Source organism: Strongylocentrotus purpuratus, unplaced genomic scaffold (genome assembly GCF_000002235.5).
Source record: "Strongylocentrotus purpuratus isolate Spur 01 unplaced genomic scaffold, Spur_5.0 spur5_scaffold_3, whole genome shotgun sequence".
In the NCBI taxonomy this organism is placed as follows: Eukaryota; Metazoa; Echinodermata; class Echinoidea; order Camarodonta; family Strongylocentrotidae; genus Strongylocentrotus; species Strongylocentrotus purpuratus.
Window position 1 is genome coordinate 3,970,117 of NW_022145609.1, and position 60,948 is coordinate 4,031,064.

Consider the following 60,948-nt stretch of genomic DNA (forward strand, 5'->3'; position numbering starts at 1 on the left):
TCAACATCTATTTCATTAGACTTCTTCTCTGACTCAACCTTCTTAGCCTTTGAACGAGTTACAGCACAAGCTGGGAACACTACAGAAGATTCTGCAACCAACTCATCTGTCTCAGAACTTTTACAAGGACTCGAACTTACTACTGGACATGACACGACTCTATCACCAGCGAGATCATTACCTAATATGATGGATACCTCTTCCACAGGAAGTGATGGTCTAACTGCCATCTTCACCATACCAGAAACAAGGTCTGACTTCAAGTCTACCACATGAAGGGGTGCCTCCACAAAGCCGTCTCCAATGCCTTTGAGCAAAACACTAGCACCACCAGAAGAACTATCACAAAAGGGCAACGCACTTTCCAAAATCAAGGACTGAGAAGCACCAGTATCCCGCAAAACTTTCACTTTTCTTGCTACATCGCTCTCTGCTACAGATACATATCCTACAGACACAAACGGTTCATACTCTTTCTGAATTTTTTCCATGTTCGCTGGAATAATTCCACTTTGTGAGTTTGACACAGTTTGTACGAATGCATTAGGATGTGCACTAGATTCCTGTTTATTAGCCTGAAGTGAAGGACACTTTGACTTTATGTGCCCATACTGTTTGCAAGCATAGCACATTCTTTCTTCTGTTACCTGTCCTTGCTGGGACTGCGGTTTTATTTCATCTTTGACCTGTGATGAACTACTTTTCTGGCTTTTGCTCCAGTTTCCATTTTTCTTAGGTTCTATGCTCACTTTGTTTGAGATTTTGTGCGTGAGCACGTAATCATCCGCGATTCTTGCTGCTTCATCCAGCGAATCGACGCGCTGCTCCTCGAGATGTATACGAACATCCAGTCGCACGCTGCGCTTGAATTCCTCAAGTAGAAGAATTTCACGCAATTTATCATAATCATGATCTACATGGAGAGATGAGCTCCATATGTCAAACAATTGCTCTTTTTGTTGTGAAAACTCCATATGAGTTTGCGATTCTTCCTTTCGCGCTTTACGAAATCGCTGCCTGTACGCTTCGGGTACAAGTTCGTCAGTTGTAAGCTTTTAGCACGCTCGATTTTACTTTATCGTAATCCGACACGCCGGCCATCGACATTGCTAAGTAGGCATCCCTAGCCTTACCGCTAAACTTACTCTGAATCAGGTGAGCCCACATTTCCCTAGGCCACCCCATGCTTTGAGCTAATTTCTCAAAGTGTGGAAAATACTTTTCCACCCCTTCCTCTTCGAATGGAGGGACCATTGAGCTTCGTTCTTCAACTCCAAATACTAGACTAACTCGTCCTGAGGACGGTCCGTACAATGTATCTAGATTCAGTCGATACACCCATCACACGAAGCATGTATGATTTGCAAACCAGGCGTATTGCATTGATATACATTAAGCAATTCGACTTTAAACAAAATAATCAGATTGATATCTCCTCTGGTTTAGGTAAACCTGCATGCACATATACAAGTGTATTTGTGGTATTGTTTTATGATCTTGCCTATAGTTCTTGATCTAAATACTGATACAATGAAGTGACTGAGTTGCAATCTTCTGCTGCAGACATGTATATTTGTATTGATGTTTTGTATTTTTGCTTTGTTTTTGACAGGAAAATCAATATTATAATTAATTGTTCATTCTTTCTAATACAAACGAATCCATTCTAATAAATAAAAGACTTTTATTTATGAATATCACGATTGGTCAATGTTCCATAAAGTGCATGTAAAATTTGTTCTCCATGTATTGTTAGTAATTATTACATAAAGCAAATAGATGTTGTGTTTCAAACTGTGTGTTCTTCTTTCTTATTGTTTCGTCTTGGTTCTTAACAGGAATATCCAGATTGGTTCCAGTGAGAGTGAACCCATATCAACCATCTAGCTTCACATGTTATGTTGAGGGTATCCCACTTCCTGATGCATCCTCAGTCGATTTTTATCGACGTGCTGGAAGCACCAATAACAGGACAGGAATCACCAGGGGATCAAGCACTGTCTCAGGGTCAGAACGGGCTGTTGTCTTTGATGTTGATAGTGTGTATTCACAGGAAGATGGGGGATATGAGTGCATTATTGTTGAAAGTATAGGCTATCCCAGTATGCCTATTACCAACCCAACCTATGGTGAGCAAACTGTGTGACATCAGTTTACTTTATATACCGCATGTCTAGATTATAGGCCTCAAGTTTGCGGGCATGATATTCACTACGGACTGCCGGGCGGTATGGTGAAAAATATTGACCGGGCATAGTTATGTCTTTGTACGGGCGCATGAAGCTTTGTCAATTTAGATTTACAAACATTAAACAAATCGGGAAGAAACAAAATCGGGAAGAAAAAATATCGGGGGAAAATCGGGAAAAATGGAGAAGAAAAAACGGGAAACCGGTTTAAATCGGATTTGTACCAGGCCTGATACTTAAATAATGTAAACGTGGTAACATTCGCGGTGCTTTAATTTTCACGGATTTCGCGCTAAAGTCGGTGTCCACGAATACTAAAACCCGTGAATATTATAAGCATGACTTCTAATGCCTGTTTTGAACTGGCTTTATTGCATGCAACGCGAATTTAGGAACCCACGAATGTGTTTTGGGGTCGCTCAGCGTGAAACATAAATCACACAAAAATAACAGGGTACAGTACTTATGTGAGATACCTATTTAATATTGTGGGATTTTGCCGTTCTGAGGAAATGATGTACAACAAAATTTCCACTCATCTATAATCTTATTAGATATTCCTGACTCCAATGTAAACATTCCACAAATCACAATATATCAAAGTTCGCGAACACGCGATTGAATAAATTGTAGCGAAATGTTCACAGTGACATCCTTCTCGAGCACAAGCAGATCAGATAAATATTCACAAGCACAAATGTTATATTTCTCCAAAATATGGGAAATTTTCCGCAAGAATGGTATAAGTGTTATAACGTAGATAAAAAGAGCGGATATATAATACTGTCCGCGAATGAAGAAGTAATGAATAGGCTAGCATAGATGTAAGCTAGAATGCCTCGAAAATATCGGGTAGAAACTTGTAGAGAATTGGTAATGACTACTCCAAAAAATGTCGTACTTCAACGTTTGAAGATAATTTGAGAAGTGCTGTAGAAAAGGAGACGGAGGAAAGAAGATGGCAAATCTTGGTAGGTCCTCCTAGTCCCTGTAGTTTCTATTGGTCAACGTATGTCACATGCAAAAAGTATTATACATCGTTGATTGGTTAATAGTGTCTCAATACTGCGCTTGCGCCACTCTCGCGTTGGTAGTGGAGGAACCTGTTCTTTCTCAAACTTTTACGGTCAAGGAAACGCGTCGCCAAAGTAGTCCGTAAATGGCAATTGCAGTTCGTTGATGTAAACATAAAGAATGACAGCGTTGAAAGAAGCGTTAATGGAAAATAAAAAGAAATTGTCAAAAACAAAGAAGCACTGTCGTTGAGACGCTATAATAGAAAGCATGATATTACGTTCATTAAAGCAGATTCATTCTCAGTCACGCTGTCAGCATGCAGGGTTACAGGGGATCGCATCAGGTATGTTGTTGAAGGTTATGGTTTTTCTGAACTTTCATTTCAAATGAAGAAGCAGGCATATGCCCTCCGTCTCCATAAAATAACAACCACAACACAAACAACTATAGCAACAAAAAATGTTACAACATCAATGACAATCATAACTATACCACAAACCACCACCACGACAACAACAACAACCACATACAAAACAACCATTTCATCAGCAACAACAGTCACAACAGCTGTAACAACATCAACAGACATGTGTTGCAAAATATGTGTGAAACCTTCAGTAATACAAACAAATGGCTATCTATTGATATTGATATTTATATTAACATGCAATGTCTGTTCTTATTTTGATACAGTTGTTTGTACATGCAAGTCGCATCATGTAAATTGACCCGTACATAGACCCTACTGGCTACATGTGAATTAATTAATTAACTTTACATGTGAATTAATTAATGAACTTTATATTTTGATATGTGAAATTTGTTATATTCTGGGTATATATGTAGCACTTTATACATCTACAATGTGCTTTACAATGTATTATTACCCCAGTCATTGTACTGTATTCAGGTTCGCCCACACACAACGTATGCACATTCTCTGCATCATAATGTTAGCAGTTCTGTAAGATGTCAGTATAGTATTCCTATGTAATTTTGACTTTACGGAAGAACTTAGAGTATAGATGTGTCATTGATTTTGACTGGTATTTCCATAAATTGTTTCGAGTATTTTCTCTTTTGTTTTTTCTTCAGTTCTGCCAGTCATTAACAAAGCACCTCTGATAGTGGGTACCACGTCAACTACATGGGTCTTCGGTGGAATGCATGGTCTGAAGAAGATGACATAGGTGATCCTCCTCTGGTAGGATATGATGTCTTTGTAATGAAGGATGGTGACTGGGTAGTGGATCAGAGAGTAGACCAACTCACAACATCAGCCTTTGTTATCAACCTGGCACCCGACACAGAATACATGTTTCGTGTGGCAGCAGTGAGGGAAGGAACAGGTAGAACAGGACCCGTGTCTCCTAGCAACAACATAATAACCCGCTGTAAAAGTAAGGTTTAGTCTGCAGACAAAAATAAGACGTTGAGTGTGATATTTTTTCAAATTTGTTTAGCTTGATTCGGTACATTTTATCTACAAGTATAGGTACGTGTATTACGCTATTAGTAAATGATTTGTATATATATTTGGTAATTTGGTATATTTACGACTTTCCAATGATTGAAGACTCTTTAACAAATCACATTTTATGAGTCAAATATGTCTCATAGAAATGTTTGTATTTGCCATTTCCTTTTTAACTGTTTTGTCTTTCTAAAATTTGAAACGGAAAATTTCTTCTACAAAACATGCATTTTCCCCCAAAATGTTTATAGTGCCCTCGACTGTGTTTTGCCCTTTGGTAGTTACATGTTTGACTTGTAAACGTTTAATTTAAAACCACATGAAGAGTACTTGTTTTTACCATAACCGTTGCATTTACATACAATGAATTCATCTGCTATAGGTCCAAGCCATTTTATAGTATCTTCTATATAATTTTAAACTTCAGAACCCAGTGCTTCTCCAACTGGATCACAAGTTTCAGCTATTAACCCTAAAGAGCTAGAGGTGACATGGGAGGTATGAACTATTTTCAGAATAGCTGTTTGGTCGCTTCGTGAAATGTAGTTGGATGGAAATACTCCTCCAGAGCACAAAATGCATAACTGTTACTGGTCATTTGTTATTACATACAGCATGTACAGGTAGAACCGCACCGTTTACGTGATATGAAGCTGATAAAACACTTACAACCTTAATAAGATTTAATTTTACCTATTTTTCCGTCGAGATTTGTCAAATAAAAACTCCTCCACACCACCAACTATTTTGTAATGTTTCTTTACGTACCTAAACAATTGATTAAATGAAATAGATCTTGTGTAAACAAATATAAAAAGTGTACCAATTAGTTTTGTTTGCTTAGTTGAAAGTCAAAACTGTTGGCTTTATGAAATGGAGTTTTTATTTTATTTTACAGAAGGAAGCAAATACAGAATTTTTTTGAAATCAAGAGATTCTTGTTTAGCAGGATAGCAGCATCCTTATTGCGAAAATATATGCAAAATATAATAACATCGTATATAGTGTTGTTTATTATTGTGAAAGTAACTTCTTTCATGTGGTTGTGCTGTATATAACATGTATTTGCACCTTTATGTTTCAGCACCTTCCCTCGGAATCAGCAGAATGCAGGAGTGGAGTGACCCATTATACGATCTACTATGCTTCTACTGGATCAACTTCTTCAAACTCTTTCCTGGTTTTTCGTGACACTAGCTCCTCCACGATAAGCGAGTTAGACACATATCTGGACTATACCATTCAATTAACTGCATCAAACAAAGACGCGGAGGGTGATAGAAGCAGTGAGACTATGAGCAAAACACTTGAAGAAGGTTGGTGTTAATCTTGGGATGTATTCTTTCGTGAGGGTGAGGGAGTTGTTGCTTTGCTTTTTAAGTGACACAGTTAATATTCTTGTGTGTTTTTTTGCTAAAACCTTCGTCCAACATGGTTTGATTTTTTGGTTGATACTACTTTTGGTTCATTTCACAATATGCTTTCAGTTTCATCTATAAATTAAATTGGTCTTGATAGATTGGTAATCAGTCATGCTACTAGACTGCAAACTGTATGGTTCGTATACTGCTAAATCATTAAACCCGACTCGAGGACTACAGTTTGCTAGAATTAACCCTCGGTATAAACCATAGGTCCATGGTATAACTTCGATGTTAAACTTAACTTCAGGCTATGCTTAAATCCAGCGTCGGTTTGAATTTTAAAGTATGGGCCTGTACATTAGATATCGGAGGAGATCGAGAGCAATGAAATCTGTAAATATATCTTTTAATAGCAGTGTTTGTATACTAAATTACTTCGTCTGCACAATATAGATCATATACATGACTCTTTGAGGCATTAGATTACTATTTCCTTATGTTATTACATTTTCATTATGATTCAAACCCCAATGTATTTTTATACAATTAGTCGCTTTAATTGCAATCGAAATAGATTTGTTTTCTGGAATTAGAAATTGTACTATTGAACCTGTTAAGACGAGAGTAACAAAAGTAATTGATATTCCGGAATATCAATACATAAGTCTACCATATTTCAACGTGACATTGTTATAAACCATTTTCTTCTAATCAGTCGCGCCTGCTCCTATCAATGTGGCTATACCGCAGAGTACTACAAGTTCCTTCACTGTATCCTGGTCTACCCCTCTACCATCTAACATCAATGGTAACATCCAGAAGTATATCATCCGCTACCAGCAAACTGATCCCGTACTTGTTGATGGTGACTATAAGTCAGAGGAAGTATTGAACGGTGCGTTTGAAGGAGAGCATACTGTGGTAGACCTCACAGCAAAATCCAACTACTCAGTTCAGGTAATAAATGTCATATATTAATATGTACCTGTATACGGCATGGAAAGGTTGGGCCTGGAAGACACTGTTTGAAAGTGGTAATGAGGAATGAATTTTCAAGTATGCTTGAGAAGTGAAGATGATGAAAATGTGAAAAGAGCATGGGATCTGGAAGTGGATGGCATTAGAGGGAAAGGAAGATCAACGATTTTATGAAAAGATATGGTGAAGAGAAAACACAGTAAGGTTGGTCTAAATGAGAAGGATGATTGAGACAAGAAGAAGTGGAGGGAGGGCATAAAAGTCAGTAATCCCTCGCATGGGGTAAAATGCTGACTTTAATGAATAATGAAGATAATGCACACAAAGTGGTAAAAACTGCACATTTCTGATTTACTATGGACTGGGGCAGGCGCGTACGCAGGGGGGGGGGGTAACCCTCCACCTTCAATTTTTTTTTATGTGTGTGTTTTGAAGGAAAACCCCTCCCCTCCCCCCTTCGTTTTTTTGTTGTACAACAAATACATGCTAATGGATGACCTTAAAAAGGTGACCTTATCCCCCCCCCTTCCCCCCCCCCACAAAACGAAATTTTGATCGGTCAAATTTTCGAATTTCGGGACCAAAACAAATAAAATATATGTCCTCTTAACCCCCCCCCCCCCCCCCTGGCCTGGACTGGGGGTAGCTCTATTATGGCGCACAATACAAGGATGCAATATATTCGCATGAAATGTCAAATATCCCTTTTTGAGAATCCGAACTTGAGATGCGATGTATAAAACAACAATTTACAGCTGAATTTTTGTTTCTGTCTGAAAATTGAGCTCACTTGGCTTCTTAAAGATAAAGTTGAGTTCTGGTTATGCGATTGCATTATGAAAGAAACGGAGTGGAATCGACCAGAACAAGTTGATCATGTAGCACATAAGTATTGGTGTGTACTGCAAGGTTCTGGAGTCATCAAAATGATAAGAAATTTGGCCCAGTCTTGGTGAGGTATCAAGTACTGTACACAGAAATATGTATATATATGGGACTACACAACCATGTTGCAGAAAAATCGGGCCTCACTTCTAAGCTGTTACTTGTCATATTTGAATAGCCATGTTTTTCAAGAAATATTTTTCCTCTGAAGTTCTTCCACACTTGCATAATAAAAATGATAACGCTCACAAATTATTTTTCCCCTCTCCCAGAACCCAACCCTCTCTTTAAAGGACAGCTATAGATGTGGTTTTAAAACGTATAGTTCGATTATGGAAAGAGCATTAAAGAGCATAATTTGTTTATATAAGTTACCTGGGATTTGCCCTGACTCGGTTGCTAAAGGAATTTTTAAGAAAAAATATAATCTGTATAGAATTATGGAAACCATAACGAAAATTGTTTAAACATTATTTAATTACATAGGTACAAACTGTTAATGGAGCTGGTTCCAGTAATTGGTCAGAACCTGTGAATGCTAAGACGATACAATCAGGTAAGAGCTGTATAAGGCTTATCACTATTGTGTTCATACATAAAACCTTTTCCATGAGAATTTAAACCTTGTCTACTAAATTCTACTCATTCCACTATTTGATACAGGACCATATGTTGCCCATAGCATTAAGAAGTGTATCACAAAGTTCTATATTAACTGCTATACTTACATGATGTGTGTATCTCAAAACTTGTCATTCTTTAGTTCCTTATGTTCCATGGATGTAGCATTTTGTCAAAGATTGTCTTCATTGAACACTTTTTGAACACCATGAACAAATTTAAAAATAAATAATAGTTTTGATAGAGAATGTTACTTCTAATTATTATGTTGTCCTTGAGATCCTGCAAATCATGGCAAAAATGGATTTATGGACAGCAAATAACCCATAGCAAGGGTCTATCATTTAAAGTCCTAAACACATACTTTTAGAGCATTGTTTCTGCTATACACGCTTGCGAACTCCGTAACAGCAGTTTCAACATTGCAAACATCTGCTCATACTTAGGCCATTAAAAAATTATACATGTTTAACGTCCGAGCCCGCTTCCTTTTGGGCCCGCCTCCTTTTCTTTTTTTTCCTTTTTTGGGGGGATTTTTTTTTAATTAAAAAAAAAAATTGTTTAAAGAAAAAAAACATGAAAAACACTGCTGAAATGCAGCTATTTCTGATTTAAAAAAAAAAAAAATTAAATACCAGCGGCCATCTTGAAAAATAACCAGACTGTCAGGGCAAATGTACCGAGCGGCCATTTTGAGTGGCCATTTTGAGAAAAAAAAAGGGGGGGCCTCCTCCTTCCTATTTTTGAAAAAAAAGCATTACGCTAAACATGTTTTTTTTTAATGTTTGGCCTAAATAGTGGCTAATTTTCCTCACTGCACAATCATTGCATATACACACACAACATGAATAAATAAACGAACACAAATATACACACAAATACTAAATTCTCCCGTCACCATAGGCTTTAATAGAGAAGCCATCGGATTCCTGTAATTGATTGGTACATTGTATGAATCTTTTTTTTAATTTTTTTAATTTTGTTTTTCCCCTTCCACAGGGTTCTTTATTTTCAAAACAAATTTCATCATATACAGAACATCCATATATCATATACATATAATTAAAGAAATAATTTCCATACATAATGGCTTGACACAGATAATAATCATTACGGCCAAAAACTTTTGTGGCAGATAAAAACAAACATTTATGACAAAATTAGTCCTTTAAATATATAATTTAAAAAAAATACCAAACATAAAAATATATAATTTAAAAAAAATACCAAACATAAAATACATGATCATGTTTATGTTAGCACATTTCCAACACTCTCAAAATATTTTCTAAAGTGAAACCATTTCTTTTTTAGTTTATTCTCTCTGAGATTTGTTTGGTATATATATTTTTCCATTTCATAATAACGTTTTACAGCTGATAAAATTATATCAAATGATGGTAGTTGATTTCTTAATTTAGCTGAAAATATTTCTTGTCTTACAACCATCAGAACACAGTTGAGTGCATTATTATTGCTACCGCAAAATCCAAACAATTTATTTTGATTTGTAAATTTGATCCTTTCCCCCGTATAACGAAATATCCAGAACTCTAACTTCGACCATACTTCATTAGAATAGTTACAAAAGCAAAAAACATGTATGATAGTTTCATCATTGTTACTACAAAAAGTACACTTCTTGTCAGCCACTACACCAAATCTTAACAAACTGTCCTTCATATATAATATTCTATTTAAAATCTTGATTTGAAACCACCTCATGTTGATATCTATTGTTGACTGAAATGGAATTTGACAGTATGAACCCCAAAGTACATCTTGAAAATCTAAAAAACTTTTCCACTTTGTAAGGGCTTTACATTCTTTTACTTTGTTTTTTAGCAAAGACTGATAAATATGTGAACAACCAACATTTGTTTTCACCACAAGGTGCACGGCTTCGGGAATGATAGGTGCTAAGGCCTTACTAGGAGCTACATGTGTAGTCATTTTAAAACCTGACCGAATTGCATTACAAAGACCATAGTACTGGAGGAAATTTGTTTGTATGTCAAATCTCCGTTGAAACTCAAAATATGAACAAAAAGAACCATCTATTTTTAGGATGTCATTCACAAAACGTATTCCTCGTATATTCCAAGCCCCCCAAAATACTACTTTGTCATTTATTTTAATGTGGGGGTTATTCTAGAGAGGTTGACTTGCAATGTCGTCAATAAGAAGTTCGACCAAGTCTGACCAAGCGAAAAGGACCTCTTTCCAAAATGTATTTGGAGTCAAGTCTGCTAATTTTCTAAAATAATGTGAGCCCATATACAGGTGAAAAAAATAGGTTTGGGGCAAGAATGAATTGAACATGTGAAAAGTGAAACTTTCTATCTGAGAATTAGTTGCAAATCTTCTAATCCATGATATTTTCAGGGATTTAGCATGAATGTAAATATCAATCATCTTAACCCCACCTTTATTATACAGTTGACACATTTGTTCTCTATTGATTTTATCAGGTTTGTTACCCCATATAAATGCATACAAAGAACGATTTATATCTTTCATAATTTGCGAATTCGGTTCTGGGAGTGAAAGCAACAAGTAGTTCAATTTTGGCACCAACAAAGATTTGACTACAGTTATTCTTCCGAGGACAGTTAAGGTTCGTTTGGACCATGAAGTAATTTGGCGTTTTATATCTTTAATTTTTTCAGTATAATTATGATTTACCATCTCTACTAAGTTAACCGAAAAATCTATTCCTAAGTATCTCGAATAACCTTCTGATACCCAATTTAGTTTGTGCTCTGGCATTAGCTGTTTTTTGCAGGCTCTATTTTTCCCAATCCATATCACATGAGTTTTTGAAATATTGATCTTTAGGTTTGACATTTCTTCAAAATCACCCAATATTTTCAATGAGCTCTGTAAATCTTCTTTTGTACCGTTAAGTGTCAAAATGGTGTCATCTGCGTATTTTAGTAGTTTACTATTTTTTCCCTGTAGATGCAAGCCAATTAAATCATTGGAATGTCTAATCAAAATGCCTAATATTTCGCTAACAAGTAAAAACAGGTATGGAGACAATGGGTCTCCTTGACGACACCCTTGTCCTATAGTAAATCTTTCTGTGCAAAAACCATTTACTGTGACACAAGAAGAAGCATTTTGATAAAATAGATTAATCCATTTTTTCAGCGATGGCCCAAAATGAAAAAAGTCAAGGACATTGATTAGAAACTTGTGAGATATACAATCGAAGGCCTTTTCAAAATCAATCATCAACAACATGCCTGGAATATCATTAAGTTCGGTATTTAATAATATATCATAAAGTAAACGAATATTTTCTCCGATAAAACGGCCTTTCAAAAATCCTTTTTGATTTTCATGTATCAAGCGGGGCAATACTTGCTTTAATCGATTAGCTATGCACCCAGATGCTATTTTGTATATAACATTTAAAAGTGAAATAGGACGCCAATTCTTTAATAAATGTCGAGGCTTGTTTCCTTTAGGAATTAAAGTGATAATTCCTAATTTTTGTGACTGTGACAATTCTCCTGTAAAATAAGCAAAGTTCAAAGATCTGATAATGAACGTTTTAAGATATTGCCAAAAGAAACGAAAAAATTCAACGGTGAAGCCATCTTGCCCAGGGGATTTATTATTTTTCATACTTTTTAGCATTAAACAAACCTCACTTTCACTCAAAGGACCTTCTAATAATGTGGACAGTTCTGGAGTTAACTTAGGCATATCTGGATAGTTTAATAATGTGTCTATATCTACCTCTTCAGTGTCTTTCGCCTTATATAGATTTGAATAAAATTTAAAGATTTCGTTAGATATACCATCTTGTCCACTAATAACATCTCCATTTTCTGTTGACAATTGTCGTATTTCTTTATTTACTTTATTCTGTTTGTCCAAGTTTAAAAAATATTTTGATGACCTTTCTCCCAGCTCCATCCATTTGATTCTAGATCTCATGATAATTCCATCATTTACTTTTAAGCGATAGGTTTCAAGTTTTTGTATGAATCTTATTTCATTTATTGCAACACTGTATATAGGTGGCCCTTCCGGTGCATCGATAGGACCGATAGTAGGGGGTGCCATGGCTACCCTCTTTATTATCATCCTGGTCATTATTCTCCTTCTTGTCATCTTTAGAAGGTAAGTAACAAGGAGACCGTTGTACAAGGTTCATTAAAATAGTTGGAATACACTGTTAACAGACACAATATAAACAAAGACTAAAAACAATCACAAACTTCCATTCATTATTTTGCATAACTTGCACAAGATATGATTTGTTTTTTAACTATAGAATGACTCAATATATTGGTGAAATAAATAAAATCAAAGCTTACATACACTGTCGCTCATAAAGGTGGAATATTTTTGTTTTACCCCAATTTACGGAATTATTTTAAAAATAATTTAAAAATAATAGATCTATATAAAAGTATACATTCTCAGATTTTATTGAATAATAATATGCAAATGTGTGTTTTGCGTGACTGCTAAAGCATGTGTATGCTTCTATGCTTATTAATTAGGGCACCTACGCCCTTAAGTCATAAATGACAGTAATGAGGATTAATGCCCCACAGAAGGGCACTGATATAGCACATCGACACGGTTTTGATCCTGGGGCCTCACAGTTACGAGGCCATTGCTTTGTCACTGAACCATGACTGTACGCAGCGGGGGCTAGGGTAGGGGGCAGTTTCCATAAATAAAAAATACCACAGAAAATGCAATAATTTTTCAATAATTTATTGCATTTTACCCCGGTTCCCAACATAAAGAAATCCTCTGTGTGCCCATACCTTGAGCCAAAATGCATGGCCATCCAGAGGATTTGTTTATGTTGGGGACCGGGGTAAAATGCAATAAATTATTGAAAATTTATTGCATTTTCTGTGTTTTTTTTTATTTATGGAAACTGCCCCCTACCCTAGCCCCCGCTGCGTACAGTCATGGTTCAGTGACAAAGCAATGGCCTCGTAACTGTAAGGCCCCAGGATCAAAACCGTGTCGATGTGCTATATTAGTGCCCTTTTGTGGGGCATTAATCCTCATTACTGTCATTTATGACTTAAGGGCGTAGGTCCCCTATTTGATAAGCATAGTAGCATACACATGCTTTAGCAGTCACGCAAAACACACATTGTCAAATTATTATTCGATAAAATCTGATAATGTATACTTTTATCTAGATCTGTTATTTTTAAATTATTTTTAAAATAATTCCGTAAATTGGGGTAAAACAAAAATATTCCACCTTTATGAGCGACAGTGTATTACCCTCAGGAGTTTTCTTTTACAATGATTAGTGTTTGGGTTATATACATGTACCTTACTTTAGGTCAGTAAGGAACTCTTTGCACAAAAATTCCAATCTTCGATGGATTGACAAGGACAATCTTGGTCAATTGTTGCATAGATAATATATTCAAAATGAAACCCAATGGAAGTGAATGTGCATGTGTACTTGAATCTCAATGTTGTTACACAGAAGGAGGAACTTAATGGGTTTTTTAATTGAATTTCACCTCCAGGATCAAACACAGACGTTTAAAAGCTGAACCAGCCGCATCCCCACCAAACAATACACGTGAGACCTCATCTAAGCATGAGAACCCTGTATTTGATGACTCCAACCAAGACCATAATACATACGAAGACCTGAATACCGACACCAATACATACCAAGATCTTAATACAGATACACCAAACTACCAGAATCTTACCGATCCCCATACGTATCAAGATCTAAAGAAACCCAACACCGACGTTACCTATCTAGAACCCATAACATCAGATCCGGGAGACACTTACGAAGAAATATAGAGGCAGCCCTAGCGAGGCAGAGGCTTAGGTGTGGTGTCAGCAAGGTTCATGCTGGATCAACAATGATGAACAGGTTATGTAATACACAGAGTTGGCAATATGTAGCATGGTGCTCATACTTCCTAAATAATCATGTGCTCATACTACGGTAGTAGACTATTTCAATTGTTGCAAGATTTATTAAACAGCTACTTTCAATATGTTAAAGAAACAGTAAAAAATCTTTTATGGTTTTTATATCGTTACGTGTTTGTAAATAAAGGGATGAAAAGGTAAATTTACGCCTAAATTCGTCGAAGTAACTGTCATTTACAATGCAAAAATGCCACTTTTCACTTGTTCATTACTTTTGTACAGTAATCTTTTTTTAAATCTGTTTTTCACTTGAAGCGTTGTAACATTTCTCTTCGTCAAGTCATATATATGTTTTGTATAGATTGGTTAAACGTGTAAATTGTATAGATGTATTCAAAATCTTGTGCTGAAGGCAGGACAAATATTTTTTTTTTAAGCTTGTGTAAGAATATATATTATTCAGTATTAAGGTCTATCACCCGCCAGCACCATTGTCCAAAAATTAATTTTAGTTTTGTTAAACACGTCGGTCACCCCTTTGCACAAGTAACTGCATGTAAAAGTACATGATAGACAGTTTAAGACTTTGCTTGCTTTCTTCACCTTTCTACCAGTTAGCCGTTTGCCACACGTGCAGATGAAGATATATTTAGGTACAAAAGCGCACATCTAAGATCTCCCTGGAGGTTCCAGAATCTCGGAATCTGATAGATCCAAAACAAGCTCTCCCATACCAATCTACATCCCACTCATGACACCCGTCTATTTCTTTCTCTCCTTCTCTCCTTCTCTCCCTCTCTCTCTCTCTTTCTCTCTCTCACTTTCTCTCTTTCTCTCTCTCTCTCTCTCTCTCTCTCTTTCTCTCTTTCTCTCTCTTTCTCTTTCTCTTTTTCTCCTTCTCTCTCTCTTTCTCTCTTTCTCTCTCTCCCCCTCTCTCTTTATCTCTGTATCTTATGCCGGTCACTCCGTCTATGATTGATGTATAAGTATCTAATAGGTGAACAAAGAGCTTGGAACATTTCGTTTAAATATTGGATCCAGAAAATTGGGGATTTGCCTCTTTGTCTGCATTTTAATTGCAAAAAGAGCGATATGTATCGTATTTGTGAAAAAACAGTTGCCGAACTGTTATGTTGACATGTTTTATTCCTGGGCTGGATTAAAATAACAGATATTGAAAATGAAATGATTTGGTATAATAGAAATAAAGATGCAATATTTAAAATGGGAATGAGTTATTGCATTTTCCAAACTGGATAATAAATAATAAAAACAGTATTTGGAAAGAAGTTGATTCCATTTGTATTAATTTTCAAGAAAATGGAATTACAAGAAAATGGAAAGTTAAAAAGTGCATTTCCGATTTTTAGGTTACAGAAGTTACTTTATAGGATACAATATGTAAATAGTTTACCGTCTGCAGTGGAATCAAGTACAATAGAAATGGTAACAGGTGACTCCATTGATGTAGCGGGCATCAGAGCCAGAAACTATTATGATTTGATGTTAGAGAAAAATATACAGGATCTGGCGTGCACTTATTTTTGGAACGCTTATTGTGATTTACCTAAACAGTTTCACTGAAAGATGGTGCTTCATTATTAAGCATTATTAAGAATTAAGCAGTTCAATATTCAATTTTTTCATAGAATATTACCCAGTAAAGACAATTTATGTAAATGGAAGATTTGGAATAATAATCTATGTGATATGTGTAATATGCAAGGTACAACCAGGCGCGGATCCAGGATTTCTTAGGGGGGCCCCTTTTTTCTTTTTTTTTGGTCCCAAAAAAAAATCGCAAGCTTTTACGTTTCATTAAATCATTAGAGAAAGAAGACGATTCGTTGTACCGTTCTCGACTCTTAATCCTTGTCTAAATTCAGTTACCCCACCTCCTGCGCGAAGCGCGAAAACTTTGACATTTAATTGAATTATTAGAGAAACAAGACGATTCGTTGTAGCGTTCTCGAAAATAATCCTCGTCTGAATACAGTTTTCCCCCTCCCGCGCGAAGCGCGGAAGCTTTTACGTTTCATTAAATCATTAGAGAAAGAAGACGATTCGTTGTACCGTTTTCGACTCTTAATCCTTGTCTGAATTTTCAAAAATGTTTTTTGTCTCCTCCTTTTTCTTCCTACGTCCTCTTCCTTTCCTCTCCTCTCTTTTTTTGGCCGGCGTTTTTTTTTTTTTTTTTTTTTTTTTTTGGGGGGGGGGCGCCCCCACTGCCCCATGGCTACGCGCCTGCGGTCAGATGAACATCTTTTGATACCTTGTCCGCCCCCGGAAACTCATGGATTGAAGGCAAATTACGGTCAGATAAGCATTCAGGGGCCCGCCTCAGGGCCCCTGGTGGGGTCGAGGGTGCGGAAACCCCTGAATCTCAGGGGTTTCAGGCATTTGATTACGGTCAGATGAACATATTTTTATACTTTATTTGTGACACTGGCAGGACACTGTTTGGCGTGAGGTCCAGCGGGCGGTGCTCCCAGAAGATCAAAGGTTTTAGGCACTAAATTGCTGTCAGATGAGTATCAAGGGGCCTACCCAAGGGCCCTTGGTTGGGTCTCGGGGGCAGAGCCCCTGGAAGCTCAGAGGTTTTAGGCGTTTAATTACGGTCAGATGAGCATTTTTTTATACCTTTTTTTTGTGACACTGGAAATTAACTGTTTTTTCTTTCTTGCTCTCTTTCTTTCTATTTCTCTTTAAAATGCTTTTCCAAAAAAAAATGGGGGGGGGGGGAGCTGGAGGATCCCGATCCCCGCCGTTCCGCGGGCCCTGACATGTAGGCATCATAAGAAGCATATTTCTTGCCTGGCTGTTACTTTACAAACGCATACAAAAAAAATTTAAAAAAATTATTAAAGAATGAGGAAAAATCTCAGAAAATTATGTCATTTCAGCATTATGTGTAACTTTGTTGGCGGAAAAATCGCAACTGATCTCCCCTACCTTTCTTCTTTCTCTTTTTTTCTTTCCCTTTCTCTCCTTTTTCCCTTTCCCTTCCCTTCCTTCTCTCTCTTTTAGGTTTAATGGGGGGGGGGGGAGGGAGGGGGAGGCAAGGTCATTTCGGCCCCCACCCTTGCAATGATTTATTTCCCCTTCTTTTCCCCTTTTTCTCGGTCCCTTTTAACTCTTCTTTTTTCCTTTTCCTTCTTTCTCTATTATTTGTTGATTGGGGGAGGGGGGAGGCGAGACTCTTTCGCCCCCCCCCCCCCCGATCACTTCTTCCCCCCTTTTCTTTTCTCCTTCCTCTTATTTCCTTCCCTTTCTCTCCTCTTTCCCTTCTTTTCCTTTTTTTTTGTTTTCCTTCTTTTTTTTCCCTTCTTTTTTTTCCCTCCTTTTTTCCCCCTTTTTTCCCCCCTTCTTTTTTTCCCTTTTTTTCCCGGGGGGGGGGGGGGGGGGCGGGCCCCCGGGGCCCCCCCTGGATCCGCCACTGAGTACAACTCACCACCTTCTGATTTGTAAGAAGGTTTCGCTTTGTTCTGGAAGATTGTATCCAAATCAATCGATACTTTGTTTAATTAAAGAATCGTTTTGAACGAAAATAATTATTTTAATAGGTCATGAAATAGAGCAGGCCTTCTCAACTGGCGGCGCGCGCGCGCCACTTGTGGCGCTTGCGGTCAGTCGGAGTGGCGCGCGACTGTTGCAACAACAAAACAACAAAAAAAACAGAAAGAAAGAAAGAAAATATATATTTTAGAATCAAATACTCAGCTAAATTAAGAAGTTGCAGTCGAATTTGAGCCCAAAATGCGTGCTTAACCAACAGGAAGAAAGGGGAATTCATCGCTTATACCATTTTATTCGAATTTAAACCTAAGGTCTGAACCACAATTAGCTTACGATGGGATACCAATTTTAACATTGCCAATCTCTGGAAACATCTTGTTTTGTTTGTTTGATTTCCACTTTATTTTGACAATTCCCGTGTTTATTGCACATAAAAAAACTCTATATAAATATACTTCCAGTGTAATTGTACCCAGGAATTGTACTAACTTCATCACATCAATATGAAATCATGATTTATTATATTGTGGAATGAAATAATGTTAAAAATGCCCCATTTGGGCCTTTAGAAAGCCCTAAATCCACCAGCTTCAGAGGGCTCTGCCCCCTTCTACCCCCGCTAGGGTTTCGCCCCTGGACCCCAGCCATTTTCGGCTCGGTCGCTACGCTCCCTCACAGCGGTCAACCATACAGGGTGGCACTTCAACTACAAATTCTTTTCGTTTTGGCACTTCTAAAAAATAGTTGAGAAGGCCTGAAATAGAGAGGAGAGAAATGAATCTTGTCAATCTTATCATAAATTTTGTTCAGTTTATTATCTATAGAAACTATATTAGAGAATGTTTTGGAAGTGAATAGCACAGGATACGTGCTATTGATAAAAGAATTAAAGGTAGAAATTGGTACCTCTCTCAAAATGGAATGTAATCAAGAGCAATTCGATACAAACGAAATAACTCAAATATTTCATTAGTTTAGTTACAGATTATGTCACATTAGTTTCATGATTTGTATTATAAAATTAATGATATGTTTCAATTGCATGAATTCTGTGCATAAAAAACTGTTGTAAATAGCTGTTATTATTTGATATAAACAAATAAAGTCCCTCGAAAGATGATAAATAGAACAAAAATCTCTGTATCTCACTCCCTGTACTTTATCCCCTATCACCTATCTCTCTCTCTCACACCTTCACGTGCATCAAACAATTCATCAAATTTAGGACTACGCCCTTCCTATAATTTGTGTGCCAGAGTTGGTAAAAGAGAAATTAGATCCTGACAAAAAAAACTTAATATTTTAGGATAACGCGCTAATTTGTGCATGTTTAAATATTCCGTTATTTAATCCATGATTTATAATCTTCGATAACTTTAAGTTTGCTAATGCGTGTTTTCGCGTGTTTTTTGTATTTTTGCAGTTGGAAAAAAGGATAAAATTACACAAGTTTGTGTGCGCTTGCTTTACTCATTAAACATTTAAAAAAATGGATGAGATATCATTGATAGGGACAGCGAACATTTGCTGGGATACCATTTTCTGATGGAGGAATTCTAAATCCCGATAATTCATGCGCTCTTTTATCTCACCACCTGGTCAACAGTTGCAGATTAGCGCATAACTTTTCGGCGGCTTGGAGAAAGGGGTCAAAGGAGAGCAGCTTGATTCCACTCCTTCTCTTTCACCAAACTATATCTTAGAAATTAAATTCATTTCATTGTTTCGCATGATTTATTAGTGATATAACCACACATCCCATTGTTACGCTTTAGAACTTACGCATGCTTTTGAATAAATTACAAGACTTTCCACTCCTTCTCTATCATCTCCCTGCCTTAAAAGAGGAAGCGCGATGGCTCAGTGGTAGAGTAGTAGTTTCGTGATCGGGAGATCCCATGTTCGAAACCGGGTCGAAGCGCTATAGTGCCCTTCGGTAAGGCATTAATCCTCCTATACCAAGTCTCTCGGAGAGGACCTATACAACAGCCTATCCTTTGGTTGCTTATACTTACTAGCATACAAATAATGTTTTTTTAACAAAAAACACTTCCTGAAATCTCATAGATTGAAACGATTTTTCTCGTTAGGCCTCTAACTCTATCTCTCTCTCTCTCTCTCTCTCTTTCTTCGTCTTCACTTTCTTCTTTCTCCTCAGGTTTTCTTTTCCTCTCTCTGTGCACTCACATGTAGGACTTTTGCTTGCGATTTGCGAGGTGTATCATACCCCGAACTATTGAGGAAATCCGGTCCGAATTTGGGGGGTTTACCTTTCTTCTTTCTATGTTGGTATACGTTGAATTCTCTCACCGCGACAATATTGTTGCATGAGATAATAAAAGCATTATACTTGACTCTCATAATTTGATTGATTGGAAGATAACGTGCCTACAGCAGTCAGCAGACTTAATCCATATAGTTCTTTTTCGTGAAGCCACAATCACATCAACACTTCTTCGGGTTTTCTAAACTGTTGTGATATTATTATGTTCTATATAAAGAGGTTTACACTTTGGGCAATGGTGGTGCAAATTCTTGTCACAGTTCACTGTGGTGAGCTGTGGCGCAGATACTAAATAACCCATACACACTGTACTTCATATTTTATTTTGGAATAGAAGTGTTTTTTCTCCAAGTTTTCCATCAAAATTCAGCAAAAAGCATGCCTATATATAGAACATTGTTCCTGCAAGTGTATGTCACTATATAGCGGAACGATACAGTTCCATTCAATACTTGTTGTCAGAACCAAAACTAACAGCATCGCTTTGCCTCGTTCCTCATGATCCAATATCATGTTGTTAGGCATTTAGTTTGTTCAATAGTCATTCAATGAATGTTGTCATGTTCGGAAAACCCCCAATTTATGATCCAATACGAGAATATTATATAGGACCTGGTATGCTTAACATTATAACGTCTATTAGTGAATTACTCCATTGAGATGATAATCTCTGACCGTTTCATTGGGTCAGACTCGTCTCATATAGTAAGATTTATGGCCACGTAATACGTATATATCCCCTTATATTTATACCTAGATGACGAAATTAGCATTTCAACATAATTTTGTTTAAATTTATTTTTTGCTCGCTTCCAAATTTTGACTTTGGAAAGTTGGTACATGTAGCCTATTTAGGGTTGGGCTTTTCGGGCAATATTACAGGAAAGCGGGATATGAACGAACTGTGATGCCTTTCAGATCGATTTTCCTTTTCGATTGCGTCATTACTTGCGCTACTCAAGCTGGCAAAGGCAATCACTGTATACGTCAATATGTCCAAAGAAAGGTTTGCATTGCCCATTTTTTTATTAACGTTATGTGTATCACTCTCACATGGTGACGCATCACAAGCCACGCGTTTCCCTGACGGACGCAATATGTCATGGTCCCTGACGCATTCGTACGTCAGTCATTCAATGAACTATCAAATCGTATGTACATCATGACGTGATTAAAAGAATACGATCGCAACTATTTTCAAAAGATCGAATCAACGGAAAATGTCATATACCTACCCTATTTATACATCCCCAAAAAAATCATGTTCGAACTATATACGTATGCCTACACAGTAAGAAGTAAAGGTACCAATTTGCACTTCTGTATTAAAACTTGCCCCCTAAAGTGAGCAGATGTGCACCCTCAGGTGTAGACTTTAAGTCGACCCGCTTGCGTCTTTTTTTAATACCTATTCAAGCTATTAATTCAAAGCATGGGTATGGGTTCGGAGGTCTCAGCCGCACACCCCCGTCCGACTATAATCTGAGTACCCCCCCCCCCCCCTTCCCAGATTAGTCTTACTAGTCTTAGCTACAAGCGCGTTGTTTGAAACGATCTTTAGATCTTCAGTAGATCAAGATGGATGCCAACGATACCTAATATACCCAGACCTACCAAGTCTCACGCATATAGCTTGTACCTTATATTTTGTTTTGCATAGTAGAATAGCCTATAGGAACTGTTCACTGTAGGTCTACATTGCGTACTTTTTTGTAAACACTACATGTACTTTATATAAACTAGATCAAATTTTAAAATGTAATTCATTTTGTCAAAGAAAGGACTTTTATGATGGATGTGCATTAAGCCCATTTGGTACTGTACAGGTTAATGTTATTGCTTGTATATTGAAATAATTGTTTACATTGTGAATTTACATCAGAAGCGCAATTTGATTTATTTCACAGTTATATTTTAGTTATCTTTCTTTCATAACACACAATACAAATATGACATAAATATAACAAGTTAACATAATATGTCGTTACAATAGAAAGATGAGGTGACCTTGTTTGAAAGCAAGGCTTATGGATTTAAAGAGAAGGTTGAGTTCTGGGAAGAGGTGAAAAATAATTTGTGAGCGTTAATCATTCTTAATCTTATTATGCAAGTGTGGAAGAACATCAAATACGACACGTTCCCTAAAAAGCATGGCTCTTCAATTGCCTTTATATTCTAAATATGTCATGTAACATCTTAACAATCCAGGGAGGATTTTTACGCCACGTGTTCATGTAGTCCCATATACATCTTTCTGTGTACAGTGTTTGTAACTTTACCAAGACTTGGCCAAATTTCTATCATTTCGATGATTTCAGAACCTTGCAATACACACAAATTCTTATATGCTAGATGATCAACCTTTTCTGGTCGATTCCACACCGTTTCTTTCACAATGGAATCGCATGACCAGAACTCAACTTCATCTTTAAGGTCCCGCATGAGTAGCTTATGAGTATGTTCTAAATGAACAAAATCGACAGATAAGAATAATGGATACAACATTTCGACAACTTAAAACGGTACTCCTATCGCACTTCAAAATGCTCAAGGGGTTACAATATTTTACAATACTTGTTAAGTAATACACTTTTTTGAAATACCCGTTTAGGGTGTGACTTCTGGATAAAAAAACACCCGAAATCCTAATTTAGGGCGTAGTTTGGCTTCAGAAAAAAACTCTTCCTTTAGGGGGTGTTTTGAAAACCTGTGGTCACGCATGTTTACAGTATTTCTACATGATTTAAACAAAGAATAACATAAGAGAAAGTGATTAAATTATAAAAACAAAGAATAACATAAGAGAAGGTGATAGAAAGAAGAAACAAAGAATAATATAAGGAGAGACAAAAAGAGAAAGCGATATAATGATTAAATAAAACAAAGAATTACATACGAAAAGGTGATAGAAGGAAAAAACAAAAAATAATATAAGAATAGAAGGAAGAAACAAAGAATAACATAAGAAAATGTGATAGAAGGAAAAAAAAACAAAGAATAACATAAGAATAGAAGGAAGAAACAAAGAATAACATAAGAAAAGACAGAAAGAGAAAATGGTAGAAGGAAAACATATTAATCGGAACAGGCCACGATAAAGAGCATGGTATAGTGAACGCAAATTGCACGAAAAGCAGGCGCGCGGTTTTTGCCCAAACCGGAACAGGTCACGAAAATGACGCCATAGAATCATGATTGAGAACTCCGTTCGTTTAATCGAATTTTAGCGACCGTGATTCTGCAGAATCATGATACAAAACGCATCTTTTTCAGCGTTTCATGTTTGTGTTTTTAAACACGTTTAATTTTACCACCGACAAAAAAATCGCTTGAACGGAACGTGTTTTTAACTAAACTTCTTTAAGTATCGTGATTCTAGGGTGAAAAAGAGTCGATTAAACGCACCCTGACACCCCCCCCCCCCCCGGGTGTTAAAAGTAGCCATGATTCTGTGTCTTATCAAATGCGCTGTATGGACACAATTTGAACCTGAATAAAGGTCTTAATGGCAGGACTCACTGTGATGATAACAAAGAAAGAATTGGAAGCAGATTTTCATTTGTTGACAAAGCATAATAAAGCGATTTATTTTCAATGGCAAGCTTATGTACTAATTGAATTGAACCCAACCTTCTAAATGATGAAAAGTGCATTCAAGAAAGAGGAACTACAATGAAAAAATCACATTCAGACTTAAATAATAACCACTTGAACTTAATATCAATAGGGAATCCATAAAGCGATTGTAATGATACCAAATAACGAAAACAAAGCAGCGTGTGAAAATCAGGGCCAGAGTTATCAGATTCCAATTGCAGTGAAAGGGCTTGAAAGGTCGCTATATATTATGTATAACGTGAGGAAATAAAAGATGAAGAGAATGGAGCAAGGCTCAAACCCTATTTTCAAGTATCGTCCTCATACCCGCCTGGCAGCAATCTTCCCAGGCAGCCCTAGGTTCAGCTGAACCGCCTATGATCAGGGGCAGGTCGCTTTCCAGCAAGCATGGATCTCTGGAGTCTCAAAGACTCTGTCTGATCTGTGACTATGTGGTCCAATTCAGAATATTGAGCATATTCTGAATGAGTGTCTTGTAGCAGGACCCTCATATTCCTTCATTGGTATTGGCATTCCTCACATGGTGTCATTTGAAAACAATCGTCAATTTGAAATAGCTGGTTGATGTACGAAATAATAATCATAATAATACCCCTAGGAACTTCCGAATGCTTCTTTCCGGACGTGACATGATCACAAAAATTAAATTCGAAGATGTTAAATTTACTTTTCTCCTCCCCCCCCTCTCTCTCTCTCTCTCTCTCTCTCTACCTTTCGCACACTCTCACTATTTCCTGTTCATTTCCCCTCTATATCACCTCCTTCCCTCTCATTCACCCTTCTTTCCTCTCAAAACTGCGCCCCCCCCCCCACCCCCCCCCCTCTCTCTCTCTCTTTCTCTCTCTGCTCACAGCTTTTCTACAAGTGGACAGGTTTACACGTACTTGACAGTTCTACATGTATGTGAGGAATGGACAAGGTTTTGGCAGCTTAAGTGTAAATCCGTTGCACTCGAATGATTGTTATTTCGTTGTGGTGTATTTCTGTTTGATTGCCCTGCCATCAGTTTTATCGTGAGAGACTTGATGACAGACTAACATCATGGATTTAGTTCCGGGTACATAGGTATACAGACGCCATCTGACTAGGAAGGTGTATGTGGATATTCACACTGAATGTCGGGTTAGAGTCTACCGTATACGGATTGCTAGCTGATTGAGAATACATGTTGGAATTCGAGTGTGAGATGTGGATGTTGCGGAGACTACTGGAGAAAATGGCAACATTCAAAGTTCTGAAACTGTTTATATCAACTCTGTCTCTTTTCGTCTGTTTTCCGATATTGATACAAGGTATGTTGCTATTCATATCCATATTGGTGTGTGATCGTTTGCGTACTGGGGTGATCACGACTGAGTCGATGGTTTATGAAATGTCATCATATGGTCATGCGAGCATATATTGACAAACATATATATATATATATATATATATATATATATATGGTTCCTTTTTTAACGGGCGGTATTCCTGAGAATTGTCAACAAAGTCAATTTTCACGTTTTTACGCCGACTAAAGAATAAAAAAAAATAAGGTTATGATTTTTAGTCCTTATACATTCATGTAATTTGGGAATAGGAACAATCTTATATATACATATCGCACCCGACTTTTTCTGGAAATAAGGGTTTTGAAAATTTAAACCCTATGTAGTTTTTATTTATATTGAACCTTACAAAAACGTCAGGTATTATAGCATAAAATACGCAAATGGACAAATAAATTGTGAATGATTTACTAATGAAGAGAATACCAATCTGAATACGCTTAGCGTATCTTGAATTACACTCCGCAAACAGTTGCATGCGATCAGTGGCGGGTCGAGGATTTTCCAATAGGGGGGGGGGGGGCAGAAATTTGGAAATTACGCATACCGTTATTTTCGCTTAACATGGGGGGGGGGAGGGGGTACCGGGGGGGTCTAGTGAGCACATTTTTTTTTTGCTGAACGGGGCCGAAAATTTAAAAATCGGGCAGACCTTTATTTTCGCTCAACGGGGGGGGGGGGGGGGGGGGGGGGGGGGGGGGGGGGGGGGGGGGGGGTGTGAGTGTGGGGGGAGGGGTAATGAGCTAACTCACTACCCCCCCCCCCCCCCCCCCCCCGTTCAGCAAAAAAAAGGGAAAAAGAAGGAACATTTGTGGTCACAACTTTTTTGTATAACTTTTATTTTTGGCCCGGGCCCCGTTTATTTTGACATGTACACCTTTTCCTTTCGAATAAATACTTCTTTTTCTTGTTGATAACATCTCGTGCTGTTTGTACAGATTACTAAAGAACAGAGACAAAATATTGTCAATAAGGTTAAGGAAGTTAGGAATCTTAAACATTGATCTAAACAAGTTTAATAATCGTTCACGAATTGCATTTATCTCTGAAGAATTTTTTTTTCTTCCCAGTAACATGCCTTTGATTTAGCATGAGATGCATATTTTTACATATCTGAATCCAATCTTAAAGAGAAAATCCACCCTGATTTTAAGTTGGTTTTAATAGAAGCAGAAATAAGACAGATATTATAAGCAATATATTAAGTTACCAATTCCTGACTTTAATAATTCAAATTATGTTGGTTACATTCGTCCTGTTTTAGAATATTGTGCACCTGTTTTTAATGGAGGTTTTACCTTAGAGCACATACAGAATTTAGAAAGAATTCAGAAAAGGGTATGTAAAATCATTTTAGGAAAAAGTTATAATAATTTTGAAGACGCTTTGAAACGATGCCAGCTTGAACGATTACAAATAAGGCGTGGAAAATTACGTATTGTTTTTGCTGAATCTCTAATCAATAACCCACAATGCAAAGGCTGGATTCCTGAACTAAAAATTGTTGGCATGTCATTACGAAATAAACACAAGTATAGTCAATATAAATGCAGAACCTCTCGTTTAATAAACAAAGTGCAACACCATATTTTATTGATCTTCTCAATAATCGCTGATTGTTTTAAGTTGTTCTTTTCAAACCCAACTTTTTATATTTGTATATATGAACAGTTGTATTTTTAACCAGACGAGTATTTTATCTATCATAGTTTCATTGTATGATAATGTAGATATGTTTTGTGAATGGATATTCTTTCCTATTTATATGTATCCTTGATCACATACATTTCAGTTTTTTAGCTGCAGCATGTGCATCATTGTACTTTATGTTTTTTTTTAAATAAAACCTTGAATTGAATTGAATTGAAATTATGCACAAAATGGCAACTCTGTTTGGGGTCCCTTCCAATTTGCCCTGTGCACGTATACTAAAGAACTTTAAAATCCTTATTTTCCTATAGGAATATTTTCATTCATACATTCACCCTAAATATAATTATTACAAATGTCTCTTTTTGCAACCTTTTGTGCAACGAATCTATTCTGTCATCAATAACTGAAGAAATGAAAGTTTAAAACATTTTATTTACAGAGGAAATGGGAGAGGAGCTTGCAATTAGACATGTCAGTGTTGCCAATTTGTGTTTCACTGATGACAACTTCACAAATTCATAACTTTCCCATTTTTAATCGGCTATTGCTCAAACTTTCGCTAATTTGTTTCTCTCATTCTCCCCTGCTTATAAAAACCAATTAATATCAGGTTAGACATTCCCTTTAATAGCAAGTTGCTATTAAAGAAACCAGAAATACCAAAGGAGCAGATGGGTAAAATTTTGAACAAAATTTGACAAATTGTATTCAAATATCCATGGGATTTCGTCATTGCCACATTCCTGTGTGGTGTAGTGCTTGAGAAATATCCCATTTTTTGTTTAAGGAAAGGAGGATAGTTCATTGAAGAAGAGAGATAGAGAAGAAATGAATGCAATGAAGGAGACTATGAGAGGGGGAGGGGGAGGCGTGAACCAATAGAAAGAGAGAATGAGAGAAAGCGGGACAAACAGGTTGAGAGGAACTTAGCAGGAAATTTACTTTACACATGCCATGCAAATAATGTCCCTGTGTCACTTTGAATTCACCATTATTCAACACTGGGTTCCAAGGGAAAGATTAATTTTATACCGGTGTTAAAAGGGTTGTCATGGAGGTAATAAACATCAGAAAGGTGTAATTTTGCATAGACTTTGTGTTGCTCAAAGTAATGTTTACGTCAATTGGTGCCTATTGGTTTGTGCAAAATTGCACGTATGGCAAACGAGTGATATGCAGAGAGGTGAAGCAAGCAACCAAAGAGTTCAAGATTAGAGAGGCATGTACTCACAGAATGAGAATATACTGTGCCTGTAACAATTGTTAAAAAAAAAAGAAGGCCTGGCATGCATTGAAACTGATTTGCTCATTCATCTTGCTGTCATTTCAGAGGTGGTAACAATCATATTTTATTACAGTGATAATTTCTTATAGATGTAGTCTTACATTTTAATCGTTGTTCTTTTTTCCTGTTTGGTAAAATCTCTATGACGTATTGAAAATTGTAAAGGCTACTCACTCTAAGCATTTAATTTCGTATATTTAATCTGTGACTGATCTGTATTTGAAAGAAAATAATGTGAAGCTTGAAATTAAAGCATGTACATGTCATTGAAGGGATATATTGATTTATGTTCCTGTCAAAACTTTTGCCATATTATATCAAGTTGCTATTTTTTTAGTTGGTAGTTGTCTAAATGAAGGTATGATTTGAAGTACTGTAAAATGATCTGCTGGTTATATGTAGGCTAAGTGTGCTTTAGGATGAAGATTTATTTTCATTGGACTATTCCTTTAATTTCAATTCAATTCAATTCAGTATTTATTTAATTCAATAGTAAAAAAAAAAAAAAAAAAACAGTAACATCAAAATACTACTTAAACATAATTATTATTAACATATTACAATATTGACAGTAAAAAAAAGGGGAATTCGGTTGCTGTATAAAAACCCTAGCAGGGAGATGTACTCTAAAGTTTAGTGTATCCAGCAACAGTGAATTTCTGTGCATTTATATGTTGCAGGTGAGGTTGTTCATATCACAGTGCTGACCATAGGATACACCAATGTAGGTACGTCTAGTGTTTGGAAGTATCACTGTTACCGCAGTGTACCAGATAGAGATTCTACCCTATCATTTGGTCGATCAGCACCCATAACAACGGAAAGATCACCACCAGCGGATGAGAGTCACTTTAAATATGACTTCATCAAAGTGGTCACATTCCCTACAGGACATGGATGGGATAATGATGGTTTCGGTCCTTTCTACTGTGAGGCTTCTAAATCCGCACGAGATGTTACAAGGGTTACTACATTTTTCCACCGATATGATGGTAAGATTATTATTATAATTTAAGTATAGGATTTCCTTATTTTTAAAGATTTATTCTTCAATGCATACTATAGAAGTTTCCCCTAGTGAAGTAGTCAAAGTGAAGTTCTGAGCATATCCCATGTGTGGTATTTAGGATGTCAATTTAAGGAAAACAAAGCCCTGTTATTGATCATTTTGAAGTTCATGAATTGGCTCTGAGATATCCCATTTACTTCAAACCTGCACAGATAAATCTGACAAATTTGTATATTATATCTGAATTATAAAAATTCAATTGTAATGCCAATTCTATACCCTTTGCTTCATAGAATATATACACATGTAGTTATCTTTTATATATTAAAAGATTTGTACATGTACATTACATATACATGTATGTAAATGCAATTTACTCATCAAAAACGCGAATTTGAAAAATAATTTTTTACTGGAAAAACCTCTGCAGAAAAAAACCGTCGAAGTTTGTTCATACCGATTTTGTTGGTGAGTAGTGCGCATGTGCCACTTGTCGGTACTCTGCATGCATTTGTATTGACCATATGTCACGATTTAAAACTTTTATATGTATAATAACGTTTTTTTGCATTGAATTGTACATGTTTAATACAAACTGCTTTACTATTTCCAAGATGGCGGCTAGGGAGAATTAATTTCCCTTGCGTAGTCCGCTGTCTAGCTTTTCAGACATGTCCCAACCGGTTTTGTCTGGCTTGTTAATATATTCTATTGTTATGCAGATTTGATATTGTTACGTACAGCGCGTATACGTGCATATTAATTTTGTGCGCTTGATTTGACCAATCGCGCTTCACCGGTGATTGGGGCTTTTTCTAACATTTCCATGTGGAAATCAGAGGGAATATTTTTATCGGCAGACACAGGTCGATACTGTGTTTTTGTTTACTGTGCCGGTCGAATTTTCGTCCTACATGGACTTGCCGACTTCGTCCCCGGACCTCTCCCGGGTGACTTTTTATTTGTGGAGAGACTTGAATCGCTTTTGCTAGCTTATTCTTGGATTTGTCTTTTCCACCCACACTTATCGTCGTAGTGACACGATGAACGCCATCGTCACCACCTCGCCATCATCTGCTTCGTTGTAGTGACACGATGAACGCCATCGTCACCACCTCGTCATTATCTGTTGTGTTGACACGATGAACGACATCGTCAGCATCTCACCTCATCATCATCATCATTGACTCATTATATTTTCGAATGGTATCATTGTGTTGTGCTGACACGATGAACGCCATCGTCATCACCTCACCGTCATCCGTTGTGCTGTGCTGGCTCGCTGATTATCGTCACGTCATCACCACATCATTGACATTATCTTCATGACCATCATCGCATCCATCGATTGATCGTCTCATCACATTCATCAACAAGACCAACGTCTTCATCGTCTCTTTCATCATCGTCGTCTTCATCTTTGTATCCTTCATCGTCGCTGTCTTCTTCATCGTTTCGTCGCCTTCATCAGCATCGTCATCGCCTGACCTCGGTAATGCTGATTTGGCTTGATCGTTTATTTTCATTGAACGCTTTGCTGAACTAATTAACTGTTTCGCCGAGCGATGATTTTTGCTTGGTTTAGATTTTCTCTTTTTTGCTCTTATAAGCTACCATAGGTTAAGTTCGGCACTGTCGCCATGTTCTTCAGTCAACGCAGTGCACAGTCAGAAATGTAGTCCAGTTTGACTCATTTACCAGTTAACCCGTCAGTTGCCATTCAAGTATTTCCGACGAAGTTTTGTCCCGCCACAGAAGTGAGTGTTTAGATTAATATAAACTGGAATGTGAACTGATAAAACGGAAAATAAGATAGTTTCAAGTTGTACTGTAAAATGGATTCTAAAGAACTGTATTTAACTCATTAGCATAATGCACGTGTGGCATTAATTCCAAGATGGCTGCGCCTAAAATGGCCGCGCCCATAAGACGTACTTTTATTCATGTGTTTTTTCCAGTTCAATAATAATTGTCAAAACAGAATTACAGTAATAGGCAAATATCGTTTTATGTCATTTATAGAGTAAACAGTGTATATATGTAGAAGTCCTAAAGATAAAGGATGTTGATATTTGTGCATGCTAGAATCCTGGATTTTATGCAGTTTGTTTGAGTGACAAAAGTTGGTCTGTGGAATTTGATTTAGCTTGCTTAAAAGTTGCAAGACACCATTTATTGACTAGCTGATAGGTTTAGCTTTGCACCTCTAGCATAGTATTTGGACTGAGAATTGAAAGAAAGTGTTTATTCATTTGAAGAGTTAATAATGCAACTCGAAATGCTTGCTGTAGTGCATGTGTGGATTTCAGGAGTAGATTTCAGATGTAAATTACAGGTGTAAATTACATTTAATGTCAGATAGTTTATTTTGTATAAAGTGTAATCACTAGATTATTACTGGGAAGTTTTATGCAGTCAGATATTTAAGTTTAATTCGTCAAACAGTGTTGAATTGTATGAAGACATTTTATGAGACAGTTTTTCTTAGGCGAGCAGAAATATGCAAATCAGGTGCCTGTCAAAGTCAGTGAAGGTCATACTATACATTTAAAGTGGCAATCCATTGTTGAGGTTTTTAGAAGGAATTTATGCTATGAAGATAGATGAGAATTATCAAGCTTGTGTATGGATGCAAGATAAAGATGTTTACAGTTATTTTGGTTCATGCAAATTGGCAGTGATCTGTTTAAAGGGAAGTCTGGTCGGTTTTAGAAACTCTGAAAGTATGAGTATTTGAAAGTAATGCATATTAGAAAATGCATAAGGTTTTGTAACCATTGGTTACTCTGGATTTTTGTTAGTTAAAGGACGAGGTCAAGATTGACAGTTTTAGAACAAAAGCAAATGTGTTTAAATGAATCTTTATAGATACAGTTACTTGGTTTCTGCAGATAATTTGGATTATATATTGCATTCTTGTGTATTACATGAATGATATACTAAATCTGTCATTGTTATTTTATCTGTCTTTACAGATCGAATAAATAAGCTTCACAGCTTAATATCTCCATTTACGGCTGGACTCTCCAACTTCATTTTTCCCTTTCTTCAACTATTCATTAACGATCCCTTTTATTGGATTTTTGATGATTGACATTTGTTGTTTTTGATGCTTGATTATATTTTGTTGCATTCGATTTTGAACGTGACGGAGATTATACCTCCGGGTTGGTTCCCTCGAGATGATTATGTTTACTATGATCACTGTTATTTGTATGTTAATTATTTGCCGTCTGAGGGCGTTCTTCCCTCCGGAAACATATGATTATTATGTGTACACGACTGTTATTATACGACCAGATGATTTGTGTTGATTATCTTTAATAAATCATTGTTATTAATATTATATAACCTGATTGTTTGATAGTGCAGTTTATTCCTCGTGAGATCGTGAAGTTAAAAAAGTACGACACCCATCAGGGGAGTTCTACCAAACATTAATGTAAGTGAGGAGAGTCACGTGACTGACGTGAGCAAATATGGGTATCTTACCGAAGGTTGCATTTATGTACTGCAAAGATCTGTGACATTTCGGCAGGCGTTTAAAAAAAACACACTACAGAGGTGGTTTTGTCGATTTTGTTTGTGATAACCGTGGTACGGGAAAACCATGTTAGCCGTGGTACCGAGAGCCATCGTAACCGTGGTAACCGGCTGAGAAACATGGTTACCGTGGTACCGAGAAACATGGTTACCGTGGTGCCAAATTATTTGTCCAAATAACCATCCACCATAATAACCATGGTATCGAAAACTATGGTAATTCCATGGTACTTTTTTATAATGCCTCAAAAATCCGTGAAATTTTGGCAGGCGTATACAAAAAAAAACACTCCAGAGGTGGATTAGTCGATTTTGTTTTTTCTTCGTGTTTCGAGTCAAACACCGGAGTGTAAAAAAAATTAATGCATTTTGGTTGTAGTGTAAATGCAGCTACTGTCGAAGAAAAAAATGCTCAGAAGACGGTTAACTGAGGATCAGGAGCGATAGTGATTCAATAAAATGGCTCAACTTACGATGCTTTTTAGCATTTTATGCTTGAGAATGGCTATCATAAAGGTTTGATACTTTACATATATCTAATGAGAATGAATCTCAAGATGCCAGAGTAGGATTATTTTGAAAAAATTGACTTTCTTGTAAATAGCACACAACTTTAAAAAGTAATTATAAGCACAGCATTCACAGTAATGCGTTGAGCCTTAAACATGCCCATTCGTAGTGATGTTGTTTACGTAATACATTAAAATGGTCAAAGGAAAGTCAAAACAAATTTTGACACACACCGGACTAGTTGCCATGTTCCAATCTTGAAAATGACCTAAGCTTGTTATTGAAAAATATCAACAGGAAAAGATTTATTCCAATATATGCAAGTAAATATTTTTAAACATATATTTCAATATGCATGTATGCATAAATGTCTGGTTTCCGTTAGTGATTAAATGGCTATAGTGCAAATGCCTGTAGGTGCTACATGTAATGTTTTACAGTTAACATTTTGTATGCTGTTAATTTATTATTATCATCCATTTTAACAGCTAAATTCATATCAAGTGATGAATTGTTTACAAAGACTGTCCATGTGAATGAGACCGGAGTGATGATCAGCATGACTAGTCGCTATAATGCTGATGTGAGTGACGATGTGATTACTTGGATGAAAGATGGAAGTCACGTTCTTACATCATTTGGTGGGCAGACTCAGATCAACTTCCCAAACCCAATCCAGACATCAGACCAAGGAATCTATGAGATCTACTATGATAACGAGAGGAATCAAAATAGAGGAGGATTATACCGACTCATCGTCAGAGGTAAATGTACAAGTTTATTCCTGGTTAATTGCAATGACGAATATCGTGAATATCGTGAACAAGGGTCACTATACGAATTTCGCCGAGTTTCCGCCCGATTATAACACGTATCGGCTATGGCGTCATTTTTCAGACTGCTTTTTGCCCCTTTTCCGTCCGTTTTGCAATGACGAACATCTTCATTAGGGACTTTTAGATTTACACGACGAGAGCGTGGTCTTCCGCGTGTGACATTGTGTTAAGGCACTGGGCTGTGCCCGGCAGTGCCTTAAAAGGACGTCACATTACCTTAAAAGGATTTCACACGTGGCGGTCCACGTTCTCGTCGTGTAAAAGTCCCTATTGCCTTGTTTTCGTTCACATTCTGCCCCATTAATATTCTTGTTTTCCTGGTTATCGTTAGGAAATCGCACACAGTGCTTGTCATTCCTAGGTAGGTGCTTCCCTCATGTCCGTTTCCTTTCAAATTCCATATAGTCCTTAACATCTAATCAAGGTCACTACTTTCTTCAATTTTCGAAATCACTCATGCATAACCATCCAGGCCTCATTTTGTCTGTTTCTGGTCCATTTTAAGGCCTTCCTTTCTTCCTTCCTATCTCAACTATCCTAGATCCTACAAACTTCTAAAAAATTCCTCTAGATAGTCTCAGAGGTATTCTTTTATCTGCGACGAATAACTTGACCTTCAAAATGCCATCTTCGTACTCGAAATTTAAATCTGTAACCGACTCCGTCAAAAATCTCTCAAATTCTTCAAAAATTTACCCCTAAAAATCTAAAACTGTCATAACTTTCCCATATAAATTCCGTTTTTTAATTTAAATATCACAGCATCTTTATCTCACAATTGCACATAGACATGCCAAATTTCACACTCCAATGGCTATGCAAGACATAAATAGCCCCCTCTAAAGTTCTGGGAATTGGCTTTCTTTCTGTGGTCGTATCTCTATTGTGTCTTGGCAAACCCGTTCCTTTTTTGGATTTAGATACTTGAACATATGCCCTTTCCAGCCAAATGCAAAACTATATACGCTAACGCTGACCGACTTTGCGAAAAATGCCCTCCAAATATGCAGTTTTCAAAAATTGAGAAATAACTTCAACTTGCTCTAAAATCCTTATACCTACGTCAATGAAACTTTGCAGACACATGTATCCATATACGTGACAACTGTCTGCAAAGTTTGGTCAATTTTAATGACGTCAGCGCAGAGTCATCGCCCAAAATCATGAATTTACTATGCATTACGTAATAGCGCGTTTAAGGATAAAGTTGAGTTCTGGTCATGTGATTGCATTGTGAAAGAAACGGTGTTGAATCTATCAGAAAAGGTTGATCATCTAGTATATAAGTATTCGTGTGTATTGCAAGGTTCTGGAATCATCAAAATGATCAGAAATTTGGCCAAATCTTGGCAAAGTTACAAGCACTGTACATAGAATGATGTATATCGGACTACACGAGCATATGGCGAAAAAAACCTACCCCCCCCCCCCCCGATTTTTACAATGTTTCATGTCATATTTAGAATATGAAGGCATTTGAAGAGCCATGCTTTTCAGGGAACATGTTTAATCTGATGTTCTTCCACCCTTGCATAATAACAATGATAACGCTCACAAATTATTTTTTACCTCTTCCCAGAACTCAACCTTCTATTTATTGCGTGCAGTACATTGCGCGCAGATAACAATGGTGTCAATTAAGTGTCCTTTCGAATGATTCCAAACACGTTATATGTTATCACAGAAATATTTGAGTAAATTGCATTTGAACAAGGGTCACTATACGAATTCCGCCGAGTTTCCGCCCCATTATCACACGTATCGGCTATAACGTCATTGTTTCAGACTGCTTTTCGCCTCCCAAACGTTTTTCCTTGAAAATTTGCAGTGACATTCCGAGTTGCAATACACAGGGCACCTCGAAGCCGGATTTTTGAAATTGGTCAAGGGGGCCATTTAAGAGATTTTTTTTTTCTTTTTTGGGTCCTGGATTTGATGAAACATTTGTCCCATTTATATGTCCCATACTATTGGTATTTTCCTGGACTTCTCCAAGGCCTCCGACACAGTTAACCATGACATTCTTTTATATAAATTATCCCATCATGGGATCAGAAGGAAGGCCTTGGAGTGGTTCAGGAATTACCTCACAGACAGAATGCAATATGTTGATTTAAATGATCATGATTCATGTCTACGACAAATCACTTGTGGTGTCCCGCAAGGATCTCTCCTTGTTCCGCTCTTGTTTCTACTTTACATTAATGATTTCCAAACTTCCTCTCCCATTTTGTCATTCATACTTTTTGCCGATGATTCCAATATTTTCTTTACTCATCCAAATCCCAATATTATTGCTGACCTTGTAAACAATGAATTACTATCTGTGTTGGAGTGGATTAATTCCAATAAGTTATCTCTTAATGTTACTAAAACGAACTATATGCTTTTCAGTAACTTCATAACATCACTACCTGGTAACATTTCCATTAATGACACAAACATCTGTTGAATCTATACTCCACCTCAGGCGCGTACGTATGATTTTTTTTAGGGGGGGGGGGGGGGGTTTAACATTTTTAAATCGGGCCGAAAATTTCGCAACGACTCAGCCAGCCGCTGCATAAGCGGGGGGGGGGGGGGGGGGGTAGCAACTTTTTTAGGTCAGCCATTGGTATAATTATTTTTTTTTAAATCTAAAAAAAAAAAATTACCAAAGGGGGGGGGGGTTTCCTCCAAAATACACACATAAAAAATACCAAAGAGGGGGGTTCAACCCCCCCCCCCCCCCAGCGTACGCGCCTGCTCCAACTTAATTTCCCCTTATTTAAATTACGGTATTCTAGCTTGGGGAAACTGCTCCAAGACTCAACTGCATAGTTAATTGATCATTCAAAAAAGAGCCCTTAGAATAATTCACAATGTTGGTTTCCGGTCACATTCAAACATTTTATTTTTCAATAATAACCTTTCACATGTGTCTGATATATTTCTGTATAATTTGGGTATTTTCATTTGTCAACTTACAACAAATGAATTACCTGATTCTATTGCTTTTCTTTTCACTAAGAACTTGGATATTCATTCATACCCTACCAGGAAAAGGAATGATTTTCACATCCCCCGTTTACACACTACATTTTTTCAAAAATACGATAGTGTATACTGGTCCATCTTTCTGGAACAATCTTCATCCTAATTTACTTCACCCTTCTTCTATTTATCAATTTAAATATAAACTCAAGTTACATTTGTTAAATGCATACAGTAATAATGATGATTAGACATTTCATGTATAATGTTCTTTTTTCTTATAACGTGTACCATTTTACAATTCATTTTACAATTCATTTGCAATTTTAGGCGTTCTTTTGCCTGTGTGACATAAGAGAATTTTAACAGGAATGAATAATTTATGACTTCTAGTGTTCAGTTTTTGTAAACGTTCATGTGGTTCAAACATGTGGTGGAAATAGGTGCATACTCTGCTTTTTATTGGCTCGTTACTTCTCTTCCTTTTAGTGTATTTCTTTTTCTTCTTTTTTCCCCTTTTTTCTGTATTGTACTTTATTAAACTCCAAACAATTATTTGTCAAATTACTGCCGTCTTTAATTTAAATTGTGTACCTCTCTCTACAGTAAATATTTTCTGTCCCTGTCATTTGTTCAAGTCTCCCAGGAACCTATTCTTTACAAGCTTTGCTTTCCTATAGGTTCCTGCACATTTCACAGTTTGTACTTTTGTCTGGGTTTTCCTTTAAATGATATTAGTTGTCAAACAATTGTGATGACATGAAACTTTGTCTTTTATGTATATTTTGTTATCTGTATTATATTTGTGAAATATATGTGAAATGTGATACCAATAAACTCAACAAACTCAACTCAACTCATCATTATTATTATTATTATTATTAATGAATAAATGTATGTGAAAACGTCTTGAAAATGTGCGTTTTGATAACAATGTCTAAGTCTGATCATCTGGGATGGCGCGTTATCGTAAGATGGACAGCTCTTTCCCTTTTTCAAATTGTATTTCAAAATAATTATGAAACTTCAAATGATAAAATGCAGGTGTAAGCTAGTCATGATCTGTGATGTGATTTGTGCAAACGGGTAGTTTAAAATTACCCGTATGTACATGAATATTTAGGATGTGATAGAGCCAGTGACAAAGACTTTAGTTCTAGTTTTGATAACATTATTTTTAAACAAACTTTTACATTGTGTACTCCTATTGTTTTTACCCTACTTATCTTCTATAAATTCTCTATGCGATCTACTATGATAACGAGAGGAGTCAAAATAGAGGAGGATTATACAGACTCATTGTCGGAGGACATGTATAAGTGTACTTCAGTTGAGTTCAGACTGGGCTTCTTGAAAGGGGTCATTTGTTCTCCCAGTCCAAGAGATTATTGTTTGTTTATGACGCTGTAAAAAGTGTTGCTTCATACTTTGCCTAGAAATCTTTATTTTTTTAATTATTAGATTATGCGAGTCACATATGATGTGGATGATGGTCTTTACATATTCATTTATAATTCATTATTAATAAATAAATGAAAGTGAAATATTCTATAAAATTTTGGTTTAGACTGAGCAGTCTGGTAAATAATGTCCAAGTCTGATCATTTGTGATGGCGCGTTATTGTAAGATGGACAGCTCTTACTCTTTTATCACATTTTATTTCAAAAGATTTATGAAACTTCAAAGGATGTAAATTCAGAATGTGACAGAGCCAATGGCATACACTATACTATAGTTCTACACTCGAGAACATTGTTTTGTAACAAACTCTACGGTAGAGTTTGTTACAAAACAACCCCGCTTATCTCCTATCTTTTTTCATCTTAGTTATGATGTAATCTCTAGTGACAGGTATTTTACTCAATTATTTTTCTCTCTCCCTATCTCATATTAGAATGCCCTGCTGGTAAGTGGGGTCCCCCTGAGTGTTATAGCATCTGTGAAAAATGCTTCAATGGTGGAATCTGTCATGACAAGTCTGGTCTATGCATCTGTCCTAACAACTTCAAGGGGCCGAATTGTTTAGAAAGTAAGTAGGCATGTATAACTTCATTTGGAATGATGTTTATGTATCCCTTAATAGATGAATTGAGGAACATATTTCTTGTCCTATTTCATTGAAAATGAAGAAAGCTATAAACATCTGTTTTACAGTACATTTCAAATATTTTAATTTCAGGAAAGCAATCATACTTGAAATTTAACTCAATAAATCTTATTTCTTATGCAAGTCTAACAAGTTTTGATTCAACAATCGAACAATTCTTTTCGTCAGTTTGTAGAACCGATGGTGGAAATCAATTTGGATGGAATTGCGAGTTTGAATGTTCATCCAGGGGTGGAGCAAATAGCTGTCATGGGATACTGTTTTGCCTACCTGATCCTTATGGATGTTCATGTGACGTTGGTGCCCATGGTCTTGCATGTACCACACGTAAGTCATCTGATAGTCATTTAATTGTCCTCAAATTATAATAGTGAAAGTATATTCATGTAGGCCATTTATAGCACATACCATAGGGTGACTGGATTCATGGGTGAGGTCAGGGGCAACTCAGTGAACAAAAGAAGGAGGAGAAGAAGAAAGAGGAGGAGGAGGAAAAGAACAAAAAGGAAAAAGGAAACGTACAACAAGAAGGAGGAGGAGAAGAAGAAGATAAATGAAGAAGAAGTTATTGTAACATGCACAATATTTTTCTTCCTGACGAATACATTGTATCTGTCCATCTTGCTTTTATACTTTGAATTCCTTTACAGTATGTACTGCTAGTACATATGGTCCAGGATGTTCACAGACATGTCACTGTGCAGGCGGTGGTTCGGCATGTGATATTTATAGTGGAATATGTACAGGTGGATGTCAGACTGGCTGGTCTGGAGACAACTGTCAAAGTAAGTCATGATCAGCAATGATAACAAATGATATGACATAAATGCTCTCCCAAATAAGATAAATCAGAATGTTTACATGTACACTTCAGCTTTGTAATAAACTTCCTGTTATGTTGTGTTCACCTATGCCTACATGAACCGGATTGCTCCTGCAACCCTAATGGAACTCAGTAGTTAAAGTTTTCATTTGAAGTTATCATATTTATTTTGTAGAAATATTCAGATCAAGCTGTGTTTTGGGGACAACTCCTCCAATGTATTCCATTTTCATTATGTTCATGGATGACAAGAATGCCTTCTACAAATACATAAACTTATTTAGTGAAGGCACTGTTAAATTTAGGATTATGTGCAATAATTGAAGTTTGTATATAGTGCTCGGAAAAAATTCAAACTAGTTACAAGGTAAAGAATTGTGTAATGGAAACAACCATATTGTTGTGGACTTCTTCTAATATTATTTGCTGGTGCCTGCTAAATTGTGATTTCTAAAATATTTTCTTGGCATCCTCAGTTCCAGATGAATGTGAAGCCGGTTACTATGGATCTCAATGCACTGATAAATGTCATTGCTTTAATGATGAACCATGTGAGAAACAGACTGGAGAGTGCCCTGAGCAGAAGTGTGCTCTAGGATACAAAATACGCAATGACGGTGTCAAATGTCAAGGTAAAATGCTACTTTTTAATAAAGGGTGTTGAATTTTTCATATCAATTTCTATTTATTATCTCCAGTCTACATACGACATGTACATACATGAATGGAACAGTGTGCTAAATGACACACAGGTATTTTGTTTTTATGGGCTTACATCGAAAGGGTGCGGTGCGGTGCGACGGTGTGGTGAGTTCAACGCACCCATTCGATAAAAGGCCCCCCGCTTTTCTCGAAAGGGTGCGTTGAGAACGGAGGACCGTCTTAGCACACACTTTCGAGAAAAGAGGGGGGTCTTTCCTCGAAAGGGTGCGTCGACTAGTCTATCACATCAGTCGTTTAAAATGTATAAGGAATAGAAATGTCGTTTTATAAATTGAAATAATCAAAATTGAAACTAGTTTTTGGCGTAGTCTTGCAGATCAGGCATTTATAAGAATTAAATCAGTAAATAAAAAGAAACACAATGAAATAAGAATGTTCCTTGCATGGGTCTGTGGCACTCTGTGCTGATCCTATAAAAGCTCCAATCCCCCTCTCTGTCTCTCAGGCGCGGATGCAAGGGGGGGTCGAGCAGGCCTCGCCCCCCCCCCCCCGCAAAAGAGAGAGAAAGAGAAGGAAAAGAAGGGAAGGGAAAAAGTAGAGAAAGGGACAGAAAGAAGAAAAGAAAAGGGGGAAGAAGGAGACCAGGGGCGAAGGGTCTTGCGTCGCAGGCTGTTGCCTCCCCCCCCCCCCCCCATAATAAAAATAAGAGAAAAGGAAGGAAAGGGAAAGAAAAAAGGAAAAGAGCAGATAAAGGGAAAGAAAATAGAGGAAGAAGAAAAGAAAAGAAGGGGGGATATCAGTTGCAATTTTCACGCCAACAAGTTGTGGGTCGGGGGGCGGCAAATGGCCCTTGCCCCCCCCCCCCCACGCCCCCGCTAACAAAAAAAGAGAAAAGGAAGGAAAATGGAAAGAGAGCGAAAAGGGAACAAAAAAGATGAAGTAGAAAAGAAAAGGGTGAAAAGAAGGGGAGATCAGCAACGGTTAATCCCGCCAACAACGTGTGGATCGGGGTGAGGGCCGAAAGGCCCTTGCCTCCCCTACCCCCAGCAAACCTAGAAGAGAGAGAGAAGAAAGGGAAGGGAAAGAGGAGAGAAAGGGAAAGAGGAGAGAAAGGGAAAGAGAAAGAAGAAAGGTAGGGGAGATCGTTTGCAATTTTTCCCGCAAACAAAGTATAGATCGGGGGGGGGGGGGGTGATAGGGGAGTAGAGGGGGGGGGGGCCTTGGTATAAATAACATTCAAACGTTTATAAACGTTTATTAGCTTATCAACACTAGTGTGGCTAGGAGAGATTAGACCACACAGCGAGGACACTGACAGGTGCTATCTCATCAACTCAGCTCTCAAATAACATAAGAAATAGAGGATCATGGGGACCAATAGGCACCAATTGGGGAAGTTTTCTATATAGAGGGAGCACCGTAATTTCCATAACGGTGATTTACAAATAATGCTGAAACGATATAATTTCCGAGATTTTAAGTAAATTATAATTTTTGTCTGAAAAATTCTTGTCTGAATTCAGTTCCCCCCCCCTCCCGCGCGAAAGCTTTTACGTTTCAATCAATTATTAGAGAAAAAAGACGATCATTGTACCGTTCTCGACTCTTAATTCTTGTCTTAATTCAGTCCCCCCCCCCCCCCTCCCTCCCGCGCGAAGTGCGGAAGTTTTGAGCTTTCCTGAAATTATTATAGAGAAACGATTCGTAATACTTGTCTGAATTTCAAAAATGTTCTTTGTCTGCTCCTTTTTTTTCCTACGTCATCTTCCCTTTTTCTCCTCTCTTTTTTGTTTTTTGTTTTTTTGGCCGGCGTTCTGGGGGGATCGCCCCCACCTACCCCACCGCCCCCCTCCCCTAGGTCTCAGGGGTTTAAGGCATTAAATTACCGTCAGATGAGCATATTTTGATACCTCATTATTTTGTGACACTGGCAGTTAACTATTCTTTCTTTCTATTTCTCTTTAATATACTTTTTCAACAAAAAAACAAATCTGAGGGGAAGGGGGGGGGGGGGGCTCGAGGCTTCCGATCCCGCCACTTCGCGGGCCCTGACATCATTAGGCAACTTAAAAAAGCATATTTCTTGCCTGACTGCAAATTTAGGAATTTGCTATTTTCCAACAAACGCATAAAAAATTATAATTTACTTAAAATCTCGGAAATTATATCATTTCAGCATTATTTGTAAATCACCGTTATGGAAATAACGGTGCTCCCTCTATATAGAAAACTTCCCCAATTGGTGCCTATTGGTCCCCATGATCCTCTATTTCTTATGTTATTTGAGAGCTGAGTTGATGAGATAGCACCTGTCAGTGTCCTCGCTGTGTGGTCTAATCTCTCCTAGCCACACTAGTGTTGATAAGCTAATAAACGTTTATAAACGTTTGAATGTTATTTATACCAAGGCCCCCCCCCCCCTCTACTCCCCTATCACCCCCCCCCCCCCCCCGATCTATACTTTGTTTGCGGGAAAAATTGCAAATGATCTCCCCTACCTTTCTTCTTTCTCTTTCCCTTTCTCTCCTCTTTCCCTTTCTCTCCTCTTTCCCTTCCCTTCCTTCTCTCTCTCTTCTAGGTTTGCTGGGGGTAGGGGAGGCAAGGGCCTTTCGGCCCTCACCCCGATCCACACGTTGTTGGCGGGATTAACCGTTACTGATCTCCCCTTCTTTTCACCCTTTTCTTTTCTTCTTCATCTTTTTTGTTCCCTTTTCGCTCTCTTTCCTTTTTCCTTCCTTCTCTCTTTTTTTGTTAGCGGGGGCGGGGGGAGGCAAGGGCCATTTGCCGCCCCCCGACCCACAACTTGTTGGCGGGAAAATTGCAACTGATATCCCCCTTCTTTTCTTTTCTTCTTCCTCTATTTTCTTTCCCTTTATCTGCTCTTTTCCTTTTTTCTTTCCCTTTCCTTCCTTTTCTCTTATTTTTATTATGGGGGGGGGGAGGCAACAGCCTGCGACGCAAGACCCTTCGCCCCTGGTCTCCTTCTTCCCCTTTTCTTTTCTTTTTTCTTTCCCTTTCTCTACTTTTTCCCTTCCCTTCTTTTCCTTCTCTTTCTCTCTCTTTTGCAGGGGGGGGGGGGGGCGAGGCCTGCTCGACCCCCCCCTTGCATCCGCGCCTGAGAGACAGAGAGGGGGATTGGAGCTTTTATAGGATCAGCACAGAGTGCCACAGACCCATGCAAGGAACATTCTTATTTCATTGTGTTTCTTTTTATTTACTGATTTAATTCTTATAAATGCCTGATCTGCAAGACTACGCCAAAAGTAGTTTCAATTTTGATTATTTCAATTTATAAAACGACATTTCTATTCCTTAAACATTTTAAACGACTGATGTGAAAGACTAGTCTACGCACCCCTTCTAGAAAAGACCCCCCTCTTTTCTCGAAAGTGTGTGCTAAGACGGTCCTCCGTTCTCAACGCACCCTTTCGAGAAAAGCGGGGGGCCTTTTATCGAATGGGTGCGTTGAACTCACCACACCGCGCCGCACCGCACCGCACCCTTTCGATGTAAGCCGTTTTTATGTACCATTTATGAACGCTCAAAAATACATGTACATGTACAGTATGTCCATTGGCTATATCAACCATATATTATGTCCATAGTGCTGAGATAGTAAATACATTGGTATAATGTATACTCTGGAGGGGGATTCTAGTAGACAAATATTGACTTCTTTGGAGGGCATGGTTACTATGGTGATTATTCGCCCAACGTGATGTAACTATACTATGCCCGTAGACAAAAGCGAGGGGCATATATAGTGCAATCTCAAGAACACTGAGGAGCAACATGTACATGTATTTTAATTTGAATAGTGAGGTAAAAAATTAGCCGTAAATATTTGTTTAATATATCGTATTCATTGTTTGGATTAATCCAAAATATATCATGACAAAGTATTCCATTTAAAGTGTTTTCATTGATGGAGGGAAAGTTTAACAATCTGAAAAAGGGTGTGTGCCAACTGCTTGTTCCATTGTAAATTTCATGCGTAGAAGTAGACCCGAGCAAAAGTTATCTTTGCCTTTAGTATTCAGTAATAATCATTGACCAGATGTCTCCAATATAAACTTAAAATGTGTTTTATTTATTTCAGAGTGTGAAGGGGGTACCTTTGGTTTGGATTGTCTTCAGCAATGCCACTGTGCTCAAGAGGCTTGTGAGACGGAGAGGGGTCTTTGTAAGGGACTATGCATTGATAGCTGGATTGAACCGAGCTGCAGTCAAAGTAATTATACCTAGCATATATTGTATTCTGTTTTGTTCCCTTGTTCAGCCATCATTAATATGATTATAATTCTTGTTTGTTGCAGACACTTGAGCATAGTTCAAAATATTTTGTATGGTTTGCTCTGTATAAAGTCCAATTTATATTTTAATGAAGTTTCTACTCCATTTTACACGCAGTAAGCGGAAGTTAAATGTAAACCCCCCCCCCTCCAAATGATTATCAGTTATAGGTTAATCTTTGTACGGTCAACCCTGTCTATAGCGATCGCCCAAGGGAAACACAAAAAGTAGTTGTTTTAGACAGGTGGTGTTTTTAGACAGGTCGGCGTAATTGGCCACCTTTTTAGCCAATCAATAAATCTAATAACTCAAGTTTCTTTGTTGGTGTTTAAAAATATTCAAAATAAAAATACAAAATGATTTAACATTCTGGGGGGGATTGTCCAGGATTATTTCATTTGTAGGCATATTAAACAAATTATTTAAAAGAAATGAATGCACGCCCACGCACCAGGTCTCTCACAGGCCGGTCGAGTCATCGATCGCGAAGTTCATGACAATGACGCTGTGTAGTTATGTTTTCAATAGGCTCGTCCCTATCCTGTCGGTCATTAAATTTTTTGATTGAAGTTTTAATAAAAGCTTGGGGTTGATTTGATTTTTGTGTGTAAATGACCGTTAGATCTAGCTTTACAGGCTCCCGCTGTGCGAGCCGTATACAGCAGAGCGAGTGAACGAAATTACTCAAGCGCTAATGTTGCTGGTCGCTACATGGCTAGCCCTGACTGTCGTTGTGTGGGCATTTCCGGTGGCTAGCGAAAGCAAAATGAGTGGCCGCTGGTCGCGTTAGGGAGGTGGTCGTTGTGCACGGGCTCTTAACTACATGAAATCTCACAGGGGGGATTTTAAGTGGTCGTTATAGACAGGTGATCGCTAAGACAGGTTTGACTGTAATACAAAAATCATTTTCTCCAGTGGAAAGACATCATGATTGGTAAAAGTCAGTGGTATCACGAAGCATGTACGATTTACAGACCAGGAGTATTGCATTGATATACATTAATCAATTCGACATTCGACTTTAAACAAAATAATCAGATTGATATCTTCTCTTGTTTAGGTAAACCTGCATGTACATGTACAAGTGTATTTGTGGTAGTTTTTTATGATCTTGCCTATAGTTCTGGATCTAAACACTGATATAATGAAGTGACTGAGTTGCAATCTTCTATTGCTGCAGACATGTATATTTGTATTGAATGTTTTGTATTTTTGCTTTGTTTTTGACAGGAATATCAATATTATAAGTAATTGTTCATTCTTTCTTATACAAACGAATCCATTCTTTTATTTATGAATATCAGGATAGGTCAATGTCTTATAAAGTGCATGTATTGTTAGTTATTATTACATAAAGCAAATAGATTCTGTGTGTCAAACTGTGTGTATTATTTAATGTTCTTCTTTCTTATTTCATCGTCTTGGTTTTTGACAGGAATATCCAGATTGGTTCCAGTGAGAGTGAACCCATACCAACCATCTAGCTTCACATGCTATGTTGAGGGTATCCCACTTCCCGATGCATCCTCCGTTGATCTTTACAGACGAACTGGAAGCAACAATAACAAAACAGGAATCACCAGCAGATCAAGCACTGTCTCAGGGTCAGAACGAGCTGTTATCTTTGATGTTGATAGTGTGTACCCACAGGAAGATGGGGGATACGAGTGTACTCTTACTGTTGGAAACACAGGCTATCCCAGTACGCCAATTACCAACCCAACCTATGGTGAGCAAACTGTGTGACATCGCTTCAATTAAATATAATTCTGTTTAATAGAAAGTCTGAATTCACTTTCTTTACATGCATTCTCAGTCATGCTGTCTGCATCCAGGCCGGCCGGGTTACAGGGAATTGCATCAGTTATGTAATAGAGGCTATGGTTTTTTCTGACCTTTCATGTCAAATGAAGAGGCAGGCAGGCACATATGCCTTCCCTCTCCATGTAATAAAAACCAAAACACTGCCACCCCAACAGCAACTGTTACAAAAGCAACCACAACCACAACTACATCACAAACCATCACCACAACTACAACAGCCACAACAAAAACTACATTTTCATCAGCTGTAACATCAACAACAAACATAATGTTAGATGCTGCTTGTAAGTATCGGCTTGCATGGTGATGTAGATATACAGTAGGCTTGGGGTGCACCATGTGAGAGAGAGAGGGAGGATTGAGGAGTCCTGAAAAGGACTCTCGATAATCTTTCTTTCTTGGGTGTGTGTAGTCCTGAAAAGGACTATTGGTGTAGTCTTAAAAAAGACTGTTGGTTATCTTTCCTTTAGCTTATAGTTCTAGGGAGAACTATAGCGCTTGGAGAGGATGAGTGGCGGGAGTGGCTCGACGTTTCGAACTGGTTGACTATCCGTCGTCAGGAGTGGAGAATAGCTGGCGTTCGTGAGCTTAAGTCACTGGGGTGCGGACGTGGGGGAAATATAATGAAAAACATAATGTTGCAAAATATATGTGTGAAGCCTTCTGTAATACAAACAAATGGCTGAGCCCTTGGGGCATACCGTAATAAACCGATATATATTAATATTAACATGGAATGTCTGCTCCTATATTGATACAGTTGTTTGTGCAGGCAAGTCGCATCATGACCATTGACCCGTACATAAGCCCTACATGTGAATTAATTAATATACTTTATATTTGCAAGGACGATCTTCGTCATTGCCTTGTTTTCGTTCACATTATGCCCCATTAATATTCTTGTTTTCCTGGTTATCGTCAGGAAATCGCATTCGTTTTGCACACAGTGCTTGTTATTCTAATAGGTGCTTTCCTCATGTCCGTTTCTTTTCAAATTTCATAGGCATAGTCTCTAACATATCAAGGACACTACATTCTTCGATTTTCGAAATCACTCATGCATATACGTCCAGGCGCCATTTTGTCCGTTTCTGGTCCATTTTAAGGCCTTTCTTTCTTCCGTCCTATCTCCACTATCCTAGATCCTACAAACTTCTCACAAATTCCTCTAGATAGTCTAAGAGATGTTCTTTTATCTGCGACACATAACCTGACCTTCAAAATGGCATCTTCGTACTCGAAATTTAAATCTGAAACCGACTCCATCAAAAATCTCTCAAATCCATGAAAAATTGACCCTTAAAAATTTAAAACTGACATAACTTTCTCATATAAATTCCGTTTTGTAATTAAAATGTACAGCATCTTAATCTCATGCCAAATCATGCCAAATTTCACGCTCCAATGGCCATGCAAAACATGAATAGCGGCCTCTAAAGTTCTGGGAATTGGCTTTCTTTCTGTGGCCGTATCTCTATTTTGTTTTGGCAAACCCGTACCTTTTTTTGGATTTAGCATAATTATATATACTTACTCTGACTGACTTTGCGAAAAGTGCCCTCTAAATATGCAGTTTTCAAGAAAATTGCGAAATAACTTCATTTTAATGACGTCAGCGCAAAGTTATCGCCCGAAATGTTTCCGCCAAGTTATAACACGTATCGGCTATGACGTAATTGTTTAGACTGCTTGTCGCCTCCCTACCTTTTCTTTTTCTCCTTGAAATTTTGCAAGCGTGTTCTGGGTTGCCAAACGCAGGGCCTCTCGAAGCCAGATTTTTAATATTCGTCAAGGGGGTCATGTTAGACGCCATTTTATACTCTGCATGTTTATGTTAGAATGGACGGCCGTTCATGCCACAGCACGCGTCATCACGTGTTCATCATGCACCCAAATCCTATTGGTTTTGCACGGAGTGCTTGCGAGCCCTTCCTAGGTTCTTTTTCCTATCCCAATTTTGTTCAAACTTCGTAGGCGTAGTCGCTAGCATCCCATCAAGGTCACTGTAATTTTTGTTCTCCGGAATAACTCAAGCAGACCCGTCCAGGCGCCATTTTGTCCATTTCGCCCTTGACCTTTCTTTCGCCCTACCTATCTCCACTATCACAGAAGCTACAGACTTCTTACACATTGCTCTGGATAGCCTGATAGAGGCTCTTTCGTTTGACACGTAGAATGTGGCGTCATTGCACGCATATCGTTGTGACACGATTGCATTTCTGGTTCAATATAATTTTATCATGATGGTAATATTCTGGTTCTATATAGCACTTGATGCATTTGCACTGTTTCTAAGAACATTAAAATGTATCATTACCCCTGTCATCGGATTCAAGCTCGCTCACACACAACGGATGTTCACATTTCACGCATCATACCTTTGCAGTTCTGTAAGATATCAGAATCTAATTATTGTTTCATTTTTACTTTGTGACTTAGAGTATAAGTGTATCATTGATTTTGACTGGTATTTCTATAAATTGTGTTTTTTCTTCAGTTTTGCCAGTCATTGAGAACGTACCAGTGATAGTGGGTACCACGTCAACTACAGTAGGTCTTCGATGGAATGCATGGTCTGAAGATGATGATATAGGTGATCCTCCTCTGGTAGGATATGATGTCTTTGTCGAGAAGGATGGTGCCTGGGTAACGGATCAGAGAGTAGACCAACTCACAACATCAGCCATCGTTAGTAACCTGACACCCGACACAGATTCCAGGTTTCGTGTAGCAGCAGTGAGGGAAGGAACAGGTGGAACAGGACCTGTGTCTCCTAGCAACAGCATAATAACCCGCTGTAGAAGTAAGGTTTAAGTCTTCAGAAAAAACAAGATGTTAAGTGCTATTATTTGTTCACATTTGTTCAGCTTGATTCGGTACAAATATCTAATATAGGTACGTGCATTACGTTATTAGTAAATGATTTGTGCATATATTCGGTATATTTACGACTGTCCAATGATTTAAGGCTCTTTAACAAATCAAATTTTACGAGTCAAATATGTCACATGGAAATGTTTGTATTTGCCATTCCGTACTTTCTCCTTTTAAACTATTCTGTCTTTCTAAAATTTGAAACAGAAAATTTCTTCTACAAAACATGAATTTCCCCAAAATGTTTATAGTGCCCTCGACTGTGTTTTGCCCTTTGGTAGTTACATGTTTGACTTGTAAACGTTTAATTTAAAACCACATAAAGAGTACTTGTTTTACCATAACCTTTGCGTTTACATACAATGAATTTTTCTACTATTCAATTCAATTCAATTCAATTCAATTTTATTTCGCAATATAAAAATTAAAATATACAAAGTAACAGTAAATTTTAACTATGTTTACAAAGGTTATATGCGGGGCTTTCCATGAAGGTTGCGAAAACCTGTGAAGTTGGATCGCCCATTAAAGAATGAAAAACAAATACAAAAAGAAATATAACATATTATAAGCACACAACAATAAATTAAGTAAAATAAGCAAAGTAAAACACTTCAACTATCTATAAGACAAGAAAAATTAAAATAGAGAGAAGAAAAACAATATATAAAGGGGGAAAAGAAAGGAAAGGAAAACAAGATAACAATGAAAGAGGGTTCAGATATACAATTTAGAAGAAAAAAAAATCAACAACTGAGCTGATTAGTAATTATTTAGTAGTAAGATTTTATATTGTTTTCTAAAGGAAGATATGAATTGTGATTTCGTTATTACTTGGGGAATCATATTCCACTGTTTAGGACCTAGATAACTCATTGATTTAGCTTCATAACTAGACTTAACAGACCATAAATGAAATTTGTTGGAAAGCCGTGTATTATAATTATGAATTTGACTATTATATTGAAAGAGGTCTGAAAAGGGGGCAGGTAACAACTTGTTTTTATATTTGTACATGAACGTTGCGATTTCTTGCTTATTTATATCATATATATTTAATAACGAAAGCTTCTTAAACAAAGGTGCTGATGGTGCTAGATAATGAGAATTGGTAGCTATTCTTAAACATTTCTTTTGAACTTTAAATAGTGAGTCTAATTCAGTTTGTGTTGCATTAGTGGCCCATACAATATTACAATATTTCAAGTAAGGGAAAATAATGGAATGATATAAAGTTATCAAATTTTCGGGTAACAAACTATATTTTAGCTTATTTATCAAGCCAGCATTTCTGCTGATCTTATGTAAAACATTTGTGATATGGTCCTTAAATCCCAAGCAATTATCTAATACGACACCCAAGAAGTTAACGGAATTACTTAATTGAATAAGTTTATTATTAATGTAAATGGGAATATTATCGTTATTAATTAAAGGACCGTTATTGCTAGCTATATCGGAAATTTTGGAAATTTTAGATCCTATATTATATTTAGTTTTTCGAAAATAAACACATTTAGTTTTGTCAACATTCAGGGACAATTTATTTGCTTTTAACCAGTCAGATATATTCTTAAGCTCATTATTTAGAACGCGGACAGTATTATTCAAATCTTTAGATGAAAAAAATATACTAGTGTCATCAGCAAATTGATAGAAGGTTAATAAGTTAGATGATTTACAAAGATCATTTATGTATAAAAGAAATAGCAGGGGACCCAGTATTGATCCCTGAGGTACCCCAATAAAGACATTTAACGAAGAAGACAAAACACCGTGGACAAAAGTATGTTGAACTCTGTTTAAAAGATAGTCACTAAACCAGTCTAATGCAATCCCTCGTATTCCACATTGTTGTAGTTTAAATAAAAGTATCGAGTGATCCATAGAATCGAATGCCTTAGATAAGTCTAAGAAAATCCCTATTATATGTTCGTTAGCTTGAAATGAATCTAATATTTTTTGTTGCACTTTTAAAAGAACATGTTCACAGGAATAGCTGGGTCTAAATCCATATTGAGTGTCACTTAAAATATCGTTGATATTTAAAAATTTATATAACCGATTATAGATTAGTCGTTCAAGTAATTTAGAAAAACATGGTAAGAGGGATATGGGTCTATAGTTTACAAATTTGCCGGGATCGTCTTTCTTAAAAACAGGGATTACTTTAGATTCTTTAAGTTTTAAGGGTACTTTACCAGATACAATGGAAAGATTAAATACATGAACTAACGGCAATACAATGGCGTGGATAACCCGCTTAACAACTTTACAGCTTACATTATCGATTCCACAACTTGCATTACTTCTAAGGTATTTACTGACATCAATTAATTCACTCGTATGTACAGGTGATAAAAAGATTGAATCAACAACACTTGTTCGACAATAAAAATGAGAAGAATGAATAGATTGTGGTACCGCGTCACTAACAGTTTTTCCAATGTTAATAAAATAATTATTGAATTGATTTGTTATTTCAATAGGCTCAGTAAATAATTTTCCTTTACATTGAAATGTTTTTGGAATTTGACTTTTCTTTTTGCCCAATAATTCATTAATTGTTTTCCAGGTCTTTTTAATACTATTTCGATTCAATTGTAACAAGTTCTTATAATATTCTTGACGAGCTCTACGAAGGGCATTAATAACTTTATTTCTAATTTTTTTTAATTTTCTCTCATCACTTGTACGTCTTGTTTGACAAAATGTTTTAAAACTTTTATTTTTTTTCTTAATCAATTTCAATATTTTATTGGTAACCCACGGTTTCCTATTTTTTCTTCTCTTTTTTGTTGATGTAAGAGGAAAATGTTTATCATACAATTTGAGGAATATATTCATAAATAAAGTATAAGCTTTATCAGCATCCATACACCTTAGTACGTCACCCCAATCAATGTTACTTAATTCAACAAAAAAACTATTAATCGTTAAATCATTGATTTTCCTGTAAATATAGGACTGTTCTGAAACATTTTTATAAACACCTCTCTTATAGCAGAAAATTGGCATATGATCAGTAATTGAGGAATAAAAAATACCTGGAGTAACATCATTGTCATTCGTTAATATGTTATCAATAATAGAAAGGGATGAGTTGGTTACACGGGTTGGAAGGTTAATTTGAATGTAAAAGCCGTGTGACGCAATTATGTTCATTAGAGTAATAATACTATTTGAAGTAATTTTCAATAAATCAATATTATAGTCTCCAAGGAGATAGATTTGTTTATTTTCCTTGGAGAGTTCTTGTAATAGTTTATCAAAATATGTCATATATTTATATAAATTGGACTTCGGGGGTCTGTAGATTACACCAATTACTATACTTTTTAATCGAGGTATATTAATTTCAACAAATACAGTTTCACATGAAGAACACGTGGGATTCAAGTCATCCCGTAATCGATAACACAACTTTTCATCTAAAAATATTCCCACGCCTCCTCCTCTACCAACTTTTCTGTTATTATTAATAAAGTTATATCCATCCAACATGTAACAATTTTCGTTTTCTGAATTCAGCCACGTCTCTGTAATACCAATAGCCGTAAAATTTAAAGAAAGGTTGCTAAGGTAGGCAGAAATTTGATCAAAGTTTTTGGCCATACTCCTCGAGTTAAAGTGTATAGCACTAAATTGTACTAAATTTGGATCTATAGACTCTTTGAATTCATCTTCCAAATAATATTTGCAATCATTTACATATTGTTGATCAAAGTTAGAATCAAGAATTGGAATAGAATCGTTTAATCTTACATCTTCACTCATGTCATTTAAATCATCGTAAGTTATACGTATTTTGTTTACTTGTGCAACACAGTTAAGGTATTCATCATTGTTGACAGAAAAGAATGGAAAGACAGAACACAAATTCATAGACATGCAAAATACGGGAACAAAATATTCATACAAAAACTACGTAAACTACAAAATTAAACAGGTCTATTGAGTAGTCCAAATTAATATATGTATATCTATATATATATATATATATGTATATAATATATCGGGCAAAAACAAAACAGAAAATATAAAATTGAATGCATATGGAAATGCATCAGTGAAAATGATTGTATACTAGCATTTGTTCATTAATTTGTCTCTTCCCCAGTGTCAAAATTGTTCATTAACTATTTTCATTGTCCATAACATTCACTGTCCATTTTATTTTCATCAGTTTCTCTCATTCGGTCATTCATTGTCTTTCTTTATAACCACTTTAATTCTTCTTTGCTACGAATCACTCGCTTGATGGTGTTTCCTCTGGTTGCCGGCAGTAACACGATTACGCGCCCATCTGAGGTCCATGCCTCTTTCACCTTCTCATGCTGCTTAGCGGCATAGAGAAGGTCCTGATTGGTCTTCGTCAATGCCTCGTCGATTCCGATACCACTTCCCTTTAGCTTCCTGCGCACTTTCAGGATTTCAGTTCTCATGCGATAAGTAGTGAGCTTCACGATGATTGCTCGCGGTCTTGGTTTCTTCGATGCTCGCGCTGTGCCTGGTGCCAGTGACGTAGTTCCGTGTGCTTCGTCACGCTTGGGAGCAGCGATCCGATGGGACCGGTCTATGTCATTCGGGGTAAGGGATACCCCGAGACGCTCCGTCACCAACTTACATATGACGTCATCAGTGTTCTCACTCATACTGCCATTCCCTTCACGGTTCATCTCCTCAACACCGTAGAACTTGATGCAATTTCGCCGAGAGTATTGTTCAGTATCATTTAGGGACATTTTGAAGTTGTCTATAGATGATTGATGGTTACGTAACAGATGATTCATTCTCGTAATTTCTACTTCTTTTGATTGCAGGATGGACTCAAATTCCAACAGTTTGACATCATTATGGTCAAGTCGCTCTATTATGTTTTCGTTAACCTTTTCAATCTTTGACAGTCGCTTGATAAGTTTACCTAATTGTTTGCTTACGGCTTTATCGACTGCCTTTTCAATGCCGTCGTAGTAATCGTCGCTTTGGAGATATTCACGAATAGTTTTCATGGCTGCTTCTTCAGCCTTAGATTTAACTGGCATATTGCTGAAGCCAGTGATTCACTCAGGGGGAATGTGATATGTCAGTACAAATATATGAATATAACCAAAAGTTGAAGAAAAATTGTTCAGGCAACCAGAATATTACAGTTGAAGTTGACGAACTAGACCTTCGTTCATACGAAACATATTCACCAACACATTTCCGCAAATAGAGGAGACAATCTTTCAAAACATGTCTGATAATTCCTCGCTAAAAATGATGTCAAACATCAGTTAACTCATGTATGTTCTTGTGTAACAACACAAACAGATAATATGTCTGAGTATACTGCACCGATTATGATGTAGGTTGAAGAACTAACACAAATGTGAATAACTGTATATATAGTCACCCGCACTCAACGATAGCATATGGGACTGTATAGTCATTCACTGAACAGTAACAAGCATCAGATCATTCACTTTCACCTCCATAAAACTTCGAAGAATCCACTATCAAACTTCCAAATCACATTTCAAAGTGCCACAATTGGCATAAAAATACACAGCAGCAAAACAAGAGACCATCGCGTTATGAAATAGGAGTTTTATCGATGATTTTACTCCTATTCGGTAGTACATGTAAAAAAAAACGTAGGTTCAAGCAATTTAGTTTCTTCTATATAATTTTAAACTTTAGAACCCAGTGCTTCTCCAACTGGACTACAAGTTTCAGCCATCAACCCTAAAGAGCTAGAGGTGATATGGGAGGTATGAACTGTTTTAAGAATAGCTGTTTGGTCACTTTAATAGTGAAATGCAGTTGGATGAAAAGCCTCGTCCAGAGCACAAAATGCATAGCTGTTACTATTCATTTTTGTATTACATACAGGTAGAACCGCACCCTTTATGTGATATGAAGCTGATAAAACACTTACAACCTTGATAAGATTTAATTTTACCTATTTTTTCGTCGAGATATGTCAAATAAAAACTCCACACCACCAACTATTTGTGAATGTTTCTTTACGTACCTCAACAATTGACTAAATAAAATAGATCTTGAGTAAAAAAAAAAAATATATATATATATATATATAAGCAAGTTTAGTGAAACTGCAATTTCTGACAGTGCTCAACTGTAGGAGCAAATGTAGATATAGGAGTTGGAAGGTTACACTTTATTGGTACGAGTTATACAGACTGTATATATATATATATATATATATATATATATAAAGTGTATCAATTTGTTTTCTTTTCTTAGTTGAAAGTAAGAGCTGTTGGGTTTATGAAATGGAGTTTTTATTTTATTTTACAGAAGGAAGCCAATATAGAAATGTTTGTTAATCAAGGGATTCTTGTTTAGCAGGATGATACAGGAGCATCCTTCACTGCGAAAAACTGTAGGCAAAATATAATAACATATTATAGTTTTGTCAACTAGTATGAAAGTAACTTATTTCATGTGGTTGTGCTGTATGCAACATATATTTGTATCTTTATGTTTCAGCACCTCCCCTCGGAATCAGCAGAATGCAGGAGTGGAGTGACCAATTATATGATCTACTATGCTCCCTCTGGATCAACTTCTTCAAGCTCTATCCTGGTTTTTCGTGACACTAGCTCCTACACGATAAGAGGGTTAGATACCTATCTGGACTATATTATTCAATTGACTGCATCAAATAAAGACGCGGAGAGTGACAGGAGCAGTGAGACTATCGGCAAAACACTTGAAGAAGGTTAGTGTTAATCTTGGGATGTATTTTTCCGTGAGGGTGAGGGTGTTGCTTTTTGCTTGTTAAGTGACACTGTTAATATTCTTGTTAGAATCAGACCTCGGTATGACTTCTTTGTTAAACTCAATTTCTGACTATGCTTAATTCCAGCGTCGGGTTAAATGTTAGTGGAGTACGGGCCAGCACGATAGAAATCGGAGGAGATCGAGAGCAATGAAATATGTAAATATATTTTTTAATAGCAGTGTTGTATACTAAATTACTTTGTCTGCACAATATAGATCATATACATGACTCTTTGAGGCATTAGATTACAATTTCGTTATGTCATTACATTTTCAAACCCCAATTTGTTTTATTTTTATTTTTTAGACAATAGTCGCTTTTATTGCAATCGAAATAGATTTGTTTTCTGGAATTAGAAATTGTACTAACCTTTTAAGACGAGAGTAACAAAAGTAATTGATACTCCGAAATATCAATACATAAGTCTACCATATTTCAGCGTGACATTGTTATAAACCATTTTCTTCTAATCAGTCGCGCCTGCTCCTATCCATGTGGCTATACCCCAAAGTACTACAAGCTCCTTCACTGTATCCTGGTCTACTCATCTACCTTCTAACATCAATGGTAACATCCAGAAGTATATCATCCGCTACCAGCAGACTGATCCCGTACTTGTTGATGGTGACTATAAGTCAGAGGAAGTATTGAACGGTGCGTTTGAAGGAGAGCATACTGTGGTAGACCTACCCCGTGAAATCAACTATACAGTTCAGGTAAGATATCTTGACATCAATCCTTTGGACCCAACGTTTAAGGGAATATTTAATCTCTTCATATTTTAGTGCAAGCTTTCCCTATTTAGAACATTTAAGTTTGAGCTGTTATCCTAAGCGCTTTTGGAGAAACTATATACTTAGGGATGAAATTACAAAGTGATTCTCTTTTTTACTTGTGCCATTTATGTAGCAAGCAATCCCCAATTACATGCATGATACTGTATTGAAATGAATTACATTTGAATGCTTTAATGGCATCTAAATACATGTATTTAACTGTTGTTATGCGGTCGCTTATGATAATTGTATTAGGACATGAATATCTATAATTCTATAATTAAGACTGAAACAATTTTTTGCGTGTCTTGTGTGTGGATAATGTTTGTATTGTCAATATTAATACAACACCATATTCTTATTTCCATGTTTGTCAGATCCAAACTATCAATGGAGCTGGTTCTAGCAATTGGTCCGAACCAGTGAATGCAAAGACCATCCTCTCAGGTAAGAGCATGAAACGAATGAAACTTTGTTCTAACCCAAATGTCATACTTGCAAACATTTTGTAGGTAATGTGGGTTTTTTAAAAGATGTAGAAGTAAAATGCTTTCGGCTTTTAATTAATTGTTCTTTTATTTTCGTATTTTTTTATATTACTCCTGTTCTTTTGTTCCAAATAAGTTTGCTTTTGCGCGATTTATTTTTCCTTTTTTCATACAAGTGTGCCTTGAGCATTTGATTTCAAGAGAATAACGCGCCTTACAAATCTCATGTATTATTATTATTATTATTTAATACTAGCTACATGTCAAACTAAAGTCAGTTTGTAACCTTCATAAATATTTATATAAGTTTGTAGCTTATCAGCGTTGTTGACATATTCATCCTAATATTACTCCTTATTCTCTGTTTGATTGGCTGAGAAAGTTTAATAGTCTGCATTAATCATGTATACTTTAATATAAGGAGAAATGGACATTTTTCTAAAACATTTCTTTGTTTACAAGTTTTTGTGAAACTTTATGAAACGATAAGAAAAGTTGTCATTTATGGAAGTAAATATAATCTACACTGTTGCTCATAAAGTTGGAATATTTTTTTTTTACCCCATTTAATGGAATTACTTTGACAATGACTTATTCCTAATAGATCTAGAAAATGCCCTTAAGTAAAAAATGACAGTAATGAGTATTAATGCCCACAAAAGGGCACTTATATAGTCGACACGGTTTTGATCCTGGGGCCTCACTCTTACGAGGCCATTGCTTTGCCACTGAACCATGAATGTACGCAGTGCGGGGAAGGGTAGGGGGCAGTTCCCACAAAAAGTGCAATAAATTATCAATAATTCATTGAATTCCCCCCCCCCCCCGGTCCCCAACAGAAAAAATATTTTGTGTGCCCATGCTTTGAGCCATAATGCATGGCCGTACAGAGGATTTTGTTATGTTGGGGACCGGGGTAAAATGCAATAAATTATTGTGTTGTCGTTAAAGGCTGCCATATTGAATATTTACATGTTCAAACTTGGGTACCGCATAAATCATTCCTCGACCCTCTCATTGTTTGCTTATTTATTTAATGATGCGTGTAATTTGAATCTGCATTCACACTCAAAAAGATATGTTTATGCAGATGATACATTTATATTTAATAATGATGTTAATTTTACTCAAGTTAAGATTAATTTACAAGATGATTATGATCTTATTGTTAAATGGTTTGAAATTAATGGCATGCGTATACACCCGGATAAAACAGAGGTCAGTGCTTTTGACTATAAAAGTTAGACTTCTTTTTTTTTTTTTTTTTTTTTTTTTTTTTTTTTTGGGGGGGGGGGGGGGTTCGTGTATTTGTATGTTGCAGCAGGGCGTCATTGTAAAGTATTTTTTTTAACTGAATGATCTACACTGCTCGCTAAAATAGACATGAATAAATAAATGAATAAATAAAATCAACAAAAACTTTGTAAAACGGACCAACAAAATGTATAGCTCATTACAGCATAATTACATGTATGTGATTTTTGTTTGTGCTAAAGGTGATGATAATGGTTCCAGGAAACCGCTAAGTGCTGTGATAGGGGGTGTGATAGTATCCATCGTTCTCATCGCAATACTACTAATTACTTTGGTGATGTATAGAAGGTAAGTTAACTCAACTACAGTAGAACAATTAAAAGTGAAGTCCATGCCACTATATGGTAACATTTTTACAAATATAGATATGAATTTATTTATCTAAAGGGAGCCAAAACGATAATTGATAAAGCGATTGCAGGATTATCCTATTCTAAAGGCCCTTAAAATACAGTATATTCATACAATGAATGGTTTATAATGATTTTGTTTTAAATGTTATAAGGGACATCCACAATCATACGCAGTGAGCTGTTATGCTCATCAGGGACCATTCCCACCTCACTTCTATCTGAACTTTGTGTGCGTGTGGGTGTGTGCGTGTGTGCGCGCGTATGTGTGTGTGAGTGTGCGTGCGCGTGCGCGTGTGCGTGTGTACCTGAATCTCAATGGTATTACAAAGAAGGAGGAACTTAATGCGTTTGTATTATTGAATTTCACTTCCAGGATCAAACAAAGACGTTTAGAGACTGAACCAGCCGCGTCCCCACCAAACAATGCACGTGAGACCTCATCAAAGTATGAGAACCCTGTATTTGATGACTCAAAGCAAGACCCCAATACATACGAAGACTTGAATGCTGATACCCATACCTACCAAGATCTCAATACAGATACCCCAAACTACCAGAATCTTACCGACCCCCATACGTATCAAGATCTAAAGAAACCCAACACCGACGTTACCTATCTAGAAGCCATAACATCAGATACGGGAGACACTTACGAAGAAATATAGAGACAGCCCTAGCGAGGCAGAGGCTTGGGTATGGTGCCAGCATTGATACATGCTGAATCAACAATAATGAACATGTTATGCAATACTCATACTACGGTAGTACACTATTTCAATTGTTGCAAGAATTATAACGAAACTTAAACAGCTACTTTCAAAATGTTATAGAAACAGTAAATATCTTATGTGGTTTTTATATCCTGGTACTTGGTTAGGTAATCCATTTGGCAGCTCACTCAGGAAGCTATACTGGGATGGTAGGTGATCATGAGGCGAGTAACTACAATATCACTTCTAGTTTGTAAATTAAGGGATGAAAGGGTAAATTTACGTCTAATTTCGTCAAAGTGATTGTCATTTACAATGCAAAAATGCCACTTTTCACTGATTCAATATTTGTGTACGATAATCTTTTTTAATCTGTTTTTCACTTCAAGCTGTGTAACATTTGTTATCGTCAGGTTATAGATATGTTTAGTACAGATTGGTTAAACGTGTAGATTATATAGACTTTGTAAAATAAACTAATTTCTGGTAATGATTAGCTCCGTGACAACCATTTTAATACTGGTACAGAATGATGTTGCACTGCAACTGTTAAATATTTCTGAAGTGGAGCAGGGGTTTAATTGTGTTGCATGAAAAGAGTTAACTCGTGAATTAAGCTGTGATAAATAAATAAATGCAAAGTGACACCTAGACTTTTCAGGGGGGGGGGGGGTTCCAAGAGGGGATGCCGAATCTGCCATTATCCCTCCCAACTTCAGAATATTCAGACCAGCCTGAATAGTAATTGAATGCAGGTAGTTCATTTGTTCTGAAGATCACCGTAGAGGTGTCGTGGATGAGTGGATACGTCGCCAGACTGTCGATCACAAGGTCCGCGGTTCGAGTCCCGCCGCGGCACTAATGTCCTTTGGCAAGACATTGATCTACATTTGCCACTCTCCACCCAGGTGTTAAAGTAATTCCTTAAAATGCTGTGAGCGTCGAAATCGGCAG

General features: G+C 36.9%; 2 protein-coding genes across 2 annotated transcripts; both read left to right on the forward strand.

Moving 5' to 3' along the window:
- Window positions 1–4,353: 4,353 nt before the first annotated feature.
- Window positions 4,354–14,345, forward strand: LOC105446746 (receptor-type tyrosine-protein phosphatase kappa-like). The gene is made up of 7 exons (XM_030996626.1): window positions 4,354–4,606; window positions 5,108–5,178; window positions 5,765–5,996; window positions 6,760–7,001; window positions 8,394–8,463; window positions 12,560–12,662; window positions 14,054–14,345. The coding sequence occupies exons 1-7, from the start codon at window positions 4,354–4,356 to the stop codon at window positions 14,343–14,345; spliced, it is 1,263 nt and encodes a 420-aa protein (XP_030852486.1).
- A 19,380-nt stretch (window positions 14,346–33,725) lies between these two features.
- On the forward strand, window positions 33,726–60,017 carry LOC105437226 (angiopoietin-1 receptor-like). Its single transcript, XM_030996627.1, has 14 exons — window positions 33,726–33,930; window positions 38,871–38,882; window positions 39,252–39,410; window positions 39,734–39,868; window positions 40,383–40,538; window positions 44,669–44,800; window positions 46,298–46,591; window positions 49,184–49,489; window positions 55,246–55,316; window positions 56,059–56,290; window positions 56,828–57,069; window positions 57,507–57,576; window positions 59,114–59,219; window positions 59,658–60,017. The coding sequence occupies exons 1-14, from the start codon at window positions 33,726–33,728 to the stop codon at window positions 59,947–59,949; spliced, it is 2,412 nt and encodes an 803-aa protein (XP_030852487.1). The 3' UTR covers window positions 59,950–60,017.
- The last annotated feature ends 931 nt before the right edge of the window (window positions 60,018–60,948 follow it).

Coding starts and splice junctions, on each gene's coding strand:
- LOC105446746 (XM_030996626.1), top strand. CDS start 4,354: ATGGGTCTTCGGTGGAATGCATGGTCTGAAGAAGATGACATAGGTGAT. Junction 4,607..5,107: donor CATAATAACCCGCTGTAAAA/GTAAGGTTTAGT, acceptor TTTAAACTTCAG/AACCCAGTGCTTCTCCAACT. Junction 7,002..8,393: donor AATCCAACTACTCAGTTCAG/GTAATAAATGTC, acceptor TTAATTACATAG/GTACAAACTGTTAATGGAGC.
- LOC105437226 (XM_030996627.1), top strand. CDS start 33,726: ATGACTAGTCGCTATAATGCTGATGTGAGTGACGATGTGATTACTTGG. Junction 49,490..55,245: donor CATAATAACCCGCTGTAGAA/GTAAGGTTTAAG, acceptor TTTAAACTTTAG/AACCCAGTGCTTCTCCAACT. Junction 57,070..57,506: donor AAATCAACTATACAGTTCAG/GTAAGATATCTT, acceptor CATGTTTGTCAG/ATCCAAACTATCAATGGAGC.